Source organism: Pelophylax lessonae, assembly GCF_965119305.1.
Source record: "Pelophylax lessonae genome assembly, chromosome: 2".
NCBI lineage: Eukaryota > Metazoa > Chordata > Amphibia > Anura > Ranidae > Pelophylax > Pelophylax lessonae.
Window position 1 is genome coordinate 373,339,493 of NC_138769.1, and position 72,089 is coordinate 373,411,581.

Sequence of the window (72,089 nt, forward strand, 5' to 3'; positions counted from 1 at the left end):
TCCAACGGGTGCGCGATCCTGCTTGCCACGTTGCAGCATGTGGCCGGGAGCTTCGGCATTCCGTTGGCCCCCGACAAGACGGAAGGCCCGACCACGGTGCTCAGCTTCCTGGGCATTGTCGTGGATTCGGAGGCCATGGAGTGTCGCCTACCGGAGGATAAATTGGGGGCTTTGAGAGCTGAAATTGAAGGGGTGCTGGGTTTGCGCAAGATTCAGTTGCGCAGCTTGCAGTCGTTGCTGGGTAAATTGAATTTTGCCTGCCGCATTATGCCCATGGGCCGGGTCTTCTGCCGACGGCTGTCGGCGGCGACTTCGGGGGTGAAGTTGCCCACTCACTTCGTCAGGCTCAACGGGGAACACAGGGATGACTTGCGTCTGTGGCACGGTTTTTTGGCCACATACAATGGTAGATCCTTGTGGATGGCCGGGCCGATCAGCAACTTTGATTTGGAACTGTTTACCGATGCTGCTGGTTCGGCGGGGTACGGGGCTTTTCACCGGGGGGCGTGGAGCGCCGCCCCTTGGCCGGGGGCATGGCAGGTAGCGGGGCTGGTCAGCAACTTGGTGTTGCTGGAACTGTTCCCGGTGGTGGTGGCCCTGGAGATTTGGGGGGCGGAGTTCAGGAACCTGAAGGTTCGCCTCCATTGCGACAATCTCGGGGTGGTTCAGGTGATCAACCGCGCGTCGGCTTCGTCTCAGCCGGTGGTGCGCCTCCTCAGGTATTTGGTTTTGCGGTGTCTACGGTTGAATGTTTTCCTGTACGCTGTGCACATTCCGGGGGTTAAGAATGATATTGCTGACGCGCTGTCTCGTTTTCAGTGGGACAGGTTCCGGGAGTTGGCACCGGCAGCGGAGCAACGCGGAGTCACGTGTCCGGAGTGGCTATGGGGGATTGCCTTGGGGTCCTCGCTGGATGGATCAGGAAGTCGGTGAGCGAGTCCACGTGGTCGGCTTATTGCAAGGTATGGTTGGAGTGGCTCGGGGTGTTGCGGGTGGCATCGGTGGATCCTCTGGGTCCGGAGGTCAGGTGGGTGTTACTTTCTTTTGTCTCTGATCATTTTGAGAGGGGCGCGTCGGCTTCCGCTGTGGCTCGCAAGTTGTCCGGCCTGGCCTTTCTGTTTAAATTTCTGGGTTGTCAGGATTACACGAAGGACTTCGTGGTGAGACAAGCGTTACGGGGCTATTCCAGGGCTTATCGGAGGAGGGACACTAGGCGCCCGGTGTCCTTCGCTCTTTTGCAGGACGTCTGCCGGCAATTGGGGGAGCACTGCGCCTCGAGTTACGAGGTGGTGTTGTTTAAGGCGGCCTTTTCTCTCGCTTTCTTCGGGGCTTTCCGGATTGGGGAATTGGTCAGCTCCTCCCGGACGGTGCCGGGGGGCCTATTGGGTCAGGATGTCTCTGTCGGTCGGGAGGGGGTTACTATCCTCCTTCGACGGTCCAAAACGGACCGGAGTGGCAAGGGGGTCCGTGTCCGGTTGTTCGCGGTGCCGTCTTCACCGCTGTGCCCGGTAGGGGCGGTTCGGGATTACTGGGCACTCCGCCCTTCGCGGCCCGGTTCATTTTTAATGCATGCGGACGGGTCGTCGTTATCTCGTTTTCAATTTGTATCGGTGTTCAGAAGGTGTGTGGGCTCTTTGGGTTTGGATGCCAGTAGGTTTGCATCTCATTCCTTTCGGATCGGGGCGGCCACTGAGGCTGCACGCTGGGGATTGAATGACGATGCGGTCAAACGCATTGGGCGCTGGGAGTCTAGGAGGTTCTTGTTGTACGTTCGTCCACAGCTGTTGGTGTAGGGTATGGACGGGGGGTGGTTTTGTCGCTGGGGGGGTGTGGGCCCGGCTGGTTATCTGATTATTGGTTGGTTTTCTTTTCCTTTTGTCCCCTTTTCTTGTAGGTTTGGAACCCTGCCTTGTTTGGATCGTGGGACACTCGTATGTTTTCTGGGGGGCCCGGAGAGCTGATGTGCGTCCTAATGGTAGACAACTTGGTTTTTCTCGGCACGAGGCTTGTGTCAGGTGGCTGGGGGTGCCGGGGCTTACTTGGGGCAGGGTCCTTCCCGAAGTGCATCGTTTCGCCCGGTTGGACAGGCAGCCAGATGTTTTGGTGCTGCATGCCGGGGGCAACGATTTGGGGGCCAGGTCCGCGCGGGCCTTGATCAGGGACATAAAGTTGGATTTCCTTCGGCTGCGCACGGCTTTTCCGGCGCTGCTTGTAGTTTGGTCGGATATGGTGGCCCGCACGTCCTGGCGCATGGCCAGGTCGGTCGCGCGCCTTAATAAGGCTCGGATTAAGTTGAACAAGGAAGTGGGGCGCTTTGTGTGTCGGAATGGGGGGTTGGTGGTTCGCCACCTGGAGTTGGAAGTGGACACATGGCGGTATCTGCGGGATGATGGAGTCCACCTCAATGCGGTGGGTATAGATTTATGGGCCCTGGGATTACAGGATGGGATCCAGCGAGCCTTGAGGGTTTGGAGGGGCACGCAAGGGTAAGGTGTCACCCTTGGGTGCTGGTGGCGTTTTGTTGGTCTTTGCTGGCGGGGGAGGTGAACAGTTTAGGATAAGGGTATGGTTGGGACTCATCGTTGGTATGGGTCCCTATGGTGCATTCCATTTAATGTCAGTTTAAATGGAATTCAAAATGGTGGCACTGCGGGGAGTGGTTTGTCTCCGAGCCGGTGACGCGGCTGGAGGCCTATCAGGGCACAGGTCCCGCAGTGCAGGATTTGGAATTATTTGGAGGAGCCTCAAAGACCAACAGGCCTAATGACTGATTGTTTTATGTTTGTAAGGAATGTTTTTTCTCCTTATGTTAATTTTAAGGTAAAAGGGTTAATAAAATGGCTGCTGTGGCCAATTAACTCCAAGCACGGTGTGGTCTCAATTATTTAGGTAAAGGGAAAGGTTTATGGCATGGGGGTGGAGCCTTTGGCTTTAAGCAGCCTAAGAGTTTGGGGGTGACATCTATTCTACATTGGTCAAGCAAGGCCCGAAGCGAAAAAAAAAAAAAAAAAAATAGCGCAGGGCAGACATGACCATGTGAAGAGGGGAGACAGGGCAGGTGTGAGTTAAATTAAATTGTTTTGAGTTGGGGGGTATTCAGGGATTGGTGTATCAGGTTTGGGAGGGGTTGAGGTACAGTTAGGAGGGGTGGCCCCTCAGATTGGAGGTCAGTGGAAGTTCAACGGACGAAGGAAGAAGAAGCTTCCCACCCGCCCTCCCTAATTTCTGGGACTGTTATGGTTGATTTTGATTCATGTCTTTTGTGCTTTCTGTCCTTTCTGGGGGAATTTTATATTGTCATGGCAGCTGGGCGTTTTGTTGGTCTTTGCTGGCGGGGGAGGTGAACAGTTTAGGATAAGGGTATGGTTGGGACTCATCGTTGGTATGGGTCCCTATGGTGCATTCCATTTAATGTCAGTTTAAATGGAATTCAAAATGGTGGCACTGCGGGGAGTGGTTTGTCTCCGAGCCGGTGACGCGGCTGGAGGCCTATCAGGGCACAGGTCCCGCAGTGCAGGATTTGGAATTATTTGGAGGAGCCTCAAAGACCAACAGGCCTAATGACTGATTGTTTTATGTTTGTAAGGAATGTTTTTTCTCCTTATGTTAATTTTAAGGTAAAAGGGTTAATAAAATGGCTGCTGTGGCCAATTAACTCCAAGCACGGTGTGGTCTCAATTATTTAGGTAAAGGGAAAGGTTTATGGCATGGGGGTGGAGCCTTTGGCTTTAAGCAGCCTAAGAGTTTGGGGGTGACATCTATTCTACATTGGTCATGACTTTTCGGCCGAAAAAAATCTAGTGTGCAGGCTATAAAATTTTTGTCTGCCGTCAAAACACGTCCGATTTTCGTGCAGTCAGTACAGATTTCGACAGGGAAAAATCTTATGAGCAAGACTGGGCATGCTCAGAGAAGAAAGAACACAAAGAAAGCAATCCAACACATGACATCACTTCTGAAGTAGAATTTTGTCTGGCGAGAAAATTCGTGTGCAGTCTAGGCGCATTCCAACCAACAAAACACAACTTGGACAAAAGATGGGCGACCGGTCGGCGGAAATTCGTGTGTACTAGGCTTTAGACTGCAGGACTTCTCTTTCCCCACATTTAATTATTGATTAGGGTCCCTTTAAAGAGGTATTTTTAGTAGATATTGCAGTGGCCAAATTTTTTTTCTGCTCTTGTTTTTTTAAATCATAAGTGAGAATGTAGTTGATGGGCAGAGTCATAAGGTTGTTTCTGAGGAAAATCTCAAGTTTACTGACCTGTCATTGGCCCTTTAAGTTTGTAAGGAAGATCAACAAACCAGGACAAGACTTCAAAGACTTTATAATTTCTCTGACAGCTTTTTGCCTTCAGCATTTTCTGCCAGCAAGTCAGTAAGCATCTCATTCTCCCTCCCCTATTTCATTGGGGCACTCTTTATAGAGGTAATGTCCCCCACAAGGCGGGTGGACAACGTTGTTGTATGGACTGGTGATAGAGCTTTATCTTCTTGGCTAGGTCTTTGGTTTATGTTCTTAAACTATTAAAGTTCAATTTATTTACTTTATAATGTTACTTCAAAAAAGGGCCACAGCCATGAAAAGGCATTTTTTAAGTGTTTGGTGTCTATTATTTTATTATTTACTGCTGTTCTTATCATTTGTGGTGTAGTACAGAGGTGGAGGACTGTACTGTCCCATGTCACTTAGATAAAGTTATTCATGTGGCAGGAGATTCTGAAAGAAAACACCTGGAGGTATCTGCACATACCTCGTTTCAACTTGTAGAGTGCCCCAGGTACCTTTGAGCGCGGGAACTTTCTGTATGCAAATGCAACTGGCAGGAATAAAGCTGAATGAGAGTTCCATGGGGGTGGTGATGTAAAACTGGAATTTCAAGATGGCTTTCTAGGCCACTACTCTACCAAACATCATTTTAAATGGTCTTGCCTTTTTATAATTCATGAATATCTAGATGGCATTCCTAAGTGGCAAACAACCCCCAATGGACCTCTGTACATAAACAGCAGCTGGTATGCAAAAATGATAAACTCTGCCGCATTCGCAATTTGAACCATTCATCCACACTGCAATTATGTGCAGCATGCACAACACCTCTGGCCGCTGTGTTAGATTAAGGGTGGCAGTCTGGGGGTGGTAAAATCACTGATCTACCACATGTTTTTGTGCCGCCCCCCCCCCCCCCCCCCCCGTCCTGACTGCAAGTGTAAACAAGACTTTCATTTTTATAATATGCAACTGGAGTCATACAGCGAAACCCTCTTCACAAGCAACCCAAATGGTGTTTAAAGGACTCATTTACGCTTGAAGTCAGGGGGTGGTAAAAATAGAGGTTTGTATCACCCCCTTCCTAGTCCTGCAGTACCAGCATCAAACGTCACACATTCAAGTGAATGAGGCCAAGCCACAAGCGTTAGCCAAATGCTAGGCTCACAGTTGCAGCTTGGTATTCCCATTGAAAAAAGCTTGTTGTGCTGTAAAAATAAAAAAAAAACAGGTATTCAGTATTGCTTGCCGCATGCCTGTCAGCCATTCCTGTACTGCCCTCTGAAAAATTATCAATTGCTTTTCAGAGAGCAATGCTGGTGTAAGATGATAGAATGTAGCTTAAAAATTATAAACCTTATAAAAAGGACCATCTCCCTAGCCACCAGGAAAAAGTAAGTACCCCCACGACTTTTCACAAATACCAAGCTGCAATATAATTATTCAATGGCTAATGGTCAGCATACATTGCCTTATAGGACATGTGACAAACCCTCTTCACCATCAGCTAACTGTAAGTGAAATTTATTAATTTTCAATTAATTCTTAATTGATCACACACCATATCTGAATACAGTTTAAAACCACTTTCAAAAATCGTGTTGCTTTGCTACCAGGAACCCGGAAATTATTTGAAGGGTTTGCGACATCCAAGACAATTATAAAGTTTTGTGGGCAATCCTGAGGATCTCAGCCACACACCAAATAACAGTAGGTTACTTTCATAATTGCCCAATATACCTTAACTGATCCCCACCGGGATCCATGTACATAATTACAAATTTATACTTCATAGACTCCACCCCAGGGGGGATCTGAAATGGGAACATTGGAACGCCCAACCTCACGTCTACAAGAAATAATACACCATCCTTTAAGTAAGTTATATCACTGATCAATCCAGCCAAATCTAATCATCTACACCACCTAGCTTATCCCAATTTTCTTTCCTGCAGAGGTCAGTACTAGACGGCTATAAATTACCTGGAACCTTCCCTTTGAAAGACAACCTTGACATACCATTATCAGCAGGCCCTGCAACTTTACTTGAAAACTTAAGACTAAATAATGTCTTATCTCAGTTGATTTATAATTATCAACGCACAAAGTATTTACCCCATACAATTCCCCTCATTCAGGCACGTATCAGAACCAGGATCTCGCTGCACTCTAGGGAAGTCCATGTGGATATGCAGACCTCATCCATTCACTCAAGTCTCGTAAGGTACACCTAGGTTTTCATACTTCCTCAGAAGCAACAATGTAACACATGAATATCATACAACAATGTAACATGTTATTTCATATTTTGTTTTCTATGTACATTTTTCTATATCACTAATGCTATAACTGTTCACTTTTTTAGAATAATTTGTGGTGATACCTTGACAAAGGCTATATTTCTATAGCCGAAACGCGTCGGAAAACCGTCTGTTTGACTCACATCCAACCTGGATGTCTCCACAGTTTAAACAACGGAACTCACCTCAATAGATTAAAGTATAAGTAATAACTAGCGGTGGTACCACTACTGTTGTCTTTACTGTTTTCACCTTGTATGTAAATTGTAAAATAAATATAATTTTTTAAGCTACGTTTTTGCCTACACAATCCCATCTTCTTTTGGCTTGAGGAACCAACCAAACATAGTTCTACTATCTAGGGATGACGGCAACCACCCATACCTTTAGTATTTCCATAGATACCTTACAAGATGCTGGTGTAAGATAAACCTAAATCATTCTGCATATTTCAACATCTACAGTATTTTGTATTCAGATACAAGAGTGCTGTTGCTTCCTAGGAAGTTACACCAAGCAACACAAGATTCTTTAGTTTATTTATAGATTGGCATTCAGATACAATAGCCAGCAGGAACATTTTCTACATCCACGCTGTGTATGTGGATAGAGGAAATAATTGATTAATTGATCATGGACTGAACAGGAAAAATAAAGCTGAGTATGTGTACCTTAAGGAAAAATCCATTTTTGTTATATAATAAAAAAAAAAAAAAGAAATAGCACATAAAATTGCCACACAAGCCATTTTGTAATTGAATGTTATTAAATACTGTATGACTTTTCCACTTCAATCTGAAGCTGCTGTAATTACCTAAAACTGTCAAAGAATTCACTGGAATATGGCAGTCTGGAGGCATTCTGTAAACAGTTGGTGTACAGAACGCCCCCAGAAATGTCATTTTCTGCATCTGTAATTGGCTTACCGATTTTCCCTGAAGTCTGCACAATTTTAATAACTTTTATAAATGGAATTTCATTTTTTAAGAGATGCTTCCTGAGGGTTAATCACTTTTAAAGGGATGCATACACTGCAGCTTTCCTTATTAGAACACTGAAAGTGTACCAGGGAATTATAATGGATCAGAGCCTCTCATTCAGTGATTAGTCTTGATAGTATGTGATCAGTGGCGACTCTAGGAACAATATATAGGAGGGGCACATAATATACCACACTCTAAACTGGGGAGGGGGGGGGGGCACTCATAATTTTCACCACTAAAATCATACCACTGAAAAAAACTAAATAGGTATATTTTACAAAATATGAGAGTAATGCAGCGTGCAATGTTACATTTTTATTATACTAACCTAACACTTAAAAGACAAGCTTTTAAGAGTTTCCCTTTCTTCCTCAGGTATTGCTTTAGACCTGAGAAAGAGGAAAACTCTCAAAAGCTTTTCTTTATAGTTTAAAGCAATTTCAGCAAAACAGTTTACGCAGTAATAGCCCCTAGTATTGTGCCAGTTTATGCATTAATAGCCCCTAGTATTGGTGACAGATTATGCAGTAATAACCCCTAGTATTGATGCCAGTTTACGCAGTAATAACCCCTAGTATTCGTGCCAGTTTATGCAGTAATAGCCCCTAGTATTGATGCCAGTTCACGTACTAATAACTCCCAGTATTGGTGCCAGTTTACGTAGTAATAAAGCCTAATTTTGGTGCCAGTTTACGCAGTAATAAAGCTTAGTATCGATGCCAGTTTATACAGTAATAAAGCCTCGTATTTATGCCAGTTCACGCAGTAATATAGCCTAGTATTGGTGCCAATTTATGCAGTAATAACCTCTAGTAATGGTGCCAGTTTACGCAGTAATAATCCTTAGTATTGGTGCCAGTTTATGCTGTAATAAAGCCTAGTATTGGTGCCAGTTTACACAGTAATAACCCCTAGTATTGGTGCCAGTTTACGCTGTAATACAGCCTAATATTGGTGCCAGTTTACGCAGTAATAACCCCTAGTACTGGTGCCAGTTTACGCAGTGATAACCCCTAGTATTGGTGCCAGTTTATGCAGTAATAACCCCTAGTATTGGTGCCAGTTTACGCAGTAATAAAGCCTAGTATTGGTGCCAGTTTATTCAGTAATAAACCCTAGTATTGGTTCCAGTTTATGCAGTAATAACCCCAAGTATTGGTGCCAGTATATGCAGTAAAAAAGCCTAGTATTGATGACAGTTTATGCAGTAATAAAGCCTAGAATTGGTGCCAGTTCACACTGTAATAAAGCCTAGTATTGGTGCCAGTTTATGCAGTAATAACCCCTAGTATTGGTGGCAGTTTATGCAGTAATAACCCCTAGTATTGGTGCCAGTTTATTCTGTAATAAAGCCTAATATTGGTGCCAGTTTATGCAGTAATAACCCCTAGTACTGGTGCCAGTTTACGCAGTAATAACCCTTAGTATTGGTGCCAGTTTACGCAGTAATAACCCCTAGTATTGGTGCCAGTTTACGCAGTAATAACCCCTAGTATTGGTGCCAGTTTATGCAGTTATAACCCCTTGTGTTGGTGCCAGTTTAAGCAGTAATAAACCCTAGTATTAGTGCCAGTTTACTCAGTAATAACCCCTTGTATTAGTGCTAGTTTATGCAGTAATAACCCCTAGTATTAGTGCCAGTTTATGCATTAACAAAGCCTAGTATTGGTGCCGGTTTAGTAATAACCCCTAGTATTGGTGCTAGTTTACACAGTAATAAAGCCTAGTATTCGTGCCAGTTAATGCAGTAATAAAGCCTAGTATTGGTGCCAGTTTATGCAGAAATAATCTCTTGTATTGGTGCCAGTTTACACAGTAATAACTCCTATTATTGGTGCCAGTCTACGCACTAATAAAGGTTATTATTGGTGCCAGTTTACGCAGTTATAAAGCCTAGTATTGGTGCCAGTTTACGCAGTAATAACCCCTAGTATTGGTGCCAGTTTACGCAGTAATAACCACTAGTACTGGTGCCAGTTTACGCAGTAATAAAACCTAGTATTGGTGCCAGTTTACGCAGTTATAAAGCCTAGTATTGGTGCCAGTTTATACAGTAATAAAGCCTAGTATTGATGCCATGCTCTCAGCGTGGAGGAGGTAGAGAAGAATAGTGTGACCTGCCAACCACAGTGGAGATTTTCACCGCGGGTCTCCTGATGGGCTACAGTATAGCGCACCTCTTTATTCAATACACCTTTCCCTGCTACACACTGTGGCGAAACAAAGGGGGAAGGCTGATACAGCGCACCTCTTTATCCGGTACTCATGCCCCTACAGCAGGATGCCCAATCTTTTGAGGAGGGAGGGCCACTTTAGCGACTTGGTAACCGGTTGTGGGCCATAATGAGCGGAGCGGGCAGAGGAAAGGTCCGTGTCCACTCAGCATATGTAGAGCAGACACAGGCACAGCCTGCTCTATTCTATAGGTCCTCCAATGCGATCTGCCCACCCAGAAGGGGATGGATCCCCTTCTGTTTTTTTAAGTTGATCGGATTGGGGATAGGTGGGTGTAAACAGACACAAGTCCTTTAACATCTGTCTCTCTATAGAGGTGAATGGGGGGTCCAATTGGGTCCACCTGAAAAACAGACAAGCAGACCCGATTGGACCGATCGTGTGAAAGGGACCTAAGGCTGCTTTCACATGGATGCACTGTGGTTTACCTGCACTTTAACAGACCTCAATCTTCACTTCATCCTCAGGATTCCTGCAGGTATTGCTGGCTGCTGCTGTCCCCCAGAGGGGAATGGCTGGTGGCTGCTGCTGGCTGTCCTCCAGGGCTGGTACTGCTGGTGGATACTGCTGGCTGGTACAGCTGGTGGGTACTGCTGGCTGGTATTGCTGGTGGGTACTGCTGGCTGGTGCTGCTGGTTGGTACTGCTGGCTGGTACTGCTGGCAGGTACTGCTGGCTGGAGCTGCTGGTGGGTACTACTGACTGGTACTGCTGGTGGGTTCTGCTGGCTAATACTGCTGGCTGGTGCTGCTGGCTGGTACTGCTGGCTAGTGCTGCTGGTGGGTACTGCTGGTGGGTACTGCTGGCAAGTACTACTGGTGGGTACTGCTGGCTGATACTGCTGGCTGGTACTGCTGACGGATACTGCTGGTGGGTACTGCTGGCTGGTAAAGTGAGAGCGGCCCCATGCTGCTGGATAGGAGGAGTGGCAGGACGGCTGCATTTAGTAGAATCAATCTGTCCATTTTTCTCCTGCAGCCTCTGAATACCCGCTTATCCTCCTTTCCCTCCCTCAGGCATTCGGAGGCTGCAGGAGGAAAATAGACAATTTGATTCTTCTAAATGCAGCTGCCCCTGCTGCTCCTTCTATCAGCTTCCTTCTGCTGCCCCCCCCCTCGCGTTCTGGCCCCCCTGTTCTCTCCCCCCCAGTTCTTTCCGACCACCCCATGCTCTCTTCCCCCCATTTTTCTTTGAGCTCCCTTTGTGCTCCCCAGCCCCCCCCCCCAGTGTTCTCGGACCCCCCCTGTGCTCTCCAGCCCCCCCATCCTCTCCAGTCCCCCCCCCAGTGCTCTCTGGACCCCCCATGCTCTCGGGCCCCCCCTGTACTCCCCAACCCATCCCTATTCTCTCTAATCCCCCCCTCCCTCCACCCCCCTGTGCTCTCCGCCCCTCTATGTTCTCCCCCCATGCTTTCTCAGCCCCCCTCACCTCCCGCTGCTTTGCTGGGTTCACCCCTCCCCTCTTCCGCTGGCTGCTGCAGAAGAGGGAAGTAAATATGTCATGGGCTACTCGGTCTAAAATGCCTGGGCCTATTTGTTTGTCGCAGTCCGAGCCTGCCAGGTACCAATCTTAATGACTGCTTGCTGACAGCTTGTTCCTTCATTTGGTTACCCATGGCAACTACACTTCTCTTCCTTTTTTTGCTGAGTTAACCTATTGTAATAGTGTTGCTCCATACCCCATAGTGCTTTTACAGACTCAGGTTCTTTGAAATACACCATAATTAACATGCACCCCTTTGTATAACTTCAGACCAGGCTTAGAACGGTTGATATAACTTTAGTGTAGAAATTCAGCATGATAATATAGAATGAACAATGTCCATTCCCTAATCTTAACTAACATGATGTAGTGGCCCACGCATACCTCCATAAGGTGAGAATCCATATAGGCATTGTCCATACCTCCAAACTTTTTGAGTTGGGAACGAGGGACACCTATTAGCAAAAGTTTGTAGGCATAGGACACACCCCCTTAAAGTAGAAACATAAAAAAAATAATAAATTATTTTAAATTAAAATAAATTTGACAATTTTTTTTACAGTCATTATTTCTTAATATTGGCTTTTGAAATTTACAAATGAAGCAATTTAGAAATTGGATGAAAGGTTTGGCACTGGGAAACACTTTTTGAAAGATAAAAAGTGCATTTTATATACAACCATATAGATCAGACCAAAATGAGGGACATATGAGGAGGAAAGAGGGACAGAGGGACATTGCTCCAATTTAGGGACAGTCCCTTGAAATCAGGAAAAGTTGGGAGCTATGATTGTCCACGACTTGGATGCTGTTTATGGTTTCTGGTAAACACACGTCTTCTCCCCAACTCCCCCCAAAATAAAAAAGCCCGGGAACTAAGCTGAAAATGATTAACCCTTTCCCCAGCCTGGGCCGGCTGCCAGAAATGAACTACAGGCATGTCAACCTGCGTACATTTTTTTTTCTCAACAAAATTGGAGCTGTACTTTAAGTGTTGGCAGAGATTCAGCTCATCAGCTGTGATTCCTTTCAATTAAAACTCACTAGATTGTTATGACCTCTTATCATTAAGCAGGTGATCTGCTCTTGTGATCTAGAATAGTACCTCATTCACCTATTGGTGGAGTGATCTCTGCAAACATCTAGGGGTCTATTTATAAAACATCTGCTGGAAGAATGTCACATGTTTGTGCAGACTGGATGAATAGCCTCCTGTATTTTCAGTAATAGATTCATTTCTTATGATTGTCAGCTCCATCTAGTGGCCAAAATGTGGTATTGTTTTCTGAGCTACTGTACTTCAATCGTTAGTTTTATTGCACTGGGTATGACCAGAATTAAGGAGAATGTACAATCAGATTGTATAGTGTACGGTCAGCCCTAAAGAGTAACTCCACTTTTATTGTGAACAAAAAAAAAAACATTCCCCTCTGGGTGATCTATGTGATCTATGTACATTACAAGGATATTAACAAACTTTGTTGCAGATTCCTACCTTTTGTTATTCTGAAGAAATAGCTGATTTGTTTGTCTGTGTCCATGAACTTAATTATAAAACCACTCTTATACAGATTTATTATCAATCAGCAGCCTTACCTGCAGGGCTTTAACGAGAAAAGTGTCAGGGTCTGCATGCAATTAGACGTGTTTTCCCTTTGGAAGTATCTCACCAAAAGTGACATTTGTTTTGCAGGGGATGCTAAAAATCGGACTATTAATGCAGACAAATTAGTGAACCAATTACACAAACAGGAAATGACATATCTGGGTGGCGTTCTGTAGACCGTCTGTGTAGAGAATGCCTCCAGGTAGCCATATTGCATCACATTTTACAGAAAAATACAGCGCTGCAGATTGAGAAAGGAAAGGTCATTTTTAATTCTATTCAACATTCCATTACAATATAACTTGAGTTGCAATTGTATATGCTATATTATTTTTTTTGTTTTTATTTGCTATTTTTTTCCCCTAAGCGCTGGTTCACACTACCGCGACGCTACTTCCCGGGGCGACCTCCGAGATCGCGGTGCGAGCAGTGCGCCGCGACCTCGGAGCGGCCGCCACGGACTTCATAACATTCAAGTCTATGGCGGTCGCCTCCTGGTCGCCCCAAAGAAGCTCCGGACCCTTTTTCTAAGTCAGAGCGACTTGTGTCGCTCCTATTAGAACGGGTCCGCAGCTTCCCTATGGGAGGCGACCTGTGAGGTGACCTGGTCGCCTCATAGGTCGCCTTAGTGTGAACGGGGGCTTAAAAGTGGAGTTACCCTTTAAAGGAAAACCAAAGTCTAAAAAAAAAAATAAATAAATAAATAAAAATGTCATGTCTTTTCTACAATAAAATAAGCATGCCTGCGCAGAGTCTTCTGTAGAATGTACACTGAGCTGTGCATGCGCAGCTCAATTTACATTTCTGCCCAGTGCCTGTGCAGGAGTGACAGTCAAGATGGCCAAAGATCAGCACCTGGAAGAAGACAGGGGGAAGGTGCTGATGCCGGTGAGGGACCTTGTAGGTGCCGAACCTTTGAAGCAGAGATAGGTTTTTTTGACTTTAGGGGGGATTGTACATTTACATTGTCTAGTCAGCCTTAAAGTGGTTGTTTTACCCTAATGCATTCTCTGTAATAAGATAAAAAAACATTCTCTCTGCAGCTCCCCCCAGCCCCCTCTTATACATACCTGAGCCCAATCTTAATCCAGCGATTTGCATGGTAGCAGCGCCTCTCCCCCTCCTCATTGGCTCAGGCATAGCAGTGGGAGCCATTGGCTCCGACTGCTGTCAAGCAGAGCCAGTGGGGAGGGAACGGGGGCAGGGCCAAACCGCACTCTGTGTGTCTATGGACACACAGAGCGGGGCTCAGGATTGTGCATGCACAAGTGCCCCCAGAGCAAGCAGTTTGCTATGGTGCGCACTAGTGGGGGGGGGAGCCAGGAGCGCCAGTGGGGGACTTGAGCAGAGGAGGATCAGGGCTGCTCTGTGCAAAACCATTACACAATTTACAAATCATTTTAATGAGATTGTACAATAAAATTTTATAGTGTATGCTCAGCCTAAAGGAGACTGTACAACCAGATTGTATAGTGTATGCTCAGCTTAAAGGAGATTGTACAATCAGATTGTATAGTGTATGGTCAGCCTTAAAGCGGGGCTCCACCCAAAAGGAGAAACTCCGCTTGTGTTGCTTCCTCCCCCCCCCTCCGCTGCCACATTTGGCACCTTTTGGGGGAAGGGGGTACCTGTTTTTGACAGGTACCTATCCCCAGTTCCTTCCGGGTGACCTTGTTGCGGTGAGGTCCCCTGGAAGTTCAGCCCCTGCCTCCTCCTGCCCGCCGGCCATTCAGAAAGCGCAGCATGCACAGTAGGGAACCGGCTGTGAAGCCACAGGGTTTCCCTAAAGCCCCGTACACACGTACCGATGGTCGGCATACAAATGTTCCTCTTTTCTCCCCGGGATGTCGGTGTCTGCTGAAAAGTGCAAAGACAGCACAAGGACAGCACAAGAATTTTGTCCGCCGACTGCAGAAGTGATGTCATGTAATGGTTAACTTTCCCTGTGTTTTCTATTTTCTGAGCATGCCCAGTCTTGCAAATCTGCGGTCTGTCGGCCGAATTGTGTACTGACAGGCGAACAATCGTCCGTTCTGGTGTCGGCATACAAAAATTTTCATGTTTGCAAGAAAGACTTTTGTCCGCGGATTGTGCGCAGACATCTGTCGGAGGCACCATACTAACACGCGTACAATCGGCAGATCCTTCGTCCACCGACGTTTGTATGCCGACGATCGGTACGTGTGTACGGGCCTTTACAGGGAACAGTGGCGGCAGCATCTGAGAGCCGGTTGGAAATTCAGCTCGGCTACTGACATCGCAGGATCCCTGGACAGGTAAGTCCTCATATTAAAAGTCAGCAGCTACAGTATTTGTAATTTTTTTGGTGGGGGGCTGGAGCTCCTTTTTAAGGAGACTGTACAACCAGATTGTATAGTGTATGGTCAGCCTTAAGGAGATTGTACAACCAGATTGTATAGTGTATGGTCAGCCTTAAGGAGATTGTACAACCAGATTGTATAGTGTATGGTCAGCCTTAAGGAGATTGTACAACCAGATTGTATAGTGTATGGTCAGTTGAACAAACTTCTCTCCACACATGCTGGGATAATAAATCTCCTTTTAGAATAAGTGAACCTGGTTTGGTGTTATTTTTTTATTTAAATTTACAGCAGTGGATTTTCTTTTCGTTGTGTACAATAAAGTTACCTAAAACAATAAAATAAATAGAACAACGTGAGTTTAGTTGTGTCACCTGTCTGTCACTGTCCTATACCCCTCCCTGACTGCACACTACACCATAAGCCCCGCCTTCCCATTCCTTTCTCCTCTGCAGATCAGGAGTCAGCTGACACATGTCATGTGACCATTCCAGGAAGCATCGCTCGCACAGACATGGAGTGTGGAAAGTTTGTGTTGCTCGGGGTTTGGATTGTTGCTGTGTGCGGAGAAGTTGTTGTGGACAAGGCTGGCGGCCCGGTGCCACTCGTTATATGGCATGGGATGGGTAAGGAGGGTAATAGTCGGGGGGAAGGCTGTTCACCTTAGTTGTAATGTAGTACAATGTGCAGTCATCCTCTGCTGTGTGTTGTCTTCCTATCAGGTGACTCCTGCTGTAACCCCCTCAGTATGGGGGGCATAAAGAAGCTGGTGGAGCAGCAGATCCCTGGAATCTATGTGCTGTCTTTGGAGATAGGAGACAACATAGTGCAGGTAAGTGGAACATTGTTTTATACCATGGGGGAGACTGCAGGGCTGATTGGGCTGTGTGTAATGTCAGCAATAGGGGTGGGGGGGGACTTCCTCTCAGGGCCAGTTCACACCATAGAAACACAGTCCTGATGCTTTTCTGCATATGCATTTTTGACATGTTTTCGATGCGTTTTTAAAGAGGAAGTAAACCCTCCTCTGCAACTTGTACCTATAGATAAGCTTATAATAAGGCTTACCTATAGGTACTGTAAATATCTCCTAAACATGCACCGTTTAGGAGATATTTACTTTGCATGCAGCCAAAGACATCACGGGCGCATGCGCTCTGAAGGAACGGCCACTTGTGACGTTCCTTCAGAGCCCCGTGCCGTGACCATTGGCTCCTGCGCGCATGTGCGGGAGTGACGTCACTGTGGCTCCAGCCAATCAGATGGCCGGATGCCCCAAACCTGGAAGAAGGGCGACCAAACATGTCACCCGTGAGACAGGTGAGCAGTCGGCACTGCGAGGCTTTGTCTAAGGTAAGTATTTCATAATGAGCTAGTATGCGATGCATACTAGCTCATTATGTGTTTGTCTTTCAGGTGTTTGTTTTTTTTTTTTTTTTTTTTTAATTCTGAGGTTTACAACCCCTTTAATGCATTCCAGTGCATTTTCACCGCTCTCTTTTTTTTTTTTTTCCTCTTCACCTTAAGGGGGGATTCACACACATGCGATGCAGAAACCAGCGCAATTCCTGTGCAGGTTCCCTCATCGCATCTACCTCTCAGTTCACACTGCTCTCTGCGAACCGCTGCAGGCTTCAATAGAAAGTTAATGACACCCCCAGATCAGTTCCAGAATGCAGTGCGACTTGTAGAATTGGATCGCATGGGTGTGAGCACAAAGCTTTAAAGGCCTGCTTTTGAATAGAAAGGGGAGGAGTTAAAGATTCTGTCAGATTTTTATTTTTAAACACCACATCTGCGTAAACCTTTTGGCAGAGGCAGCGCAATGAACGTTCCCCCACTACATTGTACTGTTCTACTAAAGCAGGGGGCTCCAAACTTTGTAAACAAAGGGCCAGTTTACTGTCCTTCAGACTTTAGGGGGGCCAGACTGTGGCCATTGAGAGTAGAAAAGGTCTCAATGGCAGTGGGAAAATGCAATGCCTCATTTTTGGTGTCAGTGGGAGAAATTGTGTTCCATCATTGATGTCCTTGGGCCCCAATGTTGGTGTCATTGGGAGGAATTTTGTACCATTATTGGAGTCATTGGGCTCCATCGTTAGTGGCAGTGGGAGATATTGTGTCCCATTATTGGTGTCATTGGGCCTCATTGTTGGTGTCATTGGGAGGAATTGTGTTCCATCATTGGTGTCATTGGGAGGAATTTTGCCCCATTGTTGATGTCATTGGACGGAATTGTATTCCATCATTAGTGTCATTGGGAGGAATTTTGCCCCATCTTTGGGCCCCATTGTTGATATCGTTGGGAGAAATTTGGCTCCATTGTTGGTGTCATTGGGAAGAATTTTGTCCCATCGTTGGAGTCATTGGGCCTCATTGTTGGTGTCATTAGGGGGAATTTTGTCCCATTATTGGTGTTGTTGAGAAGAAATGTGTTCTATCATTGGAGTCATTGGGCCCCATTGTTAATGTTATTGGGAGCAATTGGGCCTCATTGTTGGTGTTATTGGGGATAATTGTATCTGATTGTTGGTAAAAGGGGGAGGAATTGTGCCCCTTCATTGGTGTCAGTGAGGGGAATTATGACCCCATTGTTGGTATCGGTGGATGAAATAGTACACCAAGGACTGGATACAAGTAAGCAAAGGGCTGCAGTTTGGAGACCACGGTACTAAACTAAAAAAAAAAAACAAAAGCATTATTAATAAGAAGAATATACACCATTCAATCTCAGGGAACTAAATGTGTGTCCATATAAGTTATAGAGTCCACCACATCATTAAAAAGTGTTACCAGTGCTCCACTTGTAAAATATATTCAACTTCTAGCCCATGATCACCACTCCCCAACACTCTGTCTTACTCACTGACTCCTCATGCTGCTCATAATACTGATCATTATATCAGTAATAAAGTCAATGCATACATTATATCACAAATTATAATTAGAAATACTACAGTATACTGGAGATCCTTCTTTATGAAACATGGAGTTTATTTAAGGAAGTATATTCTCAAAGAAAGCAATGAAAACAGCAAAAACTCCCTCACTGATAGCCCACATCCCTATACACAGGAATAAAAACCAGACATAAATTGTGATCCTTCCCTGTTTTTATGCAGATACTTAAAGTGATTGTAAAGGGGATTTTTTCTTCTTCTTTAAACAACAAACATGTCATACTTACTATTCAATCAATGTGCAGTGCTTCTAAACCAACCTTAAAACCTCCTTCCAAACGGATACCATTTATCACTCTATAATGCACATATAACATCAAGTGCTTAAGTAATAAATCTGTGTGTGCAAATACCAAAACAAAAAAAATAAAATATATAAAAAAAAAATATACAATATTAACAACTTCTTATCTCATATTAAATCACAACAATCCCAATATCAGTGTTAATAAATAAAGTGACAAGTGAATATATATGAAACATACAGTCCTTGTTATATGGTATATCCTCCAAAAGAAAAATATATTAAAAAAAAAAAAAATTTAAAAAACGATCCAATTTATATTGTTGTGTATGTGGTCACCACTCTTTCCCTGCAATCCTTAAAAGTGCTAATCTACTACAACAAGTGAACAATTTAAATTGGGCCGTTTTTTTAATTTTTTATTTAAGGATTGCACAGGAGTAGTAGTGACCTCGTACACAACAATTTAAATTGGACCTTTTTTTTTTTTTTTTTTTTTCCTTTTTTAGTTTAACTTTTTGTTTTTAAGGATGAGTTCCACCCACATTTAAAACTTTGCCCCATCCAGTTATTTGTTGCAGATAAAAACGCATTGGCACTTATTTTTTTTTTTTTTTCGATTTACCTTGATTTCAATGGCATATTTGTTCTCTTTGTTAAAAAAAAAAAAAAAAAAAGCTAGAACTCCGCTTTAATTAAACGCAGATGTTCAGGAAACAAAATTTTTTAATGCGTTTTAGTGAACACACACCTAATATAATACCCAATCTTTTGGTAAAATATAAAATATATTATGCCTAGTAAATAGATACCAATAAATTCTCGTTTTAAAATTGTGCAAGCCTGTGAAATGGCGCCTAACTTACATACATTAAATTATCCATAGGTGATGCTTTAAAAAGCTTTACAGGTTGCCGTACCAGTTTAGAGTTAGAAAGGTCTAGTGCTAGAACTATTGATGCCTCACATGTGGGGGTGTGATCACAATTTACATGTGTGTGTGGGATCAATGAGCGTGGGTGGACAGAGATGCTTTACATTTTTAAAACATATTTTTTTTATTTATTTTATTTAAATATTTTTTTACACCGTATCTTGATTTTTTTTTTTTTTTTTTTTTTTTTTTAGTAGGAGCTTTATTGCTATCAATAGGGATGAACAACATCCCTTGTGGTAGCATGTGCTATCACAGGTCCTCTTTATGGAGGGATCTAGGGTCTATGAGCCCTCAGATCTCTCTTCTGGCCTGCAATGCAGCTGATCAAACTGAGATAGGTTTGATTGGCTGCTTTACAAGCCAGTAACGGCTTTTAAAAAAAAAAACATACCAAAACTGTAAGTGACTAAATCCTTGTCAATTCCAGTTTCTGATGTCAAAGTGAAAGGAACTTCCATTGTTCTTCCCACTCTATCTATTGCACCCAATGTGGACAGCCGAGCCCCAGAAAAGTGGGGGGATCCACTTCCACCGGTAGTAAAAGTGAATGCGCAGCTTTATAGCCCCTCGGATCACTTTTACATAAAAGAGAATCGATGGCTGAACAAATCGGTACTAGGATCATGATTGTAGTTGAAACTATGATCCCGGTATAACCACTGAAATACGTGGCCATGTATATATACTGTACACACGGCAGTATTGAGATGGTTAAAAGGAAAGCAAAAAACGTACGTTTTTCCTAGCTGTGCTGTGTATCACCATTACACCATAGTGTGCCTGATGTGTTTTGGCAATAATTCTGCTGTGGATGTAAAAGAACGGGGGTGACTGATAAAGATAAGACGTTTGGACATCATAAATTTAGAGTACAAATGTTCATCAGGATAATGAAAATCATTTTATGACTGCTTTCACTTCCATTTGTGGTTGATCATGCGTTTAGCACAAATGTTTACATAATGTAATTTAATCTCTCAGCCACATTCAGTCTCATTTGCATATCCAGCATAATAAATCCTTCCGCATTTGTCTGTTGCCTGCATACAGTTAAAGAGAATGGGGTTGATAAACTAAAGTAGAGTTTGTTTGTTTGCTTTCAAAGTGAATTTTTAAGTACACTTAGTGAGCTTTCTCTTTGCATAGTGCTTTAGCAAAAAAAAAAATATATATATATATATATATGTATGTATATGTGTGTGTGTGTGTGTGTGTGTGTGTGTGTGTGTGTGTGTATGTGTATGTATATATATATATATATATATATATATATATATATATATATATATATATATATATATATATATATACATACATAATTATTTTTTTTTCCCCCTCGCTCATTGGGTGAGTTGTTTTTGCAAAATTAATTTTGATCATGTCACTTTATTCGTAAGTTCACTTTGAAACCGAAAGTAAACATGCTTTACACTTTGCAAATTTACAGTATATAAAAAATATTATAAAAATGTATACACCTTCCCTCTATTTGAAATTGACGTTGTCAAAATCCAGAACCTGTTTCTGGACTACAGCTCCACACATTAGCCACCTAATCTCACACCCCTACTAAACTACTATAAAGCATGGTACACACTGCTAGTTTTCTTGACAGCCTGACCAATCAGGTCAGAGCCGCTGTACTAACAAATCCAATATTAGTACAGCAATCCTCCCTGCTGTTTTATTGTGTTCTGACAGGGGAACAGACCCCCCCACCCCCCCTCCCATGCCAGAACACTTCGGTCAGCATTCTCAGCCATTGGCTGAGAGCGCTGATCAGGAGCCCGTCAGCAGACCTTTTTTCAGTCATGCCCCTTCGACAGAAGCCAGGCCAGCTGCAGTACACACATGCCAAATGTTGGCCAGTTTCAATTGAACCGGCCAATGCCACCCGACATGCGGCCAGTATGTACGGGGCTTGAAGTAGAAGTCCACCCTAACACTTAGGCTACGTTCACATCTTGGCATTTTTCAGCTCTAAGGATCAGCTCAAAAAACACCCAACAAGACAAATCATATTAATTTCAATGGCCCCTGTTCACATCTGAGCATTTTGACATTTTAAGCAAAAGGTCAAAGTACATGAGCTTCTTTTTGGGCAGATTACATGTGTTTTTATTTTTTCCATTGGTCACTTGTCAACCTAAAAATGCCTGCACAAAAACGGCTGTAAAATGCCTGAAAAAACGCCCATAAAAACACCTGTAAATAGCAACGCCAAGATGTGAACGTAGCCTAAAACCTCCAAATCTACAGGCATCCACGATCTAAGACTAACCTATCTAGCCCTGTAAAGAAGAAATCCATATACATACCCTTTTTGGAGCCGGTCTGGTCTGATCCCACACTGAGCTGAGAAGAGACGCAGCCGACAACCGAAGCCCCATAGTAACTCTTTGGGTGAGGTCACTTCCCAGGCATTTCCACTTTAAGGTTAGACTTTTCAATCTTCGATCTCCTTATTTTAAACCAATTTTTACACCAGCTGGCACTTGCCATTAAATGGCTGTAAAATGCTTTCAGAAATGGGGAGATCAGTAGACTGATAACATAATCAGCTATGCCAAAAACTTCACCTTTTACAGCCTCCTACAGTAATCTAATTGCTATTCAGTATACAGTCTATTTTCAGCAGTAGGTTCTTCTTTAAGTGGAACTTCACCCAAAAGGTGAAGCCCCCCTCCTCTTTTACATTTGGCACTTTATTTTATTTATTTATTTTTTTTGGGGGGGGGGGGGGGAGGAATCAGGTACCTGATTTTGACAGGTACCCGCTCCCCTCACTTCTGGTTAGAGCCGACGTTTAGTCCTCCTCCTTTCCTCGCAGCCTTCTGGAACATGTCACGGGTCCCCAAAGACTGGGGGACCGCTCACAAAGCAAAGCGTGGCTCACACATGCACATTTGAAAGGCCTTTAGTCAAGATGCCAATGCCTAGTCTCAAAGCCGATTGAAGAATCGGCTTGGATGAGGACAGCGCCAGATCCAGGGGCAGGTAAGTGTCCTATTAAAAGTCAGCAGTTACAATATTTGTAGCTGCTGAATTTTAATTTTTTGGGGGGTGACTGGAGCTCCTCTTTAACCTCATGTAGGCTTTTTGTGATATAGAATACTTTGTTACAAAACTCACACTTATATTATCTGGCGAGTCATTGAACTTATATAATTTTCACTTTTGTTATAATATTTTGATAACATTGTGTGCCTGTTCAAATATGTTGAAAAGGTCAACAGTTTTTTCACATGACTATGTGTGTGCTTTAAATACATCAATTATTTTATTACTATTTTATTTTCCCCAGGACATGGAGAATAGCTTTTTCCTAAACGTAAATAAGCAGATAGACATCGTTTGTGATCAGCTTGCTAAAGATCCAAATCTTCAGCAGGGCTACAACAGCATGGGCTTCTCCCAGGGCGGACAGTTTTTGTAAGTATTTCCTGTAGCTGGAAAACATTTTCATATTAGACGTACACAAAAACAAATGTATATGACATGCACCATTTATTAACCAGGATAAGGACCACCTTTTTCTAGGATTACTTGTTGAAAAGTAGCCTTTTTCTCTTTTAATGGATATATAAAATGCTTTTTTTCCAAATCAACAGAATAGAAGGAATAGGAAAACTGGGATAATCTTTAGCTACCTGTATATATGAGAACTTCTTCTTTCTTCTTTTTTTTTCTTTTTCTTTCATCTGCTGGTGTTGGTCCACTGTATTTTATCAAGTCCAAAGTCAGCGCAGCCCTCTATCAGGAAATTCTAGAGCACTTCATGCTTCCCTCTGCTGACCAGCTTCATGGAGATGCTGATTTCATTTTCTAGCAGGACTTGGCACCTGCCCACACTGCCAAAAGTACCAATACCTGGTTTAATGATCATGGTATCACTGTGCTTGATTTGCCAGCATACTTGCCTGACCTAAACTCCATAGAGAATCTGTGGGGTATTGTCAAGAGGAAGATGAGACACACCAGACCCAACAATGCAGATGAGCTAAAGGCCGCTATCAAAGCGACTTGGCCTTCCATAACACCTCAGTGTGCCACAGGCTGATCGCCTCCATGTCATGACGCAGTGATGCAGTAATTCATGCAAAAGGAGCCCCAACCAAGTATTGAGTGCATACTATACTGTACATGGACATACTTTTCAGTAAGCCAACATTTCTGTATTAAAAATCCTTATTTTTATATTCTGGTTGTCTGAGATACTGAATTTCAGATTTTCACTAGCTGCAAGCCATAATCATCAAAATTAAAAGAGAGAAATACTTGAACTTATTGATAATCTGATCTTTTGAGATGCCTGTATATTTTTTTTTAAAAATAACAAACATGTTATATTTACTTGGTCTGTGCTCTGTTTTTGCACAGAGCAGCCCCAATACTCCTCTTCTTAGGTCCCCCACAGGCACTCCTGGCTCCCCCCAGCTGAGTGCCCCACAGCAAGCCCTTTGCTCTGGGGGCTTTTATGCATGCTCGCCCCTGAGCCACCTTGGTGTGTCCATTGACACACAGAGAGAGGCTCTGCCCCACCCCTCCCTCATCACTTATCATTGACATTGCCATTAGCTCATGCTGCTGCCTGTCTGACCAGTGAGCAGAGAGAGAGAGAAAGTCGCTCTTGTGCACATCGCTGGATCGAGATTGGGCTCAGGTAAATATTTAGGGGGGAGCTGCATGGCGAATTTTTTTCATTTTAATATATAGAAATGCATTAAGGTAAAAAAAAGTACCTTTAGAACCACTCTAAGGCTCCATGTACACGGGACGCTGGAAATGGCCGTTTAGGAGCAGTTGGGCGTTTTTTTCAGAAGCCCCTGAACCCATCTACATTTTATCTTATCTGTCCATGTACACCAGGTCGTTTACAGTCATTTGCAGGCAGTTGCGTTCAGGGACTGTTTTTAGAACGCAATTATTTGCGTTCGAACGTGTGTTTCCCGGCGTTTCAAACGCACAAACGCATCCGAACGCGTCTGAACGCGTCCGAACGCGATGACCCGCGTTTAGCGTTCGCGTTTTTCCATTTTAAAGGGGAATAATTTTTTGACCTCTAGGAACGGTTCTAAACGCAAACGCCCCTAAACGCCCGCTAAACGCAGGTACAAACGCGACTGAACGGACGTTTCAAACGTCCTAAAAATTCCAGCATTCAAAGGGACTTTTAACAACGTCCCGTGTACATGGAGCCTTATGCCCCATACACACGTGCAGATTATCTGCAGACTTTTGTCTGCAGACTTACCAAAACCATATAATATGAGGTCAAACCTAAACACTTTCAATTTGTATGCAATGCGGCAGGCCCTTGCACTACATAGAAAAGGTAAGTCTGCAGACAAAAGTCTGCAGATAATCTGCACGTGTGTATGGGGCATTAGGCTTAATGTAAACTAGCAGCTCCTAAACTTGAGTTTAGGAGCTTTTGGTGTTGTGTTGTATTTTTTTTTTGCCAAAGCTCCTAAACTCAACTACATAAAAGCCTATGGGGTTTATTTACTAAAGGCAAATCCAGTCTGCGCTACAAGTGCACTTGGATGTGCAGTCGCTGTAGATCTGAGGGTAACATGCAAAGAAAATAAAAAACAAAACCTTTTGCTTGCACATAATTGGATGATAAAAATCAGCAGAGCTTCCCCTCCTTTCAGATCTTTCCCCTCCTTTCAGATCTTTCCCCTCCTTTCAGATCTTTCCCCTCCTTTCAGATTTTTTCCCTCCTTTCAGATTTTTTCCCTCCTTTCAGATCTTTCACCCCCTTTCAGATCTTTCACCCCCTTTCAGATCTTTTCACCCCCTTTCAGATCTTTTCACCCCCTTTCAGATCTTTTCCCCCCCCTTTCAGATCTTTTCCCCTCCTTTCAGATCTTTCCCCTCCTTTCAGATCTTTCCCCTCCTTTCAGATCTTTCCCCTCCTTTCAGATCTTTCCCCTCCTTTCAGATCTTTCCCCTCCTTTCAGATCTTTCCCCTGAGATCTACAGCGACTTCACTTCTGAGTGCATTTGCAGTGCACTTGTAGCGCAGAGTTGATTTGCCTTTAGTAAATCAACCCCTGTGTGTCAATGTACACATAGACTTTTAGCAGAGTTTAGGAGCTGCCGCATTTAGGTGAGCTTCAACCTCCCTCTACTGAACACGGAAGTGTTCAGGATAGGAATCTTTTAATCACTGGTGCGGGAATTTTGCAGCATTTTGCATTCCCCCCCCATCATGGTAAACGTAGGCAGGTTGTACATGCAGCCTAAGAACTTATTCAATTGGATATGTTGTCATGCATTTTGAAAAAGCATACTGTTTTCTATAAGACCTGTTCAGGTCAATGTGTTCCATTGCATTGTGAAAGAGTCCTATATGCAACATCGCGGGTGTGCTAATCTTCACTTCGTTATTTAAAACAGTTTAATGCAATCCTTCAAGAAAGGCATTATTAGTGTTAAGTCAACTTAGGGCCTCATGTGCACCGCTGCTGATAAACTGACGTTTAGGAGCAGTTGGGAGTTTTTTCAGCAGCCCCTGATTACTCCTCTGTTATCTTATCTGTCCATGCACACTGATACGTTTTATAGTCGTTTAGAGGCAGCTGTGTTTAGTGGAATTTTTTTTTAAAGCAAAAAAAATGCATTCAGAGGGAAGTTTATTGGCATTTGAAACACCAAATGCTTGTTACAGCGTGTAAACGTGGTAACTCGTGTTTATAAGCGTTTAGTTTATAGGTGTTTTCAATGGGGATACATTTCTGACCATTTTACAATGTAAAAACGCTTCTAAACGCGCATAAGCGCCGCATGTACATGCGACATAACAGACGTTTTTAACTGTCGGTAACTAGCTGTCAAGTTCCAGTGTTCAGGAGAGGTTTTCAAACGTCCCGTGTACATGAAGCCTTAGAGAGTACCTTTTTTTTTTTTTTTTTTTTCTCCCCTTTCCAGAAGTTCACTGTAATACAGATGTGAAAAGTATGGAGTGCTTTGTGTCTAGTGGTAGAGCTAGTCTCTGGGTGCCACTTGTGTTTCCGGGAACTCTAATGCTGTATATCTGTCTCTTTGTACAATTATCCACACGGCCTAAATACTGAACAACAGAACCAGTTCATATAAATCAATAGTATGACACAGATTAGTATAGCTTTAGTTGCACCAAGAAAAAAAATGATTGGATCCATTGCAATTGGTTTCTTAACAGCACATGCTTAGAAGGGCCTTCAGGTGACAGAATATTTTGTACATTATCTTTCAGGAGGGCTGTTGCCCAGAGATGTCCCTCACCTCCAATGAAAAATCTCATTTCAGTTGGAGGACAGCATCAAGGTAGATTTTTCACATTATTTGTGCCTCAAATACAAGAAAAAAGTGTCGGAATCTGTTGTGGAAGGACCAACCATTTCTTAATGATACATCATGGCACTTCATATTCATGACTACTTGGGTTACCTTGGCACCTACATGTGAATGGACACAGGCCAAAAAAAAGGCATAACCCCTTCCAGTTCATCTAAGCCTCAGTTTCTCCTAGTGTCTTTGGGTGATGAGTGTGACTGTCCTTTGCCCTACCTGGTCTTCTCTTCAAATGTTTTACTATAGTTTACCAGGTAGATGTTTACATTTCCAGGGACACCAGATTTGGGCAAAAGGTCTTGCAGAGACGGCTTTGTTTTGGGGTTTCTGTCGTAGACATGCTGGCCTTGTTGCTGTGTTGCGCACCCCTCTTGTTCAGCAGTTTGTGACATGACAAATAGCCATGAATATGAAGTGCAAAACAAAAAAAGAGTGACAATTTTGAAAAAAAAAAAAAACAATATTTTTCACATTCTGCTATATGACATTCTCAAAAAAAAAAATGTAAAAATCTAAATTTTTTTTTAACATTTTAGGCCAATTTGTTTTCTGGTACATATTTTTGGCAAAGATTTGTCATTTTTATTTTTTTACTAGCAATGTCGGCGGGCAATCTGCGTTTTTTTTTTTTTTTTTTTTTTTTGCGGGACTGCGACATTGCGGTGGACAGATAAGACCCCTAACTGACATTTTTGACAGTTTTGACCAGTGACATTACTACAGTAATCAGTGCTAAAAAGATGCACTGTTACTGTAATAATGACACTGGCAGGGAAGGGGTTAATACTGGGGGTGATCAAGGGGTTAAATGTATGCCTAATGCTTACTGACTTGTGTGGGGGTGGAAAGGGGTTCTGTGACAGGCACAGAGATTGCAGTTTCAGCATAGCTGAAACTGCTGATCTGTCCCTGCCTGTCAGTGAGAAGATCCGCCTGCTTTGTTTACATAAGGAGGCGGGTCTTCTCTCCGTTTACCGGACGATCGTGGGAGGAAGGTGGCAACCGCCGCTGCCTCCTCCCACGGCCCGACTCCTGCTGTGTCTAAACACAGCAGGAGCGCGCCTCCGGCGGCGTGTGCGCACTGCCGAAACCACTTCCCCTCCAGTCACGTAGTACTACGTGACTGGACCCAGGGGAGCCGCACTGCCACAGTAATATTACTGTGGGCGGTCGGGAAGAGGCTAATGCATTCTTTGCTTTAAGCGAAAAAAATGTTTTCAGTGCAGTGCCAGAGAGCATCGGTACTACTCTCTCCCTTCTCACTGGATGATATGAGCTGTTGGCTCCTACTGCTGTCACTGAAATCCAGTGACAAGGGAGTAGGGGTGGAGCCGAGCCACACTGTGTGTGTCAATAGAAGCACACAATGTGGCTTGGGATCGAGCCCGCACAAGTACCGCCATAACAGGCAGCTTGATATGGGGGCACTTGGAAGGCAAGAGGAGCTAGGAGCACCACCGTTGCACAGAGCAACATGTTTGTTATTTAAAAAAAAGAAAAGAATCTTAAGACAGCATTCACACTTGTCTGACTTGGACCGCAACTTGTCAGCCTGACAAGTCGCGGTCCTTCACGCTCCCATTGTGTAGTACAGGAGCCGTTCTAATAGGAGCGACACAAGTCGCTCCGACTTAGAAAAAGGGTCCTGTACTACTTCGGGGCGACCTGGAGGCAACTTGCATAGACATTCATTTTATGAGGTCCGTGCAAGTCGCGGTGCACGCGACTTCACAGGTCGCCCCCTAAGTCGGAGCGACCTAGTGTGAACCGAGACTTACAGTTAACGTTAAACCCAGGATTGACAGTTGGGAGAGGAAATATTCACTCGAGCTCTCAAAATTTTAAGAAATCGGCAGATGATTTATCCCATGAGATTTATCCAAATTGATATATGAAAGATGTGGGTTTTTTTTTGTTTTTGCTAGGTTGTGATGTTACTATCTGGATGCAGTCACCGTATTACTCCTAGGTAGTGTTGAGCGAACACGGACTGTATTATTCGTGTTCGTACCGAATAATTGGATTTTTTGTACCCGAACACGGACACGGACACTTTACTGTATGTTCGGGTAAAAATCCGTGTTCGGTCGTTTTATTTCCGGGTTTTGCATGCTTTGGCGCTCTTTTCATGGCGGGCTTTCAACAGCCAATCAACAATCGTTTAACTGGTGTGCCTTAAGCCATCCCAGCCATGCCTGCAAATGTCTCAGTAGCTGTGATTGGCCGTCTGAAGCATGTGACCAAGTCTTTATAAGTTCGAGGCAGCCGCAGCGGCGTCATTATGCTGCTTAGATTCAGGGACAGAGCACACATCAACGTGCTGGCTGCTGATTAGGGAAAGATAGGCAGGAAAAAACCATTTGTGTCCGGATAGAATTGAGGGACAGGTCGGAGTGTTTAGGCAGGGCGAGTTGTAGGCATTTTAGGGATAGAGTCTGCTGAATTATATAGGGTCAGTGTCTTCTACAAACTACAATCGATATTGCTGTGTGGGGGGTGGGGTCTGCACTCAATCCTGATCTACGATCTCTTCTCAATCCTGTTAGGGACAGAGTCTGCTGAATTTTAGGGAAACTGTGTTCTACAAACTACAATCGATATTGCTGTGTGGTGTGGGATTGGAGATAGGCAGGTGTCAGTGATCCACATCCATTTTTCTGTGTGTGAGCTGCAGTGAACACAATCTTTTTGGGCTGCAGTGAACACAATCTTTTTGGGCTGCAGTGAACACAATCTTTTTGGGCTGCAGTGAACACAATCTTTTTGGGCTGCAGTGAACACAATCTTTTTGGGCTGCAGTGAACACAATCTTTTTGGGGTGCAGTGAACAAAATCTTTTTGGGGTGCAGTGAACACAATCCTTTTTGGTGTGCAGTGAACACAATCTTTGTGGGGTGCAGTGAACAAAATCCTTTGTGGGGTGCAGTGAACACAATCTTTTTGGGGTGCAGTGAACAAAATCCTTTTTGGGGTGCAGTGAACAACATCCTTTTTGGGGTGCAGTGAACACAATCTTTTTGGGGTGCAGTGAACAAAATCCTTTGTGGGGTGCAGTGAACACAATCTTTTTGGGGTGCAGTGAACACAATCTTTTTGGGGTGGAGTGAACAACATCCTTTTTGGGGTGCAGTGAACAAAATCCTTTTTGGGGTGCAGTGAACAAAATCATTTTTGGGGTGCAGTGAACACAATCTTTTTGGGGTGCAGTGAACACAATCTTTGTGGGGTGCAGTGAACACAATCTTTTTGGGGTGGAGTGAACAACATCCTTTTTGGGGTGCAGTGAACAACATCCTTTTTGGGGTGCAGTGAACACAATCTTTTTGGGGTGCAGTGAACACAATCTTTGTGGGGTACAGTGAACAGAATCTTTGTGGGGTGCAGTGAACACAATCTTTGGGGGGTACAGTGAACACAATCTTTGTGAGGTGCAGTGAACACAATCTTTGTGGGGTGCAGTGAACACAATCATTGTGGGGTGCAGTGAACTCAATCTTTGTGGGGTACAGTGAACACAATCTCATACTGAAGGTTTGAGGGTGCTGCCTGTTCCATACTCCCCCTACTCCTCATCTAGCCTTTTAGGGGTACAAACAATAGTAATTGGGGCCTAGTGTGGTTGTGTACGTGTGATATACATACACTTTTTTGGGATCATATTTTCTATTCCGCTATTTAATCAAAAACCTTTGGGGATCAGTTAAATTGGGGGATAGTCTGTGTTGGTACGTGTGAGAGAGATCCACCTTTCCAAGTTGTTGGGGTTCATCTCATACTTCTGAAGGTTTGAGGGTGCTGCCTGTTCCATACTCCCCCTACTCCTAGCCTTTTAGGGGTACAAACAATAGTAATTGGGGCCTAGTGTGGTTGTGTACGTGTGATATACATACACTTTTTTGGGATCATATTTTCTATTCCGCTATTTAATCAAAAACCTTTGGGGATCAGTTAAATTGGGGGATAGTCTGTGTTGGTACGTGTGAGAGAGATCCACCTTTCCAAGTTGTTGGGGTTCATCTCATACTTCTGAAGGTTTGAGGGTGCTGCCTGTTCCATACTCCCCCTACTCCTAGCCTTTTAGGGGTACAAACAATAGTAATTGGGGCCTAGTGTGGTTGTGTACGTGTGATATACATACACTTTTTTGGGATCATATTTTCTATTCCGCTATTTAATCAAAAACCTCTGGGGATCAGTTAAATTGGGGGATAGTCTGTGTTGGTAAGTGTGAGAGAGATCCACCTTTCCAAGTTGTTGGGGTTCATCTCATACTTCTGAAGGTTTGAGGGTGCTGCCTGTTCCATACTCCCCCTACTCCTAGCCTTTTAGGGGTACAAACAATAGTAATTGGGGCCTAGTGTGGTTGTGTACGTGTGATATACATACACTTTTTTGGGATCATATTTTCTATTCCGCTATTTAATCCAAAACCTCTGGGGATCAGTTAAATTGGGGGATAGTCTGTGTTGGTACGTGTGAGAGAGATCCACCTTTCCAAGTTGTTGGGGTTCATCTCATACTTCTGAAGGTTTGAGGGTGCTGCCTGTTCCATACTCCCCCTACTCCTAGCCTTTTAGGGGTACAAACAATAGTAATTGGGGCCTAGTGTGGTTGTGTACGTGTGATATACATACACTTTTTTGGGATCATATTTTCTATTCCGCTATTTAATCAAAAACCTTTGGGGATCAGTTAAATTGGGGGATAGTCTGTGTTGGTACGTGTGAGAGAGATCCACCTTTCCAAGTTGTTGGGGTTCATCTCATACTTCTGAAGGTTTGAGGGTGCTGCCTGTTCCATACTCCCCCTACTCCTAGCCTTTTAGGGGTACAAACAATAGTAATTGGGGCCTAGTGTGGTTGTGTACGTGTGATATACATACACTTTTTTGGGATCATATTTTCTATTCCGCTATTTAATCAAAAACCTTTGGGGATCAGTTAAATTGGGGGATAGTCTGTGTTGGTACGTGTGAGAGAGATCCACCTTTCCAAGTTGTTGGGGTTCATCTCATACTTCTGAAGGTTTGAGGGTGCTGCCTGTTCCATACTCCCCCTACTCCTAGCCTTTTAGGGGTACAAACAATAGTAATTGGGGCCTAGTGTGGTTGTGTACGTGTGATATACATACACTTTTTTGGGATCATATTTTCTATTCCGCTATTTAATCAAAAACCTCTGGGGATCAGTTAAATTGGGGGATAGTCTGTGTTGGTACGTGTGAGAGAGATCCACCTTTCCAAGTTGTTGGGGTTCATCTCATACTTCTGAAGGTTTGAGGGTGCTGCCTGTTCCATACTCCCCCTACTCCTAGCCTTTTAGGGGTACAAACAATAGTAATTGGGGCCTAGTGTAGTTGTGTACGTGTGATATACATACACTTTTTTGGGATCATATTTTCTATTCCGCTATTTAATCAAAAACCTCTGGGGATCAGTTAAATTGGGGGATAGTCTGTGTTGGTACGTGTGAGAGAGATCCACCTTTCCAAGTTGTTGGGGTTCATCTCATACTTCTGAAGGTTTGAGGGTGCTGCCTGTTCCATACTCCCCCTACTCCTAGCCTTTTAGGGGTACAAACAATAGTAATTGGGGCCTAGTGTGGTTGTGTACGTGTGATATACATACACTTTTTTGGGATCATATTTTCTATTCCGCTATTTAATCAAAAACCTTTGGGGATCAGTTAAATTGGGGGATAGTCTGTGTTGGTACGTGTGAGAGAGATCCACCTTTCCAAGTTGTTGGGGTTCATCTCATACTTCTGAAGGTTTGAGGGTGCTGCCTGTTCCATACTCCCCCTACTCCTAGCCTTTTAGGGGTACAAACAATAGTAATTGGGGCCTAGTGTGGTTGTGTACGTGTGATATACATACACTTTTTTGGGATCATATTTTCTATTCCGCTATTTAATCAAAAACCTTTTGGGGATCAGTTAAATTGGGGGATAGTCTGTGTTGGTACGTGTGAGAGAGATCCACCTTTCCAAGTTGTTTGGGTTCATCTCATACTTCTGAAGGTTTGAGGGTGCTGCCTGTTCCATACCCCCCCTACTCCTCATCTAGCCTTTTAGGGGTACAAACAATAGTAATTGGGGCCTAGTGTGGTTGTGTACGTGCGAGATACATACACTTTTTTTGATCATATTTCCTATTCCGCTATTCAATAAAAACCTTTGAGGATCAATTGAATTGCGGGATAGTCTGTGTCGGTACGTGTGAGAGAGATCCACCTTTCCAAGTTGTTGGGGTTCATCTCATACTTCTGAAGGTTTGAGGGTGCTGCCTGTTCCATACTCCCCCTACTCCTCATCTAGCCTTTTAGGGGTACAAACAATAGTAATTGGGGCCTAGTGTGGTTGTGTACGTGTGATATACATACACTTTTTTTGGATCATATTTTCTATTCCGCTATTCAATAAAAACCTTTCTAGGGCAAGATCTTAAATTACAGAAATATGAGGAGACCGTCAAATAAGGGCCGTGGCCTGGGTCGTGGTGCTGCTGGTAGAGCTCCTGTTGCAAGGAGAGGACATGGTCGATCTGTGCCAGCTACACGCACAAGTGAAACACCTTCCTCAAGTGTGAGTAGGCGACAGAACCTGCATCAGTATTTGGTAGGGCATCAAACGCCCCTAGAAGTGATGAGGCCAGAACAAGTTGAGGCGATAGTAGATTGGTTTGCTGCTGACAGTGCCTCCAGTTCCTTCACATTGTCTCCCACCCAGTCTACTGCAGAAAGGTCAGAGTTGGCACCTGCAGCCAATGTCCAACCGTCTTTCACCTCACCCCCTTCAACTTCTGGGTCTCCAAATTGGGCACATGGCCTGAGCTTGCCCTTTACGCCTTGGAGGTGCTGGCGTGCCCTGCAGCCAGTGTATTATCTGAACGGGTATTTAGCACGGCTGGGGGCGTTATAACAGACAAGCGCAGCCGCCTGTCCAGAGACAATGTGGACAAGCTCACGTTCATTAAAATGAACCAGGCATGGATCCCACGGGACTTTTCCGTACCTTATGCAGAATAGCAATGGATACCGACCTTACCCACCCATTGTTCCATTTTTGCTCTTTCTCACTCTTTTGGGGTGTACCCTCATTTAAAATTTGTGAAAAGAAGCAGTGTTGGCTACCTCGTCCTCCTCCTCAGGGCCAGATTAATGTAGGGGCTATTGGAGCTGCAGCTCCAGGCCCCTACCTTTTATATAGGCCCCGGGTTGGCCATATTCACTGTTACCGCTCTTCTGTCACTTGTAAACACAGAAGTCTGGCTTCTATGCTCGCTTCCCCAGGCAGCACCCTCAGAACCTCCCCACACAGCGTGAAGGCCGGACAAGGAGGGACAGTTGGCGATGCATGGATGTGTTTATGGGCTTCAGAGACAGCATCCCATGTTGAATTAGGCATGCATGGCTGCACCCTTCCTCCTCTGGGTGCATGGCAAGGCACGGCCCTAAGGCCCTTCAAAATCCTCAGCACCAAGCCCATGATGCTGTTAATCCGGCCCTGGTCCTCCTCCACCGCCGCTTCCACCTACACCGCCCATAGGTGTGCGCAGCCTATTGCATTAAGGTGTGCACCCCAAAGTTGAAATACACATGCATGTGTTTGCCAGCAGGGAGAGTAATGTATCGGGGCCATGTACCTGTAGGCAAGGAGAAATAGAGCAGAGCAGGTCCCAGGGAGATCTTTCCCATCTCCTCACTGGCAATGCTATGTGCCCTAGGTGATTAGGGTGTGCCCAGGCACACCCAGCACACCCTGTGCGCACGCCTATGTCACCGCCACATCCACCACCACCTCAACCTCCCTCCTACTCCATATGGGCCTCGTCCTTCAGAGATGAAGAAGAACATTGTTTTATTTTTCTGTTTTTTTTTGTTGTTTTAAGTTATTTCCCTATCCACATTTGTTTGCAGAGCACTTGCCATGCTCTTAATTACGTTTTGCTGCCATTTGCAGCACTCTAGCCCTTTCCTTTGGTGTTTTAGAGCCATTTTAGTGCCTTAAAGTTCGGGTCCCCATTGACTTCAATGGGGTTCGGTGTCCGGGAAAAGTTCGGTAAAAGTCCGGGACACGGACCCGGACTTTTTTTTAAAGTTCGGCCGAACCCGTCGAACACGGACATCTAGGTGTCCGCTCAACCCTACTCCTAGGTCTTTCTAACAACACATTCAGTTTCTGGATAAAGTTATTGCAGTTGTATTGTTTAGAAGAAGGAATAACCTTGCTAGGAGATATCGAATTGATTCATGTTTTATTAATCCATGTTTTTTCATATTTAGGAGTTTTTGGCTTCCCTCGGTGTCCTGGAGAAAGCTCACATTTGTGTGACTGGATCAGAAAGGTTTTGAATGCTGGTGCTTACACCAAGGCCATTCAGGAACAGTGAGTATAGGCAAATGTGTGGTGATGCAGTAAAGAAACCCCATCCTACATATTTTAAGGTAAAGTCTATGGGTTTTTAATCATACATTAAATCTTGTGCCCTGGTTTATGTTTTTTTAATTAGTCTGGTGCAAGCAGAGTATTGGCATGATCCACTCAATGAAGAGGAATACAGAAATGGAAGCATTTTCCTGGCAGATATCAATCAGGAACGGGTAAGTTAAAAGGCTGCATTCTCAAACATACTGTTCTATAGTGTTAAACAATTTGTTTTATGCTTAATAAAGGAATTGGTAATTCACTTTTTTTTTTTTTGCTATTGGCTGACAGCTCACTGTCATAGCATAACATAACATCCTGTCGGCCAAAAAAAAAGTAATTTCAGACAATTGGCAAAAGAGGAAGGATGTCATTGTACCCATACAGATGTGTACAGTACACGGGCACACTGCAACTTTGCTTATCCCACTTCTCAAGGTAAAGTTGGTTTTTCAGCTGCTTTCAAGGGTTTGCTTTAGAGCTGTGACACGAGAGAGAGCAATAAAAAACTTTCTACAGCCTTTTGTACACATGCACTGCTAGATGTGGTGGCAAATGAAATGGCACTTTATAAAGTCCAACTCCAGCCAACACTTGTTTATTTTTTTATTTTATATAAAGTGGGGAAAGTTTGGATCTTTTGTCAGGTTTTATTGCAGTCCATTCCAAAGTAAGTGTTAGGCACTAGGACACAATCCAATTTTCAAAGAAATAAGATCTGGGGCACTTATGGCTCACAAATGCATTCAAGGACCAGTTCAGGTGCATTTCTCACACACCTTTTCAAGGCGTAAAGATCTCTTTCTGCTCATTACCACCTTTTTAACCTTTAGGTCCCTTTCACACTTGTGCGACTTGTCCTGCGACTTGGGACTGCACAGTCCCATGACGAGTCATACCGCCATGATTTCCAATCAGTATTGTTCATATCTGTGCGACTTCAAGTTGCAGCGACTGTAAAGTAGTTCCTGCACTACTTTGGTCTGACTTTGATGTGACTTGAGGTCCAAAGACCTTAAGATTACACAGGCATTGCTCAAAGTCATGGCAAAATCCGCAACATTCAGGTTGTACAAGTGTGAAAGGGGCCTTAAGGAAGAAAGATCACTTTAACCATCAGTCTATCATGCAGGGTTTCTTTCTTGTACAGTTCATCTTTACCGATACAGTTCACAACTTTAATGTTTCTTCATAAAATGTTTTTAGCAACAAAATGACCTTAGTACATTATCTCTAAAAAATCTTTTTACAACAGCTTTAACATGCTGAGGATTTCCATTTTATGTAAGGGTCTCAACTGGGCACAAATAATGTAGTAAGCCTCTGTAATAGGATACCCTATACTATAGAAACACATTTGCTTATGTCTGGGTTAGTGCTGAAAAGTAAAGCCCCGTACACACGTACCGATCGTCGGCCAGCGATCGGCCGTCTTTTGTCCAGGGCTGTCCTGTCTGTTGAAAACTGCAAAAGAGTGCACACGAATTTTGTCAGCCAACAACAGCCAACTGCAGAAGTGATGTCATGTGATGGTTAACTTTCCTTGTCTTTTTTCTTTTCTGAGCATGCCCAGTCTTGCAAATCTGCTGTCGGCTGAATTCTGTACTGACTGAGGAACAATCGGCCGTTCTGGTGTTGGCCAACAAAAATTTTAATGCTTGCACGACAGATTCTGTTCGGCCGAAAATGCACTGTCGGCTGTCGGAAGCATCATACTAACAAGCCTACAATCGGCCGATCGGTCGTCGGCCGAATCTTTATGGCCGACAATCGGTACGTGTGTACGGGCCTTTACTTTCTCTATTGTTCATTGACCGACACAGTCCTCTGATGCATATTAGTAGGGTAATACCGCCCCCTACAGGAGTAGGAAACTAGGCAGAAATAATTTCTGGCTACGCTTATGGGCAGTCCCTGGGGGTATACCCTCTCTCTTCCTGCATAGGATGTCAGTTTTATTCTGCCTAGTCAGGAGTAAGGACCTAGTTCCTTGCTGGGATCTTTGGTCCTCGCATAGAAGTAAATTTTTTTACAGGAGTAGGAAACTAGGCAGAAATAATTTCTGGCTACGCTTATGGGCAGTCCCTGGGGGTATACCCTCTCTCTTCCTGCATAGGATGTCAGTTTTATTCTGCCTAGTCAGGAGTAAGGACCTAGTTCCTTGCTGTGATCTTTGGTCCTCGCATAGAAGTAATTATTTTTTTTTTTTTTTTTAACTAGTCTTTTTTTTTTTTTTTTCTCTGGAACGTTTTTTCCTGTGAGATCTATGTACGCTATAGTGGGGACTGCACTATGGCCTGCTTTTGCTTCGGCCCTTCTATTCAGTCTGACTGGGCGAAGCTGCTATGCCGTGACGTGGAGGGCCAGCCTGTCCCTCCTGAATTTCGGGAACTGTTGGAGCAGATGGTGCAGGCCCTGCAGTTTGCTTGTGATGCTGCACTAGTCATTGTGTCCCTTTTGGGTCATCTGTCGTTTTCGGCGGTGGTCATGAGGCGTATGCTCTGCCTGAAGTGTTGGTCTGCGGATCAGGATTCTAAGAAGGCCTTGACGGACCTCCCCTTTCAGGGGGACCGTCTGTTTGGGGCTACCCTGGACAACATTATAAAAGGTGTTACGGGGGGTAAGAGTACCTTTCCTCCCGCAGGGGTAGGGACTCTCGCTGTAGGCGGGGTCCGTCCTTTTCGGCTCACAAAAAGTATTCTCATCCCTCAGGGGCAGCTGATTAGGCAAAGCCCTTCAAGGCTCCCTCGGGTGGTTCCAAGCGTCCCTGGTCTGGAAGACAGAAGTTTGGTTCCGCCAGACCTGCGGACCCCGTCGGCCTAAAGGTGCGTCTTCACCCGTGACTGGGGTGGGGGGACGCCTTTGCCGGTTCTCCGACTTGTGGCTGATCCAGAACCCAGACAAATGGGTCCGGTCCGGATACAAGATCGAGTTTTGATCGGTTCCACCGGTCAGGTTTTTCCCTTCCAATGTCCGCTTATCCCCGGATCGCTTGCGAACGCTCTATGGGGCAGTGCAGGACTTGCTACAGCAAGGAGTGATAGTGTCTGTTACGCATGCGGAACGCTTTCACGGGTTTTATTCCAACCTGTTTACAGTTCCCAAGAAGGAGGGCAAGGTGCGGCCGATCCTGGACCTAAAGGCACTGAATGTGTTCGTGCGTGCTCAAAAGTTCAAGATGGAAACTATTTGCACGGTGGTGGCCTCCCTACATCAGGGGGACTTCCTGGTCTCGATAGACATCAAGGATGCCTACCTTCACATTCCAATCTGTGCTGCTCACCAACGGTTTCTCCGTTTTTTGCCATGGGAGAGGATCACTATCAGTTTGTGGCGTTACCCTTTGGTTTCACCTCCGCTCCTCGGGTCTTTACAAAGGTGTTGGCCCCGGTCTTGGTGCTGTTGCAACAGCGGGGAATATCGGTCCTGGGTTACTTGGACGATCTGATTCTCCGTGCGGAGTCCCCCGCTTTGCTTACGGAAAACTTGGGGGTCACCATGAGTACTCTGGAGGAGTTTGGTTGGATCGTGAACCTTCAAAAGTCATCTCTGACCCCTTCCTTGAGACTGGTCTATCTGGGCCTGACCTTGGACTCGTCCTCTGCAAGGGTGTTTCTTCCTCCGGAAAAACTCCAAAAGCTCCAGTCAGTGGTTCGTTTGTTGATGTCCGACGACCGGCTGTCCCTTCGGACCTGTATGAGAGTACTGGGACTGATGATGTCCTCCATTCGCTCAGTTCCACACGAGGGTTCTTCAAAAGGAAGTTCTTCTCAAGTGGAACAAACACCCGAATTCTCTGGATTCTCAGATTCCGTTAAGCCGCAGGACCAGAGAGTCCCTGGTCTGGTGGCTTTGGTCCCCGATGCTTCAGTCGGGGAAATCCTTTCTCCCTATATACTGGACAATTGTCACCACGGATGCGAGTCTGTCTGGGTGGGGGGGGGGGGGGGGGTGGGGGGAGTCCTCAATCAGGATTCGGCCCAGGGTGTCTGGTCCCTGGAGGAATCTCCATTGCCGATCAATGTCCTGGAGCTGAGAGCGATCCGGCTTTGCCTGACGCACTGGACCGACCGTCTGGAGGGTTGTCCTGTGTGCATTCAATGGGACTATGCCACGGCCGTGGCTTACGTCAATCACCAAGAGTGTTCTTGCGGCCCTGGAAGTGGCAGACATTCTACGTTGGGTGGAGCGCCATGTTCCAGCTCTCTCCGCGGTCCACATTCTGGGAGTGGAAAATTGTCAGGCGGATTACCTCAGCCGCCAAGCCCTGGATGCAGGGGAGTGGTCCCTGCATCCGGAGGTTTTTCAACAGTTGTGCCTTCGCTGGGGCACTCCGGACATGGATCTGTTGGCGTCTCAAATCACAGAGGTTTATGGCCCACTCCCGAGACCCTCCGGCAGACGCCACAGACGCGCTGGCTGCCCCCTGGGGGGCCAGTACCGGCTGATATATGCCTTTCCACCTTTCAAGTTGCTGCCAAGACTTCTTCGCAGGATAGAGGCGGAAGGGATTCCGGTCATTCTTGCGGCTCCGGACTGGCCTCGTCGCGCTTGGTACGCCGACCTGGTCAGGCTTGTCGCAGACGCCCCGTGGAGACTTCCTCTTAGGGAGGATCTGCTGTCTTAGGGGGCCAATATTCCATCCTGCTTTACAGTCGCTGGCTTTGTCGGCTTGGCTGTTGAAAGCCAGGTGCTGAAGGACAGGGGTTTATCTGCTTCAGTGATTCCCACTCTGCTAGAAGCGAGGAAGGGGACTTCCAGGAAAATTTATCATCGTACGTGGAAGTCGTACATTGCATGGTGTGAGTCCCTTGGGACCCACTCTCGCTCCTATTCGGTGGCTCGGATCTTGGCTTTCCTTCAACGGGGAGTTGATCAAAAGTTGGCCTTGAGTACTTTCAAGGGTCAGGTCTCGGCCTTGGCTATTTTTTTCCAGAGGCCATTGGCCACCCATTCCCTGGTGCGTAGTTTCATCCAGGGGGTGCGACACTTGGTACCTCCGCTGCGACCTCTGCTACCTCCATGGGATCTTAATTTGGTGCTGTCGGTTCTCCAAAGGCCTCCCTTTGAGAATATTCGGGAGGTCCCCCTGCTTACCTTGTCTCAGAAGGTGGCCTTCTTGGTGGCTATCACTTCTGCGTGCAGGGTGTCGGAACTGGCGGCGCTGTCCTGTGGTTCTCCCTATCTGGTGGTTCACAAGGACAAGGTAGTCCTTCGGCCGGATCCGTCTTTCCTGCCGAAGGTGGTTTCCAGTTTTCACCTGAATGAGGACATTGTGTTACCTTCCCTGTGCTCTAAGCCTAAACCTCCTAAGGAATTTGCTCTGCATACCCTGGATGTTGTTCGTGCGATCAGGGTGTATTTGGCGTCTACCGAGTCATTTCGGAAGTGCTGCTGACGATCCTCTTCAGATGACTGGCCTAGTACCTGACAAGCTGATCCTATTTTATAGGGACCCCTAGGATATTCCAGAAAATTCCATAGTCATCTGAACTCAATTGACCTATCCTGTTAGAAATCCTGACCTTCCAGAGTTTTCCATGTCAGCTGACCTTTACTAGCCTATCCACAACTCCACTGTTGGTTTAGTTAAACAACGGGGAAGGCTTGACTGTTTAACTGCCACGATCCCATAAGGAAAAGGGGGCCTTAAGACATGCATACCCTCCTTTTCCCCCCAAAAAAGGAATGTATTACCGCTTTTCTTTGATGTGGCGGCTGCAGGAGGATTCTGCTATTATTTATTTATTTTTTATTATTCTATTTTCACTTTTTGATCATGCCTGTAGGTATTTTTAATTTCTCAACGTTCATTAAGAGCCAAAGCAGTCCAGCAACAGTGGCAGTTAAGAGTGTCAAGGCAAACTAACACTGACAGGAGTACTTACAATGGTCAGCTTTTAATAATTTATCTAGAACCCTTATTCTCAAAGGGAAACACTTTTTTTTGCTGTAACTGCTTCAAGTGGTTCTAAAGGAAAAAGATTTGTTTTACCTCAATGCATTCTCTACATTTACCTCAATACTGGACACTTTCATCTCCTTCCTGCCCAGGCCAGTTTTACCTTTTCAGGACTCACAGCTCTGAATGACAATTACTTAGTCATGCAACACTGTACCCAACTTTTATCATTTTTTTTTGAGACAGATGGGTTTCTTTTGGTGATTTTTTTTTTTTTTTTTTTTTAATCACCACTAGGTTATGTTACAGCTTTATTCCAAAATGGATTTAATTCATTCTTTTTGAAAATTGATTAATCTTGATTTACTGACTGCCCTTCTCATTTCTTAAAGCCTTAAAATGCAAGGACAGTACAAATACCCCCAAAATGACTCATTTTTGGAAAATACAGTCCAAGGTATTTAGTAAAAGGCATGGTGAATTTTTTTGAAGTTGTAACTTTTTGTCACAATATTCTGGAAAATGAAGAAATTTGAATTCTGCTATGCCTCTCGAGTATAGGCATACCACATGTATGAGACTTTTTAGCAGCCTAGATGCATTGATGGGCCCAAAATCCAAGGAGCATCTTTGGGTTTTTGAGGAGTATAAATTACACATCTAACTTCCTGACTACCTATCACATTTTTGGAGGCCCTTGAACACCAGCACAATGGAAACACCCACGAAATGACCCATTTTTGAAAAGCAGAAACTCCAATGTATTTTTTAAGAGGCACATTGAGCCTTTTAAAAATGTCACTTTTTGTCACATGTTTTTGGAAAATGCAGAAATGAAAATGTAATTTTTTTTTTTTTTACACAAGACTGTCAATTTAATGAGATATTTTTAACCTACATCATAAACATTCTTAGAATTACACCCCAAAACACATTCTGCTACTCCTTCTTCATATGGGGATACCACATGTGAGACTTTTTCACAGCCATGGCACAGAGAGGGGCCCAAAATCTAAGGGGCAACCCCTATATACAGCTTGTGCAGTGCACGGCAACCATTATAATCAATCCCATGCAGTGTGGGACAACCCCAATATGCAATCTGTGCAGTGCTTTGCAACACCTATATGCAGCTTGTGCAGTGCACGCTAACCCTTCTATGCAGCCTGTGCAGGGTGAAGCAACCCTTTTTATATGCAGGGAGGTTGCGGTGCGGTGGTCATGGCCAAGCTACGCTGTGTGTGTCTATAGAATTGCACAGCCTGGGTCGGGAGTGTTCCGTAATGCAATTCCGCAAAAAGCATTGGAAAACACATTTGTGTGAATGGAGGCTTAGTGCAGCTTTGCTACAAAACTGAGGCATGCTGGTAGTAAGAAGGGTTACCCTTGGCTGGCCTACAGTTTTATTGCTTACCAGTGTTCATTCCTCCCATGGGCAGAAGTATAACCCGAAAGACTTCCTGTATCGCTCAATAGACTGCAAGAAAAGGATATTACGGTGAGTACAAAATAATCCTACTTTGGCTTTAGATATACTTTTAAAGGGATTTTACTATTGAGAGTTAAATATGCACTTGCTGATCAGGAACAGATTGGTACACCTAGAAAATGCACTTCAAATGGGCATTGGTCAGAAGTTTTCGTCTTGTTATATGAAACTGCTGTAAAGAGAGAAAACGTCTTTGGTGCCTCTGATCTTATTTCTTTGAAAGTTGATGTCTGTGAATAGGTGAATTCCTCTTGCTTTAATACATGTAATATCAAAACAAGAAATAAAGAAACTAGTGTTACTGGGATAAGAAAACACAGAAAAACGTGAAATAACTTGGAGGTTTTAACCTTTCCCATTTTAATGAAATAAACTTGTTAATTATGTTACTTCTATTTTTCTGGTGACTATTCTTGCCTCATCAGCTTTACCGTGTTTGTTTTAGGGTATAAATGAAAGTTACAAGCGCAATCTTCAAGCTCTGAATAAGTTTGTCATGGTGAAATTCCTCAGAGATTCCATGGTGGAGCCTTCTGTCTCAGAGGTTAGAAAGATCTTATCTTCTTAGCTAATGTATTCCATTTCCAGTCATATTGCTAACCATATTTTTTTCTTTGTAATAATTTCTTTAGTGGTTTGGATTCTACAAACCTGGACAAGACAAAGAGACCATCACATTGCAGGAAAGCTCCTTGTATTCTGAGGTAACAGCTTTTTTAAAGCATGAACCTACATATGCGATTTTATGAAGAGCAACCTTCTTCCTTTTTTTTTTTTTTTTTTTTTTTGTTTCCTTCTTGTATTTTGCTTCATGTGGGATGTCATGTTCTCATATGTTAGGCTTGTTGACAGTTCATTAGGGCCCATTCACATCTGTGCAATCAGGTGTGATGTGTTATTGTACGTTGCACCATTAATTTAACTGGACTTCCAGCAGATCACAATAGATTAGAAAATGCACCTGCAATGTTTTTCCCACAACGCAGTTTAGTGTGTTAGTTTTTTGTGATGTGCTGTAATGAGTGTGTTTATCGCAAGCCCAAAGGTGTGAAGCTGAATCAAGTAAAATGTCCTGCAAGTGGTCTGCCCCTTTTCAACCACTTTGCGACCGCCCTATAGCAGTTTTACTGCTACAGGGTGGCAGCTGTGTGCAGGATCACGTGTGTGTGTATATATATGATCCCGCACTTCCAGGTAGTGGGCGCAAATGCGTGCCGCCACCGGCCTGCTCCCACTGTGATTACACTGAGGTGGAGCCGATTGGCGGGTACTGTGGACTCACTGGCCTATGTAAACAAAGCAGATTGCTGTTCTGACAGGAGGTAAGGCATGGATCCTGTGTCTCTGCAAAGCAGGAACTAGGGTCCATGTCTTCCCCTAGTAAAAGCACCTCTCACAGTTTAGAAAAACACTTGCTAGGCACACAGTTAATCCTTTGATTCACCCCTGTTAACCCCTTCCCAGCCAGTGTTATTAGCACAGTGAATATTTCTCTTTCGTTCATTGATGGACACAGAGCTCCATATTCAGAACCATAGGGTTATATTGCCCCCACAGGAGTAGGACACTAGGCAGAAAAAAGACTTTGCTACGCCTATTGGCAGTCCTAGCTGCTGTACATCCCCCCCCCCCCCCTCTGCTATAGGCCTTCAGTTTTTTTTTTTTGCCTAGTCATAAGTAAGGACCTAGTTCCCTGCCAGAATCTTTGGTCCTGGCAATGTTTTCCTTTTTTAATGGCATTTTTTCCTGTGAGATCTACAATCAACTGCCGGGCTGGGCATTGGGCTTGATAGCTAGAGCCAGTGGTCCCCCCAGTCTGGCCAATAAGCGCGCGCAGATCAGAGCTCCACGTTAGGTCGGCCGCAACATAGCCCCACTGGACAGGGGCTGGCCTGCAAGTTAAACGCCTTGCGAGGTTGCATATGATCGGTCTTGGCCTGAGCCGCAGCATTCCTCCTGCCCAACAGCCGTCCATTTCGATGGTGAGGAGGTTCTGTCTGGAGTTCTGCCTGCCCGGATCCTGGTATGGTCAGTACAATGGTCCTCCCCCTGGATCTGATTTGGAGTAGACGTTGGCACCCCCCTGGGACAGTCGGACCTGCGGGTTTCCCTCCTTCCCCCAGACCCCCCTTTTGTTTGCTGGTTCCTTTGGGTCATCTTTGTACACCCCCACCCCCCCCTCTGGGGTAGCATGGTGGGTTGGCAGGTGGATGAGGCTGGTGTGCTGCACTGTACTGGTGGGCATACCGCCGGCAGGTTGGACTTCCCGGCTAGGTTGGGCACTGACTGTTGTTTGTGGTCCTGTGCCCGGATCTCCCCTTTCATTGTGGATGTGGCCTGGGCTCCAGAGATCCCTCCTAGGTCCCTGGGAGCCTCGCGGGCGCCGCACATGACTGCCATTTTGCCGTAGTCCGCACCAATGTATTGGGGCCTGTGTGATTCTCTATGCTGGCAGCAATGTTTGTGTGGTCCGGCGGCCATATTTGGTTGGTCCGGCGTGCATCAGTGGCAGCCATCACAGTGGAGCCTCTGGGTGCCGATTTTTAGCTGTGGGAGCTCCTCCTTTTCCCCCGATGTTAACTTTTCCCATGGATGCTGCACGTGGATACTTAGCTATCTCTTGTGGAGACCGTTGCTACTCTGGTGGGGTGGTGAGCCTGGTGAGATCCATCCCTCTCTCTGCTGCAGGTTGGGGGGTGCTCTGCTTTTGGGTGCCCCTGTGGTGATACAGGTGGCAGCTACAGAGTTTTTTCCGAGATCAGACTCACTGTTTGTGATCACGGATGGGCCAAGAATAGGGTTGTCCGCTTCTTCTGCGACCTTTTCCAGATGGATTAGACAGACGGTGACTCAGGCCTATTCTATTAAAGCCCCGTACACACGTACCGATCGTCGGCTGAACGATCGGCCGTCTTTTGTCCAGGGCTGTCGTGTCTGTTGAAAACTGCAAAAGACTGCACACGAATTTTGTCGGCCAACAACAGCCAACTGCAGAAGTGATGTCATGTGATGGTTAACTTTCCTTGTCTTTTTTCTTTTCTGAGCATGCCCAGTCTTGCAAATCTGCTGTCTGTCGGCCGAAATCTGTACTGACTGGCGAACAATCGGCCGTTCTGGTGTTGGCCTACAAAAATTTTAATGCCTGCACGACAGATTCTGTTCGGCCGAAAATGCGCTGTCGGCTGTCGGAAGCTTCATACTAACAAGCCTACAATTGGCCGATCGTTCGGCGGCCTAATATTTGCGGCCGACAATCGCTACGTGTGTACGGGGCTTAAGGGTCAGGTTCCTCCTTTCTCTGTAACAGTGCACTCTACTCGGGCGCTTAGTGATTATTGGGCCTCCCATCATTGGGTGTCAGTGGCACAGGTTTGCAAGGTGGCCACCTGGTCATCGGTGCACACTTTCAATAAATTCTACAAGGTGAATGTGTTGGCATCTGCGATTGCTTCCTTTTGCCACATGGTTTTGTAGGCTGCTGTTTAGAGGGTCTGTTCCCTCTTTGGGGGTGTATTCAGGTTAGGCTCCAGTTGTTTTTTTGTTGAGCTTCTGTTACCTGGTTGGCTCTTGTGTTTAGCCTTGGGATTTTTCTGCTGTCTCGCTCCTCATGTTTGGTACTGCTTGTGGACATCCCTATGGTTCTGAGTATGAAGAGCTGTGTCCGTCAATGAGCGAAAGAGTTCATTGATGGACACAGCACCCACCTCTCTATGGAGTTTTGATACGTCTGACATTGCTTGCTACTAAACCAAAGGCCTATAGCAGAGAGTGGGATGTATGCCACATAGGACTGCCCATAGGCATAGCCAAGTCCTTTTTTTTTTTCTGCCTAGTGTCCTACTCGTAGCAAAAAATGGCCTGGTCATGAAGGGGCTAAATCTTCCGGAGGTCAAGTGAATAAAGGAGGCTGTCAAAATCTGCTTGTACATCATGGCTTCTGCTGGATCCTTTAGAACAATGCAATATACAAAGCAACTTGCTCTTGTGTTAGATATTCTGAAATATGTGTGACCTTTAAAATGTGATGGTGTTGAGGAAATATGAGGTTTCTTCTGCCTTCAGTACAGTGGCTGTTTTTTTTCACCAATAGCAAATACATGTTAACACCGCTGGGAATTTAAATCTTCCTGCCCGTCTAAGAGTTGGGTTGAACTCTATTGTTTCCTTGCCAAATGACTTTGCACTGCGAGCCTTGGAAAGATTCCCAATATTGCATAAGGCTAGTTATTGTAGTTATCCACACTATATGTAATAGGCAACTTTTTATTATGCAATGTTCAGTGCTGTGTTATGTTGTTTTACAAACTCCAGACAAAGCATTTACAAAATTACACAGTTGAGAACAGAATTACAAGTGTTTTGGGAAGCTGTGCAGACACAATACACTCCCATTGTACAATGTCTGTATAATCTTTGCTAGAGCTACACTGATTTTACCACCACTTCTACTGCATTGTAACAAACAGAGCAGATGGGGGGGGGGGTTATTTTTGTGCCTAGTATTCACCATGAGGTGGTGCTATAACCATGTGGTCAAAATTTAAAGTACCGGGTAGTGTCGTTCAATAAATGCAGATAAAGATTTGTGTGATTTAATGGTGAGTACAAAAAAAAAAAAAAACTGGATTTTTGTAAGAACTTACCATAAAATCCTTTTCTCTGAAGTTCATTGACAGACGCAGCACTCTTTAATCATAGACTCATAGGGTTATGCTCCTCCTTCTAGGGATAGTCACTAGGTGGGGAAAAAACTTGTCCACTCCTATTGGGCTGTCCCAGCAGGCATTACCCCTCAGGCTCTGCTATACTCAGTTGTGTTGCAAGCAGTTTCAGAAAAAAAAACCATAACTCAAAGTAGAGGGCGGGTGCTGCGTCTGTCTATGAACTTCAGAGAAAAGGATTTTACAGTAAGTTCTTACAAAAATCCAGTTTTCTCTATCGTTCGACAGACGCAGCTCTCCTTAATCATAGACTAAAAAGGGATGTCCCAAAGCAGTCAAAACCTGAGGGGTGGGAACAAGCCAGGAAACAAAAAACCTGAATGCCCCAATGGCCAAACGTAGCCAACCAGGTAAAACAGAGCTCAACCAGGAACAACTGGAGCTCCTCCGGGGAAAAAAAGGAACCCTCAAAGAGAAAACAAGAGTTCTCTCTCTTAAACTGAAGACTGCAAAACCTTGCGACCAAAAGAAGCATCCGCTGATGCCAGTGCAGACAACAAAGTCGCCGCCTTGTAAACTTGTAGCACTGATGCCTGATGGCAAAAAGCCCAAGAGGCACTCAGCGCTCTAGTAGAATACGCCTTCACTGGGAAAAGAGGAACCTAACCCTTCAGTGAATAGGCCTGAACCACCGTCTGTCTGATCCATCTGGAAATGACCGCAGCAGATGCAGCCAGTCCCTTACGAGGTCCATCCGTAAGGACAAAAAGGGCGTCCGATTTTCTGAAAGAGTCAGTGGTTTCTAAATAAACCCTGATCGTCCGAACCACATCCAAAGAGTGTAAGGCATACTCATTGGGATGCTGAGGTTTAGGACAAAGGGAAGGCAGTACAATGTCTTCATTTAAATGGAAATCCGAAACCACCTTAGGTAGGAAACATTTGATGAGGTCAAAGAACCACCTTATCTCTGTATACCAACAGATAGCGGCAAGACAACGCACCTAATTCAGATACTCTGTGGGCAGCAGTGATCGCCACCAAGAAGGCAACCTTCTGAGACAAAAGCGGCGAAATCTCCCGAATTTTCTCAAAAAGAGGCTTTTGAAGAACAGACAGCACCAGATTGAGATCCCAAGGCGGTAGCGGGGATCGCAGTGGAGGCGCCAAATGACGCACACACTGGATAAACGTCCGGATGAGGCCATTCGTGGCTAACGGGTGTTAAAAATAGCCATAGCCAAAACTTAACTTTTGATAATACCCAAAGCCAACCACTGTTCAACTTCTTTCTGTAGAAAGGCCAACACCCTGGCAATAGAAAACAAGCGAGGGTGCACCTTCAGCGATTCGCACCATGAAATGTACGATTTCTCCGTGCAATGTTAGTTTCCTGGAAGTTGACTTCCTAGCCTTCAGATGAGTGGGAATTATGGAGTCGGAAAGGCTCCTATCTCTCAACACCTGACTTTCAAAGGCCATACCATTAAAGCCAGCGACTGTAAAGCAGGATGGAAGATCGGACCTTGAGACAACAGAGAGGAAGTCTCCAAGGGGTATCGGTGACCAGCCTTATCAGGTCTGCGTACCAAGACTGGCGAGGACAGTCTGAAGCCACCAGAACGACCGGAATGTTTTCCACCTCTATCCTGCGCAGAAGGCGCGGCAGAAGTTTCAACGGGGGAAAGGCCTAAATCAGCCGATATCGATCCCAAGGAGCCTTCAAGTGTGTCTTTGGTGTCGGCCAGAGGATCTCGAGACTTGGCAACGAGTCTCTGCACCTTCTTGTTGAGGCGAGAGGCAAATATCCCCCACCGAACACACAGCAGGTGAAACACCTCCTGGTGTAGGGACCACTGCCCTTGGTCCAACACCTGATGACTCAGGTAATCCGCCTGCCAGTTCTCCACACCTGGAATGTGTACCGCAGAGAGGGCTGGAACAAGGCTTTCTGCCCAAGTCAGAATCCCGGCCACCTCCTTGGCCGCCAGGACAATCCTGGTGCCCCCCTGGTGATTGATGTAGGCCACCGCCGTGGCGTTGTCTGATTGAACAGGACAATTGTGTAGATGAGATGTCCAATGATTTAGACAAAGTTTGATCGATCTGAGTTCCAAAACATTGATCGGAAGTTGACTTTTCCACCATCCAGGTACCCTGGGCACAGAACTTCCCCAGCACCCCGCCCCAGCCCGACAGGCTGGCATCCGTGGTTATCACTGTCCAAAACAACGGTAGGAAGGACCTGCCCTGGCACAGTGCAGGAGACTGAATCCACCACAACAGAGTAGATTTTGTGTTGTGGCTAAACTGAATCACAGAATCCAAGGACTTTGGATCCTTGTTCCACTTTTCCAGAATCTCCCGCTGCAAAGGTCTTGTATGGAACTGAGCAAACGGAACCACTTCGAATGGTTGATGCGTCGCCATTGTTCATCCATAATAGAGTGAAACAAGTCAGAACAAGGGAAAACTTTTTCTAATTAGCGATATTTGCGGGAGCCAAAAGACACCTGCGTACCTGACACCGTGGGTTCATCGGCCATTTTTAGAGTTTCCCTTACAGAAACTATCACATTTTCCACCAAAGCGCATTCCTGCACGACAGCTGAGGACAGGTCCTCTTCACCGTCAGAAAGCAAAGACACCGACCCCTCAGGGTGTTCTGCATTTGTGGTAACCATATCTGTGTCAGAATCCGAAGATCCTGCAGATGGAGGTGAGGACGGGGGGGGGGGCGTTTTGCGGCTAACAGCACCAGAACAAACAGACTCCACTTTTGACATCCGGCTTTGAGGAAAAACTGCAATCTCCAGCTGCAACTGTGATCCAGGGGGTCTGCAGGAGAGATTTTATCCTAGGATTCCATTTGCAAAAAGCAATGTCTCTTTTAAGACTGTGAAAAACATGCCCCCCATTATAGCTTTGGACTCCTAAACCCTGATCAATAAACGGATATAGCAGAGCAGGAGAAGCCTACAGGAGACCCCCAGAACATTACCAGTCTCGATCAGAGTCAAAAGGAAAGTGACACAGAAAGTGCAAGAAGAGGAAGAAAAGTGACACAGAAAGTGCAGGAAGAGGAAGAAGATCTGAAAAAAACGTGCTGCATGCTAGGCCCGTCCCTGGACCACAAGAAAATGGCCGCAACACAGGTTGCAATGGGGAATCCAAGAAATTGGCTGCCCATACATACCTAATGGCAACACAGAGATATGAACCAGGACAAAATGGCGGCCCCCATTTATGGACCCACCCAGGACGATTCATCCCTCTCAAAGCGCCGAAACTGCCTTTTTACCGCCCCCTACGGTGAAAACATACTGGGGGAGGGAGAAGTAAGGGGTACCCAGACTGTCCTTCGGGGTGCCAGGGAACGAGGGAGCCCCTAGGGCCCAACTATTCCAGGGATGGCCCCACGCCCACCCCGCGACCTCCAAAGGCATTGGGGGGACAGCTTACTCACCATACCACGGTACCAGGTGGGCGTCATTCCGAAAAATAGATCACATCCCACCCGGAATGGGGGTGCTGTTAGCTAAAAGGAAGCTGCGACTCAGGACGTTCCAGGTCGTTTGCGTCCCGGTGAGATGTTCCACTCGCAGGCTCGTCCCCATCTGTCGGGGGACTGTCGTGATGAGGCCTAGTTCTAGACTATAACCTGCTCACGCTCGTAGGCCAGACTGGGAGACCTTAAGGATCTAGATTATCCAGCGTGAATACCAGCCAGCTGTTGCTTGTAGTTCCTTTTGGATCTTGATCCTCTGGAACTAACTAGTTAAAAAAAAAAAAAAATCACAAATTCTCCCTGATACAGCTAAGACCGAAGTCCCAGCAGGGAGGTAGGTCCTATCCCTGAACACTAGGCAGAACAAAACAGAGCCTGAGGTGTAATGCCTGCTGGGATAGCTCCCATAGGCGTGGACAAGTTTGTTTGTTTTTCTTTCCGCCTAGTGACTATCCCTAGAAGGAGGAGCATAACCCTATGAATCTATGATTAAGGAGAGCTGCGTCTGTAGATGGAACGATAGAGAAAATCCCATTTTAATGAACAGTAGCGCAAATATGTGACATAAGAAAATAGGACCACCTATTTATTCTACGGGGTCTTTGCTTTCAAAAAAATGTATTTTATGTTTTGAGGTTTTAAGTGTGTTTTCATGTACAAATTGTACAATTTAGTATGTGTGTGCAAAAAAAATGACCTAGCAGCAAAAGGGTTAAGCAAGCTGCTAGCAGGCTTCAATGGGCTTTCAACAAGCTTCCAGTAGTGCTGAGTCCTGGTAGTAGCTTGTTTAACCACCTTTCACCCGCGCTATAGCCGAAAGACGGCTACTGCGCAGGCTCTAATTTCCGGGAGGCCGTCTTTATACGGCCTTCCAGTAACAGGCTCCCGCGAGCGCACATCGGGGAAAATCTGTGTCGGCCGTGTCCCTTGCACATAGCCAATCACAGATCGTGGTGAATGGCCAATCACAGCGGCCATTTACCATGTGAAAGGACAGTGCAATGAGAGATGATCTCAAATGTAAACATATGAGATCATCTCTCATCGCCAGCTCTCCTTCCTCACACAGAGACTGCAGTGTGAGGAAGAGGAGAGCTGATCAGCGGTAAGGGGACACAGTATATGAAAATAAGAAAAACTTTTTTTTTTCAAAATTTTCTGTCTTTTTTTTTTTTTTTTTTTGTAAGAAATAAAAAACCCAGAGGTTATTAAATACCACCAAAAGAAAGCTCTATTTATGTGAAAAAAATGATAAAAATTTCATATGTGTACAGTGTAGCATGACCGCGCAATTGTCATTCAAAGCGTGAGAGTGCTGAAAGCTGAAAATTGTCCTGGGGAGGAAGGGGGTAAAAGTGCCCTGTAGGCAAGTGGTTAAAGTAACAGCTCTCCCAGTAAGACCTGCGTTTAAATAGGAGCAGAATGATATTTTTAAAACCTTCAACAAAGCTTGCTATACCCACTGCTCTTTTACAAGATGAAGCCTATGTAGACTAGGTCTTATCATTATCGTTGTGTGCTCCCACCATGTCGCGTAGCCTAGGTTGTGTGTGTGTGTTTTTTTTTTTTTATTAATAATATTAATATAACTTGTTTGTTTTATATTGTTTATATATTTGTAGGATCGCTTGGGTTTGAGAGAGATGGATAAAGCTGGAAAGCTAGTGTTCTTGGCTGCAGACGGTGATCATCTCCAGTTTTCTGTGGAATGGTTCAATGAGAAAATTGTGCCCTTCCTTCACTAATACGTGTTTTTTTTTTTTTTTTTTATTTGCTGTAGCTCTTTTCTTAAAAACAGGCATGTCTGACAAATTGCACTGGAATAACATGCATTATAGCTTGATTCTTTTACCATTTGGACTAGCAGCAATAACCATGCACAAACACATTACAAAGTGGAAGCATGCATTTACTGCATTCTTTATACATTTTCACTAGGGTGCCAGTAAATTAACTATTCTTGAGAACATTACTGTGGCCCTCAACATGGATGTCTTCACTTTGTGTATATGTGAATTCCACTTTATTGCTTCTTGTCTGATATTGCAGGGATCTTTTTTTATAGCACCACACAACAGATATCTGTATTTAAAACAATATTTTTCTAGTTTTTTTTCCTTCTACTAGCAAAAAATCACTGGTATATGGAATAGAATTTATTGGGATTGATTTACTAAAGGAGTAGAGCATGTTTGCATTTCAGAGTGATTTTTTTTTCCCATTCATATTATTACAATAAGGTAGGCCATACACTGTTCAAATCGGTTTGGTTGGGATGCATACCCTGCAACTTTCTTCATTAGAACACTGAAAATGCATCAGCTGATAACTCCTAATGAAAAAGTCACTCCCATTCAGATTTACTCTGCAGACAGCAAACGGCTTTTTCTTCAGAGCAGAAACAGGTAGGAATCTACACCTGCGTTTGTTAAAATCCTTGCAATTATACATTGATCACACAGGGAGCATTGTTTGTTTTTTTTTGTCATCAAAAGTAGAGGTAGGCAGGCCATACACTGTTCGAATCTCGGCCGGTTCAGCAGGAATTTGAACCATGTATTGGCAGGCTAAATGTACTAAGTTGATCGATCAACTTGGGTACAACCAGCCTGCTGTGTTTTACCTGCCGATTATTGCTAGCGGCTGCTATAGGCTTCCTCTGCTGTGAGAAGACAATGGCACGGTAAGAGGGATTCCCGCATCAACGCTGTCTGTGTTGATGGGGGATTCAAGTGAATTTCTTTTTAAGAAATTCACTCAGTGTTTGGCCGTCCTTAGGTTAAATTGTATTTACTTTTGATAATCTAATCACTTGCAATGGCAAACAACAGACAATTAGATGATCTTAGTGGTAATTTGTTTTGCAAATTGAACAGTCTTTACTCCTTTAGTAAATCATTACTCCTTTAGTAAATCAATCTCATGGTTCTGTTCTTCAAATGACTGCAAAAGGTCATTTGTGTTTGCAGAGGCACGGATACGTTTTGTTAAAAGCCCAACTCCTGCCAAAACATTTAGATAGCTGAGGGGCGTTGGCACCTCTGCCATACTTTTACTGCTGTATTTGATACTGGTGACACTGGGGCAAGAAAGGAGTAACCAGGATTCCCCAGAAAGGTACTATATAGAAATAGAGGTTGTAGCCTTTTCCCACTGTACTAGAAAATGTATTTGGTTGTTGTCAGTCATCAATTGAGAGATTTCCAATTGCTTCCTGTCCCTCCAAACCCATGGACTACAAAGAAGGGGGTCACAAAAAAAATTCCTGACAGAGAAGCTATACCTAACCCATGCTATCTGTGACCAAAGTTCTGACTGGAGTTTGGATTTAGAGCAGAACCTATTTTGTGATAAAACTGCCTTTTACTCCTCTGATTTCACCTAAATACAGTGGCTAATGCTTCCAAAACATAATAGAAAAAAAATCAAATAAATTCTGGTATAAGCCAAGATTGCCTCCTAAAGATACTTTTTTTTTAGGCAGCCTAAAAGGGTTTTTAAACTGTTTTATATCTTTATCTGTATTTCAAATCTTTATTGTACAATAAACATTTAATACAATGGGCACTATTTACACTGGAGTTGCAAGGCTTTCTGGGTTTTCCAGAAATTAAAAACATTCTACAGTAGTGTCTTTCTATCCGTCTTATGTGTGTAATTTGAGCTTCTTTTTTTCAATGTGCCCTTTACACCTCTTTTAAAAATATATAAATTAGGGGCAATTTGCCTTTTAAAAGTTGCCCACTAAAGTCAAGTGCAAGTCTTTCAGTATTAGTGGAAGAAATGTGAGATGTTGGAGTTACATAGTTAGTCTGGTTGAAAAAAAAAAGTCAATTTAGTTCAACCAATAGAAGGAAAAAAATTATATACTGTAATCCTATACCCACAGTTGATCCAGAGGTATGCAATTGCTGGATTGTCATAGATAAACCCAAAACACTTTAACCTCCCCACCAAAAAACAATTCCACAATCACTGGTAGTCAGTGGCAATTTAAAACTGCTCCCCTATCCCTGCAGGTCACTGGCACTCTAAATCTCTAAGGCCAAGAAGGGTTTTTTTTTTTTTTTGTTTTATTCCTAGTCCCCTCAACCTCAAAAGCCAGACCCAGGCCAGGAACCTAGTTCAAACACACACCCTGGCCTTTCCACTCCCCCAAACCCACTGACAAATCCTCTTCAGCATGAAGGGGTGCTCCTAGTTTTCAGTTTTGGGGAATGTCTCCGAATTTTGAGTAGAGGAGGAGGTTTCCAGGGCTACAAGCTAGTGTCCTGCTGGAGTTTTCTTCCCAGTTCCTGTGCCAGAAAGGCTTCAGGGGTTCTAACCTCAACCTTCAGTCCCAAAACCAAAAAGGGGGCATGTGCCCCATCTTGGATCTCAAGGCTCTAAAGGTCTTAATTTGGGCCCAAAATTTCACATGAAATCCACCAGGTCTGTTGTAGCCTCATTCCACAAGTTGTCTTTCAGGACTCTCTTCACAAGAATTCATACTTGCATGTCCCTATTTTATCAGCACTTCTTTTAATTTGTTGTAGATTCCCAGCACTTCCAGTTCATGGCGCTGCTATTTGGCCTGTCCTCTGCAACCTGATTGTTCAAGGTTTTGGCCTCTTTATGGACAGTTAAGACCCTTCAAAGATGTGGTTGGAAAATGAACCTTCGGGAAGTCAGTGTTGGAGCTGACTCATAGCTTGGAGTAGCTAGGTTTTATTCCAAAAACAGCTCAAGCCAGAGTTTTTCTTCCCTAAGGGTAGCTTTATTTCTCCACTCCTAAACTTGGACTCTTCAATCCAAGTAGTCACCTGACTCTTAAGCCTAGTACACACAGGCCGAAGGTTGGGCGGCATCGACAGGTTCAATACAGTCTGACAGAAGCTGGCTGTTTGGCTGGCTTCTACTGAAGTGGCATAATCAAAAAAAGTTCTGCCGATCAGTGCTCTGACAATGGCTGAAAGCGCTGACTGGAGTGTTCTGGCTGATGGGCCGTCCCACTGTCAGAACACAATAGAACAGCAGGGGAGATTGCTGTACTAACTAACCCCTGCTGGGTTGAACGGAAAAAAAAAGGACTAGTGTATACTAGACTTTAGTTTGCCTGCATGGGAGTCCTGGGACCGATGGTAGTCTCTTTTGAGGCATTCCTGTTTGCCCAGTTCCACCCCCGACCCCTACAACTCAACATCCTGTCATTGTGGACAATCTTTGGAAAAACTGATTAGCCTGAGACCATGGACTAGGTTGACTCTAAACTGGTGGCTCAGGAATCCTGTTCTGAAGTTGGGGAAGTCTGGGCCCATTGGTTGTCCCTACAACACTGGACGTCTTGACCAGAGGGTCATCCGCTCAGGATACTGTCAGACAACACTACAGCAGAGGCATACATCAACAATCTGAAAGAAGCCAGAAGTCTTTGCACAGAAAGAGGTATCAATGATTTTGTCTTGGGCAGAACTTGACCTTACAGTCTTGTATGCTGTTTATGATCCCAGGCCTGAGCAATTGTAGTTAAACCAGAAGGAGCATCAAACAAGCATTTAAGAGTTCAGAAGTATTTTACAGATTCTGTAGTAGAGAAATGGTAAAAACAGAAGTCAGCCAATGCATTTCAGGGGCCAAACTAAGCCCCTTTATTAGGGGTACAAAAGATACTGTACAAATAATATAAGTAATGCATATGGAATCCCATAAAGAATATGATGTACTAAAAAAAAAAAAAAAAACATATTCCTTCAAGACAGAATTATCTAGTTGTTTAGTTTGCCATCCTTGTAATTGAAAATTATATGCTGCCAAATCCCAGCTGCGATCAACCAACAGATTACGCATTGTTTATACAGAGCGCACATTTGTCGGGGGCGATGCTGTGCCGGTGTGCTACTGGCAACCAGTGGTGTCACTGGGGGGGGGGGGCCATGGCCCCCCAACATTATACTGTGCCCCTCAATTAAAGAGGTTATTAAGGTAGTGCATCCAAACTGCCAGCCTCTCTGCTAGTATAACCTGTAGTATATACGGCATGCCTTTTTTAAAATCCATCTTCTAAATTCTTTTATCAGCGGTCACATGACCGCCCATTGCTCTCTCCCTCCGATGTATACACTACAGAGAGAGGGGCCAAATACTCCCTCTGACGTCTGCCAGGCGGTCATGTGGTGTATACATCGGAGGGAGAGAGCGAGTGGTGGTGACTGCTGATCAGGAAGAATAACTAAGGTATTTGGAAGATGAATTTTAAAAAACAGCATGCAGTATATACTACAGATTCTACTAGCAGTGGGGCTGACAGTGATTGTGTGCAATAATGTTTGCAGAGCAGGAGAATTAGAAGCATCCATTAGGTTAAGGTAATCATGAGAATGTGTACAGGAAGAGAGATTTACTGCAAGGGCTCATTACTTTATTCTCTCCTATATCTATCTATCTATCTATCTATCTATCTATCTATCTATCTATCTATCTATCTATCTATCTATCTATCTATCTATCTATCTATCTATCTATCTATCTATCTATCTATCTATCTATCTATCTATCTATCTATCTATCTATCTATCTATCTATCTATCTTTACAATAAAATATACAATGCTATTCTCCCTTCTTCACCACAGAAACTCAATTTAAATATAATTGCATCTTTTTTAAGTGATGGTGGAACCCTCCCTCTGAATACCATATACTGTATATGTGGTGTCCTGTAAACCAAATATACAACTTTATATCTTTTAAACAAATAGCAATTTCAAAAAATAAAATTGCAGTATATTAGTAATGGTGACACCCCCTTTAAGAAATAAAACCACTCCACTTACAAAAGCTCAGCTATTGAACTCTGAATTCTGATAACACTCAGGACTTTGAATGCAAGTATTCTTACTTCTCAATTCTACCTTATTTTTCTAATTGCTGAATTGTGTCTCTATTTCTTTGAAACCTTTTTTTTTTTTTGTAAATATTTTATTTGCACCAATTTTGACCTTTTTATTATTAAACTTTATTTTGAAAAGTGTTAACCTTGTGCCTAAGCTCTTAATGCAAGCTAACGAAGAATCTGTCTCTTTAAGAGTGCTACTGTATAAATCCTCTGAACATTCCTGTCTGTGGTGACAATGCGTGTTACAGACGATTATTCTAAAATCATAATTGGTATCTCTAAAATTAAGAGTTTCCTCCCGGTCTGGAAATAAATAAATAACGTGGAGGTGGTGGCAGTGAAAGGGTTAATTGCTTAATTAGCCCTGTGACAATCGCTCTCAGCCTGCTGGCATTTAGATTGTGGTCCCGCAAGCTGGAAAATCTTTGTGCAGGGTGCAGCTGAGAGTGGCATTGTTATGTAAGTTTCGGCAGGGTGTGAGATTGGCTGGTCCTTTGTCACGAGTTAGTGAGAAGGGCAGGGATCTGATACCCGCGATTGTCACATATTGGCTAGCAGCGTACGTGGGATAGTTTGCATTAAGAGCATTCAGTGCATTGTTAGTAATTCGCTCTGCACTGAAGGATTGTAACGTTTGTGGAAAACAGTCCTTAGGGACAAGACGGTGCATTTTTTTTTTTTTAAAAAGAGACATACAGCAGCCTCTACTTTATACAGCTCTTTCCTATCTCTGCTTTCTGTTCTGTCTTTTCTGCTAGCAAACATGCCTGGGGTATAGCAATATATGAAAATGAGCAAAAGTGACCTGAGTGCTGAGTGTGCATTTAGAGGACTTGACGTCAGTGGCAAAAATCAGGAAGGAATGACACTGGAGCAGACCCCGGAGCTGAAGTCACCTTGGTCAGACCAGAGGTGACAGACGAAACTGACATCATCCCACAGAAGTTTCTTACCCTCAGTGTTTTGATGGCACCCGTTCCCGCATACCCCGTGCCTATGTGTTCATTGATTGGGGCGCAGGAAGTGGGATGAGAGAGGTGGGAGTCTCTGAAGAAATCCCCACTGCTGTGTTGTTGAGTGCCGATCTAGGGATCCTTGTCTCATATTATGCCCCTGCGGAGGACACCCCCACGGAACCCCTGGACTCCCCAAGGTACTGTGTACAGATGTGGGTTTAATATCTGGGCAACCCAGGGAGGGGGATGGTGGGGTGGAAATACAAAGGCCTCCTTTCACAGAAGGAGAGGAGACCCCCTTGCCTGTGAAGTTAGCAGATGTATGTTTAAATAATGCTACAACTGTAAATGATGATGATAATGCATTGCCAATATTGGTGGTAACTCGCAGTGCTGCAAAGGCAGTTGAGATGCAGGCCCTTGTCACAGAACAGCAGGAGGAGGTCTCTGGGCCCTCTCCTTGTTCTGACCCAGTGGACTCCACCTCTGTTGAGCCTCAGCAGCTGTCCTTGTTTGCCACAGGACTGCTGGCTGGGACTTGTTGTTCCACCTTTGAGACAGCACTGCAGACAGACCAAATACTAGAGCAGCTGAGGAGTGTAGCTGATCGCCCACCTGCAGAGAATGACAAACAGAAGGTCTACTGAGACAAAGGAAAACTGTACAGAGAGGGTTTTCCTGCAGGAAAAAATAAGTGTAACATAGGTAGAAGGCAGCTTGTTGTACCCAGTCAATTCAGGGGACAGTTGCTAAAAGTGGCTCATGAGATTACCCTAGCAGGGCACTTGGGGATCAGTAAGACCCGGGGGAGATTGATGCATACCTTTTTTTTGGCCTACCATGTTCACTGACTTAGCTGACTACTGTCGGTCCTGTGCTACTGTAATGTTCTGGTACCCTTATTCCACTTTCCAATTCAGTGTATGCGTCCCACCATTCTCTTCTGGTAGGTGCGCATACACCTTTAAGACCGATGCTGTCATCACTGAGCGCCGCAGAGCGGCTATTTCAACCGCCGGCGTTCTCACTCACATGTTCGTTCAACCTGCCTTGAAGCTCATATGCTTACAAGCGTACCTCGCTGTCGGAACCTCGCTACTGATCCCTGTATCCCGCTACCGGATCACTCGCTCATACCGAACCTCTCTACTACTGCTTGCTATTAGTGATAAGTACCCCGCAGGGGAATCCTCCATAACCTTCCTACTAAGCTTACACTATCTAGCTCTGCATATTAAGGACTATCATCTGCACTATTATTTAGATTGCTAGCTCTTGAGCCTACTAACATCTATCCTTGCACTGGGTTAGTCTCTCCTGTATGTCATCTGCTATCCTACCACCTACTACCATACATGATTGCTAACCTATCTGCATCCTACCTGTTACCATCTATACTCTCATGAACATTTCTCTCAAGTGCTGTTCACCTATTGTCACTGTTCATACCTGTCTCTTCAGCTCATCACCACTATACTGCTATATACATCTATCACTCCAGGAACATCTTATTGAGTGTGTATATTTGTATGCTGAATCAGACAGACCACAGTGATGAGTCTTGGGAGTTGGAATTGGTATTTCAACGTATCTCTACATGACTGCTGAGTGGAGTTTTTCTGCAGCTGCAAATCCATCTTGTTTCAGAAAACGCAGGAGCGTTACAGATTGAACGAACATCAAATGGATTCAGCAGATTTACCCACTCAAGTGACACAATTAAAACAACAAGTGACTGCGTTAATACACGCTCTTACTGAATTAAAAGAAGACAATCAGGCTCTGAAGCAGCAGGTAACCCGTCTATCACAACTTGCCGCTGCTCAGCCCCCTGAACCCAAAATAAATCCTCCTCTAGTGTTTACAGGTGATCGCAAAAAATTTTGTGAATTCAAAAACGCCTGTCAGTTACTTTTCTTGCTAAAACCTCGTACCTACCTTACTGATCATATCAAAGTCTGTACTATTATTTCATACCGAACGGGTGATCCACGGGCCTGGGCAGACTCTCTCTTTGAGAAAAATGATCAGCTTCTCAACTTCTATGCTTTATTCCTATGCTTTATTCCTAGCGGAACTCGCTAGTCTATATGATGACCCCAATAGGCAGAGTACTGCCGATATTCAATTGAGGTCCTTGAAACAAGGTAGGAGACCTGTAGAAGACTTTGTAGCAGAGTTCAAAAGATGGACCCTTGATTCAGGGTGGAATGATACATCTCTGAGAACTCAATTTAGACTCGGCCTATCAGAAGCCGTTAAAGACGAGCTCGCCCGAGCGGATTTACCGGACACCCTGGATGCTTTGATACAACTCAGTATCAACATAGACAGGAGGCTGCGAGAAAGAAAGGCTGAAAAAATGGGAATGCCATTGTCCAGTCCTTCTCGGATTTCGGCCGTTGACCCTACTCCTATGGAGAAAGGAACCATACGCCCACCTTTATCAACTACTGAAAGAGCCAGGAGACGATCCAGTAATCTTTGCTTGTACTGCGCATCCCCGGATCACATGATAAGCGTCTGTCCCCTTGTCCGCAAAAAAGAGGGTGAGTGTTCACATGTCCTCCTAGGGGGATTGACAACTTCATTTACTAACCCTTATCTTTTTGTTCGTTTGACATTGCAGTGGGACCAGACTAGGATTACCACTAAGGCCATGATCGACACAGGATCTTGCGCAAATTATATCGATATACGTTTTGCTACTTTTAAATAAAGTACCTATTATTTCAAAACCTAAGCCTGTCTCTGTGAGTCTTATTAACGGTATTCCGTTATCTTCTGGCCCAATCACTAATCAGACACAAGCACTCCTAGTCACCACTAACGAGTCTCATACGGATACCACTACCTTCGACCTATTATCTTCGCCCCACTTTCCCATTGTTTTGGGACTTCCCTGGTTACACACACATCAACCAACCATAGATTGGAAGAAACAGACCCTAACCTTCTTCTCTTACTATTGCGAGAGTACGTGTAACCTCCCGTCTTATGGAAAGATCCTGTCTGTGGTGTCAGATGAGATTGCACCACTATGCTATCAGGATCTGTCCGAAGTTTTTCTTGAGAAAAATGCTCAAGTACTGCCTCCCCATAGGGATTATGATTGCACTATTGATCTACTCCCAAATAGTAAATTGCCTTTTGGTCATGTTTATCCTCTTTCGCAGGATGAACTTTCCCATCTCAAGGAATACTTGGATGAGAATTTGACAAAAGGTTTTATTAGACCTTCCACTTCTTCCACAGCTGCAGGACTTTTTTTTGTCCGCAATAAAGACTCAAGTCTCAGGCCTATTATCGACTATAGGCAATTGAACGCCATTACAGTAAAAGATCGCTATCCTTTGCCGCTTATCCCTGAACTCATTGAACAAGTGCGTGGAGCTACCTACTTTTCAAAATTGGACCTGAAAGGGGCATACAATCTAATCCGAATCCGTGATGGAGATGAGTGGAAAACAGCATTCAGAACCAGATACGGATTGTTCGAATATCTTGTAATGCCATTTGGGCTATGTAACGCTCCCGCAGCCTTTCAACTATTCATAAACGATATCTTTAGAGACTTAGTTGATGTCTGTGTTGTGGTATATCTGGACGATATACTTATTTATTCACAATCCTTGTCTGAACATATAAAACATGTAAGACTTGTGTTATCCAGATTACTCACACACAATCTATACGTGAAACTAAAAAAAATGCTTATTTCATAAAGAAGAAGTATTATTCCTAGGATACATCATATCCAAAACAGGAATCAAGATGGATATGAGTAAGATATCCTGTATTCAGGATTGGCCTATACCAACCACCCGCAAAGCACTACAGCGATTCCTTGGATTTTCAAACTTCTATAGGAAGTTCATCAAGAACTTCTCTGCCATTGTGAGACCTCTCACACAACTCACAAGTATTAAGAAACCATTTAAATGGTCAGATGAAGCAAATGAAGCTTTTCGCTTGTTAAAAACAAGCTTTACCTCTGCTCCCATACTACGCCATCCAGACCCATCCCTCCAATACATTCTGGAAGTAGATGCGTCAAATATGGCAGTAGGAGCAGTACTCTCCCAACGACCAACTAATACTTCACCACTCCATCCAGTCGCCTTCTTCTCTAAATCTCTAAGCAGCCCAGAGGTGAATTACCCAGTGGGTGAAAAGGAACTGCTTGCTATAAAACTGGCTCTGGAGAATTGGCGACATCTACTTGAAAGCACCCGATTACCAATACTCATATATACAGATCATAAAAATCTTCAATATCTTCAGACTAACAAAACCCTCTCCCACCGGCAGGTACGATGGTCACTATTCTTCCTAAGATTTAACTTCCTAGTGACCTACACACCTGCAGACAAGAATAAAAAAGCGGATGCGCTATCACGATTAACTGAAGATAATTGCTCCGAAATCCCTTCCGTTCCTATAATACCCTACAAGCGTATTATTGGGGTTGTCCGTTCCTTGAAGGAAGAGATTCTGCACAGTATAGGTTTGGATTCACCTCCACCACAACTAAGTGCTGATGCAGAAGGCTTCCTCTACTACAACGACAAACTCTACATACCCCCTACTATGCGCACCAAGATCTTGGAATTGTCACATGATGTGCCTATGGCAGGACATATGGGTATGACAAAGACCCTTAATTTGCTTACCAGGCAGTTTTGGTGGCCTGATATGAAGACATCTATACAAAAATTTGTCTCTTCATGCAACGTCTGTGCCAGGTCCAAAATTGACACTACAAAACCATCCGGTCTACTATGCAGTCTACCAATACCCCCGACTCCATGGGAAGTTGTGTCCTTGGACTTTATAGTAGAACTACCACCTTCCAAAGGATTTAATACCATTTTAGTGTCAGTGGACCATCTGACAAAGATGGCACATTTCGTTGCTATTCGCAGACTACCTTCGTCCAAACAAACAGCGGAACTACTGATGAAACATGTCTAAGTTACATGGAATTCCAAAAACTCTTTTGTCTGACCGTGGATCACAATTCATCTCCAAGTTTTGGCAAGAACTATGTCACATACTACGAATTGAGCGAAAGCTCACTTCTCCCTACCATCCTCAGACCAACGGACAGACTGAAAGAGTCAACCAGTGCATCGAGCAATATTTACGTTGCTACACATCATACCTACAGGATGATTGGGTGGATCTCCTCCCTCTGGCAGAATTTGCCTACAACAACGCAACCCACAGTACGACCAAACAGAGTCTGTTCTACTTGAACTATGGGTTTCATCCCACTATTCTTCCACCACGCATCCTTCCATCAAGTAACCCAGTAGCCTCAGACTATCTTACCCAAATAAAAGACTCTCTGGGTTTACTTAATACTACCATCTCACACGCTCATAGTCAACAAAAAAAGTACTATGACCTTCGTAGAAGACCTTCTCCTCAGTATGCTATTGGGGACCTCGTTTGGCTATCAACAAAAAACTTAAGATTAAAGATCCCTAGCAAAAAGCTTGGGCCTCTATTCTTGGGACCCTTCCCAATCAGGAAACTTATTGGAAAAGCTGCAGTACAGCTCACATTACCAACAGACCTCAAGATACATCCCATCTTCCATGTGTCGCTACTGAAGCCCCATGTTCCTGACCAAGGAATAAGGCCTACCATCCCACCTCCACCTCCTGTACAAGTTGAAGGCGGAGAAGAATATGAGATAAAGGAGATTCTGGATTCTCGTATCCACAGAAGAAGACTCCAATATCTAGTACGATGGAAGAACTATGGGCCCCAAGACGACACCTGGCTGGATACCTCTGATATACATGCCCCTAGGCTGATTCGCAATTTTCACGCGAAATACCCGGAAAAACCAGTTCTAGAGGCCTTCCGGAGCCGGCCTTAAGGGGGGGGGGGTACTGTAATGTTCTGGTACCTCTGGTACCCTTATTCCACTTTCCAATTCAGTGTATGCGTCCCACCATTCTCTTCTGGTAGGTGCGCATACACCTTTAAGACCGATGCTGTCATCACTGAGCGCCGCAGAGCGGCTATTTCAACTGCCGGCGTTCTCACTCACATGTTCGTTCAACCTGCCTTGAAGCTCATATGCTTACAAGCGTACCTCGCTGTCGGAACCTCGCTACTGATCCCTGTATCCCGCTACCAGATCACTCGCTCATACCGAACCTCTCTACTACTGCTTGCTATTAGTGATAAGTACCCCGCAGGGGAATCCTCCATAACCTTCCTACTAAGCTTACACTATCTAGCTCTGCATATTAAGGACTGTTACTATCATCTGCACTATTATTTAGATTGCTAGCTCTTGAGCCTACTAACATCTATCCTTGCACTGGGTTAGTCTCTCCTGTATGTCATCTGCTATCCTACCACCTACTACCATACATGATTGCTAACCTATCTGCATCCTACCTGTTACCATCTATACTCTCATGAACATTTCTCTCAAGTGCTGTTCACCTATTGTCACTGTTCATACCTGTCTCTTCAGCTCATCACCACTATACTGCTATATACATCTATCACTCCAGGAACATCTTATTGAGTGTGTATATTTGTATGCTGAATCAGACAGACCACAGTGATGAGTCTTGGGAGTTGGAATTGGTATTTCAACGTATCTCTACATGACTGCTGAGTGGAGTTTTTCTGCAGCTGCAAATCCATCTTGTTTCAGAAAACGCAGGAGCGTTTCAGCTACCTGCCAGCGAGTTGGCAAGGTAGGAGAGGTACACAGGGCCCCACTACAACCTTTGCCTGTGATTGACAAACTTTTTAAGAGGGTGGCAGTGGATATCATTGGGACCCTAGCCATCCCTAGCAGTTCAGGCAAACGTTGTATACTGACAGTTGTCGACTATGCCACGAGTTATCCAGAGGCTGTGGCTCTCTCCTCCCTCCGAGCAGATAAGGTCGCTGATGCTCTGCTGGGGATCTTCACAAGAGTGGGATTTCTGGCTGAGCTTATTAGCGATCAGGGCCCCCAGTTTGTGTCTGACTTGATGCAAGCTCTCTGTCAGAAAATACAGATGACACATATCATGGCCAGTCCTTCTCATCCCCAAACCAACAGCTTGTGTGAGCGTTTCAATAGGATCCTAAAACAAATGTTGCGCACCTTTGTGGAATCCCAAGGAAAGGGCTGGGAACGATATCTGCCTCATCTGCTGTTTGCTTACAGAGAGGTTCCCCACGAGTCCACAGGCTTTTTGTCATTTGAACTTCTGTACGGATGGAGGGTAAGAGGGCCCCTGGACCTAATCCGCGAGACCTGGGAGGGCAAAATTGCTGACCCAGAAGTCTCTGTTGTGGATTACGTCCTAAAATTCAGAGACAAAATGGAGACACTGGTGGGTATTGTATGGGAAAACATGACACAGGCCAAGAGCAGGCAGAAATGTTGGTATGACTGTAAAGCTAGGGAGCAGACATATAAGGTTGGTCAGTAGGTGTATGTTCTGCTTCACCTGCGGCAGAACAAACTCCAAGCAGCAGGGGAAGGCCCGTACACAATCACCCAGCGTTTGAATAATGTCACTTACTTAGTCAGGTTGGGAGAAGGGAGTAGACGGCAGAAGGACGTTCATGTGAACATGATTAAAGCCCATCATGAGCGCACAACCTATGCCCTGCCGGTCTGCAGCAGGCCAGAGCTTGAGGAGGCTGATCCACTTTTAGACCTGCTAGCTGACACCAGAGAGGTGGACTCGGACCTCCCGATAAACTCCAATCTTACCCCCACTCAGGTACCTGAACTGAAGAGAGTGCTGGCAGTATATGGTAGCAGGTTTACAGGAAAACCTGGGAGCACACCCTTCGCTTTCCACCAGGTGGATACAGGGGCACATCCTCCCATTAAACAGTCGGCCTATCGTGTCTCTCTGGAGGTGCTACCCGACATGAAAAGGGAGGCAGAGGAAATGCTGCAGCTGGGGGTGATTCAAAAGTCCCACAGTGCCTGGGTGTCCCCAGTAGTCCTGGTCCCCAAAAAGGATCAGAGGACCAGGTTCTGTGTGGACTATCGGAAGCTGAATGCTATCACCACTGCAGAATCCTACCCCATGCCACGGATTTATGAGTTGTTGGATAGGCTGGCGGCTGCCCGCTATATCACAATCCTGGATCTGAGCAGAGGATACTGGCAAATTCCTCTAGCCCCTGAGGCTTGGGAAAAGTCTGCCTTCATCACCCCATTTGGCTTGTTTGAATTTACGGTCGTGCCGTTTGGGATGAAGAATGCCCCAGCCACCTTCCAGAGGGTCATGAATGACTTACTGGAGGGCATGGAAACCTTTGCAGTTACCTACCTGGATGACATTGCCGTGTTCAGCCCTACCTGGGAAGAACACCCGGGGCACTTGTCACAAGTCCTGGACCGACTGACAGCTGCCAATCTGACTGTCAAACCCAGCAAGTGTCAGATAGGCATGACTGATGTCCAGTACTTGGAACACCAGGTAGGAGGAGGAACCTTGAGACCCGAGACATCCTGGCCTGGCCTACCCCTCAAACCAAAAAGCAGGTCATATCATTCCTGGGAACTGCTGGCTACCATAGGAAGTTTGTCTGTAACTACAGTAGCCTGGCAAAACCACTGACTTAACCAAAAATAAACTGGCAAGGTGGTGTCATGGACACCAGAGTGTAAGAGGGCATTTCAGCCCTTGAAAGAGGCTCTGGCCAGCGCCCCTGTGCTACAGGCTCCAGACTTCACCTAGTGCAGACTGATGCCTCTGCTTTTGGATTGGGTGCAGTTCTGAGCCAGGTGGATGATGCCGGAGAGGGACATCCCATCCTCTATCTGAGCCGGAAGCTGCTCCCCAGGGAAGTAGAATACGCCACGATCGAAAAGGAGTGTCTTGCGATCGTGTGTGCCCTCCAGAAGTTGCAGATGTACCTGTATGGATGGCACTTCACTGTGATCACCGATCACAATCCCTTGAGCTGGCTAAATCGTGTTGCTGGGGAGAATTGCAAACTAGTTCGGTGGAGCTTAATTCTTCAGCAATACGATTTCACCATTCAGCATAAGAAAGGCAGCACCCATTGCAATGCTGATGGTTTGTTGCGACAAGCCGAGCCAGCAGGAGTCAGTTGTGTCAGGAGGGAAATGGCGGTTCCCTCCCATGCAACCACCTGAGGGGGGAGGTGTAATGACATCCTGCACTGGATATACTAAAAGCTGTCGCAAGCAACCATTTTGTTCAGAACTTAGCAATCGTTTTTGTTCAGTAAGACAGTCTGGCAGGCCAAATAGATATCCCCCCCTCCCACCTCAATTAATTAATGGAATGCCTAGGCTGTGCCACTTCAAAGGAACCGTTATCTCAACAGAACAGGCCAGTCATAAAAAACTTTGAGCAAATCCAGTAAAGGATAACACAGTCGTAAATAGCACTCAACCAAGCTGTTCATTAAAAAACTTAACAGATACACACACGATTCATAAATGCAGACAGCAACATGACACATTAACAATAAGTATATATTTGGATGAGAAATGTCCTACTGATTGAATTAAGAGCATGCTTGACCACCCTGTCACGTATAGAATAGAAGATAGCGATAAGATATTCCCTGTGTGATAATGTTATCGGTATTTGGTATCTTTTGATGCCAAAATACATGCTGAATGATAAACTAGCAGTTTAAAGAATGTAACCATTACATATTTTGAGATATTAAGAGTAGTAGGAATCTGTCCACAGAGGAGGTCCTGATATTGTCATAAACCCAGGACAGCCCATTGCCACTCTGTTTTAATTGGTCAGGGGTGTCTGTCAACACCCCTTTGATCCCAGAGAAAAAGGTTGCTCAAACTTTGTAACCAGAGTTTCCAGGGTAACATCAAGAAGGAACATCTATCAAGTTTGAGAACCAATCACAACTGGCTCAGCTATTGAACTCTGATAACACTCAGGACATTGAATGCGCGAGTATTCTTACTTCTCAGTTCTACCTTATTTTTCTAATTGCTGAATTGTGTCTCTATTTCTTTGAAACGCCTTTTATTTTTGTAAATACTTTATTTGCACCAATTTTTACCTTTTTTATTATTAAACTTTATTTTGAAAATTGTTAACCTTGTCCCTAAGCTCTTAATGTAAGCTAACAAAGAATCTGTCTCTTGAAGAGTGCTACTGTATAGAATAAATCCTCCGAACATTCCTGTCTGTGGTGACAGTGCGTGTTACAGATGATTATTCTAAAGTCATAATTGGTATTTCTAAAATTAAGAGTTTCCTCCTGCTCTGGAAATAAATAAATAAATAATGTGGAGGTTGTGGCAGTGAAAGGGTTAGATGCTTAATTAGCCCTGTGACTATCACTCTCAGCCGGCTGGCATTTAGATTGTGGTCCCGCACGCTGGAAAATCTTTGTGCAGGGTGCAGCTGAGAGTGACATTGTTACGTAAGTGTGAGATTGGCTAGTCCTTTGTCACGAGTTAGTGAGAAGGGCAGGGATCTGATACCCGTGATCGTCACAGCATCCATCAGACCTTGGGCCTTGGGAGTACAGACAGTGGAAAGATCTTGGGAACCTTGTGCTTTAGTTACCCCTCTGGTGCCTAGTTATAACCAGCTGTGAGTCTGTTAAAGGGGACACTGGCTGGTGTCCAGAAGAGTTCTGTCCAGACACTTTCATGCCCAAAGGGACTTTGATCTAATGGCTCTACTACTACTTAAGCTGAAGTCTACTGTTTGTTACAAGCCCCGACTTCACTAAAGCTTGCTCAGGAAGGAAACCAAGTCCTCAGTAGTACTTCGTTTTTATCTTTGGAGTATCCCACAACTTCCCTCATCCCTATCTAAGTTCTCCAAAAATAAAACCCCCCTAGATTGGTCTTTGGAAAAAGAGTGAATGAGCCTATTGTGTGCCTGGCTGCTGGGGAAAAAGTTTAGAAGACCTGGACAAGTAATTCCTGCGGCTCCTACAGGAGTAGCGTTACACTTTAATTGACTGTAATGTAGTTCATGCTGCGGGTGTTTACCTCACAGCCACTGCTCCCATTAGAAAAGACAGACTCTCTTTTTGTCAAACTTGATGGTCCTTGTAAAGGAAACCTGCTTCTCACTCCACCATTTTTAGATGCTCAGACAGATCATCATCCAAGCTTCTGGTACTAAGGTTTGGGTTCCACTCCTTCCTGTCAAGGCACGGTCTACAAGATCAGTAAGTACGGTACTTCTTGGGGTTTTCAGCATTAAGCAGCTGTTTCTCAGACTTGCAAAACTGCCACCTGGCTTTCGTTCCCAAGGTTTTACCAGCTAGATGCTCAGGCCAGCTTCAGGCATAAGGTCCTTCAAGTGGCTTTTTGAGCTGCAAGCAGCCTCAGGCTATGTTGCTGTTGTGTGTGCCTTTTAGTGCTGTTGCCCTCCTCCCAGTTGGACTGCTTTGCTCTCTAAAGAGTGATCTGCATTCGGATCACTGTTCAGAGAGCACTGAACACATTTGACAGGTGGTGAGGAGGCACTGTATTTCCTTCTCACCCCCTGCTATATCTCCTTGAAGCCCGTACTAGTATGCTGCGAAAACTGCATTTTTTTTACTTTCTAAAATCCTCTTATTGGCGGTTAAGGTCCCGCCCCTTTTTGTGTATGATCTTGCTCTTGGGTATTGCTTTTCTACACAACTGAGGGCAGTGGCGTCACTGGGGGGCCATGGCCCCCCCAATATTATGCTGCCCCCCCCAACAGGATCCCACCTCCTGCTCTGGGAATGGCGGGTCGGTAAGCCCAGATTGCGGGTTCCCAACCCGCCATCCCCGAGCATTATTGTAAAGAACGGAGCCACACTAGGGGCAGTGAAGCCGATGCTTCCTGTATAGTTCCGGTTCCTGTCACAGGGGGAGTTATACCAAATGTACTCCGCGTGTGACAGGAGCGATACAGGAAGCATTGGCTCTTCTCTCTACTGCAGCTGCATGCTTCCTCCAGTGCCGCTCATGTTACACTCCCTTTGTGTCTCAGAGGAGACAGCAGTACCAGCCCTGGAGGACAGCAACAGCCAGCGATACAAGCAAGGTATCCTCAGGAAGAAATTAAGATTGAGGTCAGTTGAGGTGCAGGTAAACTGCAGTGCATTCGGTGAAAGCAGTCTTAGGCCCCTTTCACATGATTGGTATGATTGGGTCCGCCTGTCTGTTTTTCAGGTGGACCCAATCAGACCCTCCATTCACCTCTATAGAGTGGCAGATGTAAACAAATTTGTGTCCGCTTACACCCACCTATCTTCAATCCTATCCACTTGAAAAAAAACAGAAGGGCATCTGTCCCCTTCTGTCTGGACAGATCGGATCGGAGAGCCCATAGAGTAGAACGGGCTGTGTCAGTGTCTGCTTTACATATGCTGAGTGGACACGGACCTGTCATCTGCCCACTCTGCTCATTGTGGCCCGCAACTGGTTACCAAGTCGCTAAAGTTGCCCTCGCTCCTCAAAATTTTGTAGGGGCATGAGTCCCAGATGGAGAGTGGCACTGTAGCAGCCTTCCCCCTTAGTTTCGCCTCAGTGTGTGGTGGAAGGATTGAGTCCCAGATGAAGAGGGGCGCTATAGCACATCAGGAGACACACGAGGAAATCATAAAGATCTCCCATGAAGTTGATAAAAGTGTTTAAAGCGAAGTTCCACCCGTTTTGATGTTTATTACTGAATAATAATGGGTTTATTACTGAGTGGACGGGCAATCTTCTGGGACCTGCGACGCACGGAGGGAGGGGGAGAGGAGAATTTCCACTCAGGTCGCCTAGGTGTGGGTACCTGTCAAATCTAGATACCGACCCCCCAAAAAAATGAGTGTGGCATGTCAGGAGTCAGGGGCACTTAAAGAGGAAGTTCCACTTTTGGGTGGAACTCCGCTTTAAGACCACCGCCACTGTCGCGGCTGGCCTTAACACTTTCATCACTGTGGTTGGCAGGCCTCACTATTCTTCCCTACCCCCTCCACGCTGACAGCATAGCATTGATACTAGACTTTATTACTGGGTTAACTGCCACCAATACTAGGGGTAATTACTACGTAAACTGGCACCAATAATAGGCTTTTTTACTGCGTAAACTGGCACCAATACTAGGCTTTATTACTGCATAAACTGGCGCCAATACTAGGGGTAATTACTGTGTAAACTGCCATCAATTCTAGGGACTATAACTGCATAAAATTCCACCATTACTAGAGGTTATTACTGTATAAAATGGCACCAATACTAGGGGCTATTACGGCATAAACTGGCACCAATACTAGAGACTATTACTGCAAAAATTGGCACCAATATTAATGGCTATTACTGCGTAAACTGGCACCAATACTAGGCTTTTTTACTACGTAAACTGGCACCAATACTAGGGGTTATTGCTGCGTAAACTGGCACCAATACTAGGGGTTACTACTGCGTAAACTGGCACCAATACTAGGCTTTATTACTGCACGAACTGGCACCAATACTAGGCTTTATTACTGCATAAACTGGCACCAATACTAGGGGTTATTACTACGTAAACTGGCACCAATACTAGGTTTTATTACTGAAAAAAACTGGCACCAATACTAGGCTTTATTACTGCATAAACTGGCACCAATACTAGGGGTGAT

General features: G+C 44.7%; 1 protein-coding gene across 1 annotated transcript; it reads left to right on the top strand.

Moving 5' to 3' along the window:
* The first annotated feature begins 15,664 nt into the window (after positions 1 to 15,664).
* Positions 15,665 to 52,609, top strand: PPT1 (palmitoyl-protein thioesterase 1). The gene is made up of 9 exons (XM_082246929.1): positions 15,665 to 15,822; positions 15,919 to 16,028; positions 22,642 to 22,769; positions 26,581 to 26,651; positions 34,960 to 35,062; positions 35,187 to 35,277; positions 42,938 to 43,036; positions 43,125 to 43,196; positions 52,284 to 52,609. The coding sequence occupies exons 1-9, from the start codon at positions 15,711 to 15,713 to the stop codon at positions 52,404 to 52,406; spliced, it is 909 nt and encodes a 302-aa protein (XP_082103055.1). The 5' UTR covers positions 15,665 to 15,710; the 3' UTR covers positions 52,407 to 52,609.
* Positions 52,610 to 72,089: the final 19,480 nt, after the last annotated feature.

What these genes read in the sequence shown, in the direction of transcription:
- PPT1 (XM_082246929.1), top strand. Translation starts at nt 15,711, where the DNA reads ATGGAGTGTGGAAAGTTTGTGTTGCTCGGGGTTTGGATTGTTGCTGTG. An exon ending in AGTTGGAGGACAGCATCAAG is followed by an intron (nt 26,652 to 34,959) that starts GTAGATTTTTCA and finishes TTTCATATTTAG; the next exon opens with GAGTTTTTGGCTTCCCTCGG. An exon ending in ACCAAGGCCATTCAGGAACA is followed by an intron (nt 35,063 to 35,186) that starts GTGAGTATAGGC and finishes TTTTTTAATTAG; the next exon opens with TCTGGTGCAAGCAGAGTATT.